Raw genomic sequence first — 50,591 nt, forward strand, 5'->3', positions numbered from 1 at the left:
TTGTTATCTTTCTATAGGATTTTAAGAGTTCCGAATTCATAACGAGATTGAACTCTTATCCTCTAGGCATATAAATTTTTCTAGAAACTTGAATTTCCTGTTGCATTTTCTTTCTCATAAATTTTTTCCTCTAGAATTTTCAGCTCACTCTCAACCTTAATAATAACAATTAAAACCAATGCTATCAATTCGTTTGACTAAAGAAAAAGTGATTGAAAAAACTGACTCCCAAAATTTCTCCCCAGAAAGACTCGTTATGGAGGCAATCAAGTCGGCACTTCAATTTTCTGCTCAGAATATTCCCTCCCACTTAAAGATACATGTCTCGATCAATTTCTTTGGTTTTATTCTGAAGGAACATTATATCGATCCTTTAAACTATTCCCAAAACTTTATTTCTGGAAACTGACTCGTTATGTGAGTACTACTCCACCATTTCCTTTTTTCCTCAACATCTAATCACTCGAAAAACACTCGTGAAAAAAACACTCATGTATTTTCCAAACAATTCCCAAAAATCACTTTGGAGCGGAAGACACAATTTTTCTCTTCTTGAATTCAAAAACGTTAAATATCATGGTTTAGCTAAATAATGAAGCGTGAAAAAAAATGTATGGAATTTTTTAAACGAAAAAAAAGAAATTGAGAGAATTTTCTTCCTAAAAACACAATTTATGAAGGCAATTTCACATGTAACAATAGGTGGGAAACTTCCTTGTTTGTCTTTTTACTAGCCTCCTACTGATTTTTCCCTTCCCTCAGTATCTAATCACGCAAAAAAAACGTCCCCTCAATTTTCTGTTCAAAATGTCCCTTCTCATCTTTTCTGTAGCATTTCCTTCTTTATGATTTTTCTTCTCGAGAATTTTGAGCTCACATTTCATGTGGAAACTTTTAATCATATCCATAGTGAAAAATAATCTATAGAGAGATGAAAATTAACCCGTAGGGAATTCCAATTTCTTTAACAATCCTTTTCTCGTGATCATGGTCCCTGGAAACTATTAACATTTTTCAGTAGTCCTTCTCACAACACTTATGATAATCCACATGTTCCTTTGGCGATTCAATCCAAGATGTGCAAAATCAGGATACAAAAACGATAAGTGATGGAAGCCTGCCACATTCAAGGTTCCTTTGTTTCCATCAGATAGAGGACTCCAAAAGGGACAATCTCAATAGTACTCGAGCACTCCTTGGTCGATAAATATCCAGTTTTAAGTCTCACAGTTGCCAGCCTTTGTCATTATAAAGGTATGATATATTCCCTGAACATATGCATTCACGCCTATTAAATTGTAACTGGAAAAAATAAGAGAATATTATTGGAGTATTCATCCATTGACAAATTTATATGAATCAATTCTTACCGACACGATTGTAAAATCGAACTTGCAGATTGAGAGAGGTCTCTCAGTGTACATGTTTTATGCATGCAATTAGTAGTGCATAGGAATTTGACATAAACATGGAGATTGTAAAGAAATTCCACAGTGCAAACCTCAGTGCATTTTTCATTTTTGCATTGGACGTTGTATAACATATCGTGAACGTCAAGAGCCTTTTGCAAATTTCTGAAACGTTGACGGATGAGTCTTTGACTATCAGGTTCTAGGAATATGGGTCTTGTGTACTTTCCACATTTGGGGCAGTTGTATGCCTCAACTCCACTAGGCTCATCGTTCAGATACTTCTCCCAAGTACACAACGTGGTTCCGCTCATCCTGATTGCCCTCTCCATTTTACCATACATGCGATCTGGATGAACATATAAGGGAAAATTCTCGACTAAACATCTTGCTCGTTGTTCCAAGAAATTTGGAGTGATTCCCTCTTCCATTAATAGTGAGATCAACTTCAACATTCGATTGTTAGAGTTCTTAATTTCATTTCTATATTGAATATTCAGATTAGCAGCTGAATACATTAATTGGACAAGTGAATCGAATGTTGAAGCATTAAGGATGCTGTAGTATTTGCCCTGGAGATATACGAGATTCATGGTGGGAGGAAGAATATCGTTCTGATCAATTTTTTCTGTGTTGATGTTAACATGAGTTTCAGTCTGCAGCCTGGATGTTACTGCTCCCAGCTCAGCAGATGCTGCAATGGCATCTAGGGACTCATTGCATGAAGGAGAATGGACGACTTCTTTATCCACAGGAACTGATGTTTTTGATATGACGAAATTGCTTGAAGATGAATCCTGCTCGATGAAAACTTCTTCAGCTCCTACAACGACAGATTCAATTGATTTATTGTTGCTGTCAACGTGAGTTTCAGTCTCCAACCTGGATGTTACTGCTCCCAGCTCAGCAGATGCTGCAGTGTCATCTAGAGACTCAATGCATACAGTAGAATAGATGACTTGTTTATCCACAGGAACTGATGTTTCTGATATGACGAAATGGCTTGAAGATGAATCCTGTTCGATGGGAACTTCTTCAGATTCTACAAGGACAGATTCAACGGGACTACTAGGGTATTCAATGATTGGGTCATTCATCGGCATTTGTAAGTCACAGGGTGGTGGTGGAGAGTAGTGTTTGAGATCTTTTCTCATGTATATTGCTAGATGTGGCTCGATAACCTTTGAAGGTCCACATGGATGACTTATAATCACAGTCGTTGTGAATTTCCCAACGAATGTCTGCCCTCCTACAATAGGCAATAAAATGATTTGGATTCCTTGTGAAGCCAATTACTCCGGTTAACCTGCAAAAATCAAGAAATGATCTTTCTGTAATAATATCACGGGATCTCGATATCAACAATCCCTTGATTTGTTCTTTATTGATACAAATGCTCACCTGTATATTGATCCAAGATTTATCGTTGATAGAATTTGTTCAAGTCGACACGTTTTCCCAATCTCTGCCTTAAGATCCTCCCGAATATCAAGCTCAATACATACATAATAATGTGGCAGTATAGTCAGTAAACACTCCTGTCTGCACCCCTTACACTGAATAGAGTAATCACCATGAGCAAAGAGCAAAGCACCTTCCAATGCGTTGAATCCTTCAGCTATAATCACACTGCTATCAACTTTAATACTGTTTTGTACCTCACGATAGACTCCACAGCCTACACACTCGTAAGTCAGTGTGCGACTTGCATCGAGTGGTAGACAGTACATCCAGGTTTCCATAGGAGGGTTCATTGTATCAATACTATAAACGAAGGTGTTTTTGATGAGTTGGACTTGAATTTCCTTTCTCTGATTGAACAGCTTGCCTAGGATCAGGNAAAGTGCATCACCGATTTGGTACGAGATGAGGTATGCCCGGATCACAGCCTCAATATTTCACGAAACTGCTCGTTGTCGAACAACAGAAGGGGCCCTCTTTAAAAAAATTATGGGAGGGAAAACGATGGACCATGATGCCATGGCAAGGGGNGTCCTCAGAATCAATAGCCATTCTTATTAGAATCTCCAGGATGGCATCGTGATGACATGTATTTTGGATAAAACAGGTAATCCCATCCAGAATAACAGGCATTGAGGGATTTACATTCTTCAGGATNGCCATGGCAAGGGGGAGAGTTGGAAGCTGATGTCATTAAGGTTGTTGAAGAGCTGATCGGAGAGAAAATATTGAAATCAGGCTTGTTGTTGTCACCTAAGTATCCTTGGTTTGGAGCATCGCCAGATGGCTTGACTAAAACTTCAGTCATTGAAGTAAAGTGTCCATCAAAAGACNCTCATATCGATCTCTCTTTCTTGTCTCTTCAATTTCTTTCCTCTTATCCTGCTTTGTGGCTTCAGCAAAGTCTACTCTCTTCTGTTTGCCTTCAATCCTCTTATTCTTCCAATTATCTAGAGAATCATCAGAATCAATTGAATGTTCNATTAAGAACGTCACAATCATCGAAGAACTATTCGATCCTCAACTAACCAAGACCTTACTTCAGCAGGCCTCAGCATTTTGGATATCAGCCGTCTTCCCAGCCCTTATGAACTCAGTCAAGTCCAAAAGAAACTGAATTTTTTTTATACGTGAAAAATATATACATGTTGGCATTTGAAAATATAATTTATTATATTAGTCNACTCATAGCAAAGGCTGATAAGTGATGCGATGAATCTTTGAGCTTCAAAGGCATTTATGTCATGATTGACTGCCTTTCTTTCAACGATTTTAGCCTTCTTAACGATCTCATCAATCCACTCTCTAAGATGACTGTGATATTGGTGAGATGAACCTTCTTTCTCTTCTTCTGGGCACTTATCTGGAGTAGAATAAGTTCCCGTGTCGCTCTCCATTGCAGCTTTGTCTATGAGAACAATTNCTCTAATGGCACTAATTGACTTCCTAAATAAAGTAGACACCTCCAGAACTCCACAAAAGTACCAAAAAAACTTCTTTCTTTCACGGAAAAAAATACTTGAATCAATCCCTCTAATCCATAAAAATAAAAAAAACTTTAGAAAATTTGAGAAGAGCTCCATGGAGTGTTCAAGACTTTTTGTGTCATTAAAAATTCACCCCAATAACTCTTATTCACTTCGTAGACGATTTTTTTCCCAACCAAGACTTCATTGAAGGCAGAAGAATCGAGNTTTGTCTATGAGAACAATTGAGGGGGGTCGTTTGGCAATTTTGTCCTGGAGAGCCTTCCTGGCATCCAGGACAGTACCACCGGGAATTGCCATGATACCTTCATTTTCACTGGAGTGAAGACTAACTGTACATGTTAAAAGGAATATCTCTTGGAATTCGTCGACAGTTTGCATGTCAATCATGAAGCCCACGCAGTACAAGTAGAACTGTCGCACANTAATAAGTTATGATCAACAGTGACATGTGGTTGCAACATTTTGAATTCTCTCAAGCGCCTGATTACTCTCTCTACGTGAATTCTAACGCTCCCCATTTGTTTCGTCTTCAAAACTTCTTCTTCTGTTGGCTGCACATCCGTTTGAACTGAAGGAGGTCGTAGAAGTTTACACTTTTTCTGCCATAACACTGATTCGACTTGTTTAAATCCTCTATCTGCGAGGACAGATGATCCAGGGGGGAGAGCAGACAAATAACCAGAATTTTTTACAATTTCTACATCACTCGCGCGACCGCCATATGCACATGAGATGAAATTAATCAAACCATCAGAAGTTATGGATATAAGATGTTTAGAAGTGTTGCACTTTTTATATTCTGACCAAGTAACTGCCTGGTGAACTGCATGACTCAAGTGTTCAATTCGAATTTCGAAGCAATCAATTATCGAATCGACTTCTCCATACTTCAACCGAAATTGAACTGGAAGATTCAGTAATATCTCTTCCCTCGAAGGCCAAACAATCCACTCCTCGAACATCTTTGCCATTTTCCCCACCGTATTTCTGAAAATTCTAGAAATCTGAGATTCAGATAATCCAAAATCGTATGCAAGAATTGCATGAGGAACGTTTTGGCGTATTGTTTTCATTGTAATGTATACATATTTCCGAGGAATGTTTGTCAAAGAGATGAATTCATCTATCACATACATGGAGCTTTCAGGTATATCAAGCATCAAAAGTGGATCATCTTCGATGATCAATTTCGTGAAATTTTCGTATATATTCATCTTCAAATGCTGGAGTTTCAGACTGCGATTACTAGTTGAAGGTGCACTACTGGTATCCAAAATATCACTGCCGATTGCATCGAGCGATGAGTTCACAGTACCATTGCTCCCTATTTTACTGTCTGAGGAACTTGAGTGAAATTGTAGGGGGATGGAATTCTTTTTACTGGAGCCAGGGGTTCCATCCATTAATGTTTTGGGCACACTTGGTAGACGGGGATTGATGTCTGGAGATGAAGAGGAACTTGGTGGAGGGTCTTCGACGATAGATCTTGAGGCACTTGGTAGAGGGTCTTCGATGATTGGAGTCGCCGAGACATTTGGTGGAGAATCTTTAGACTTCTCCACTTGATCGATGGAAAGCTCTGGAGCGTCTAGCAATCGACAAGTTATACCTTTATGGTTACGAGCTGGCTTTGCCTGAACGTATTTATTGTAAGTGATTATTGATGTTTGTGTGCCTCTATCTATCTTCAGGATACGACCACTTGAGCTTGGAACGCGAGTGTCTTCATGGGTGTTGCAAGCAGAGCTTTGTTGCATCTCTGGCAAATTTTCAAAATCATCAGAGTGGTTCATCTGCTCCGAATGTGAACACTCAAGCTCACTGGTCTCAGTACATCTTGATTGGGAGGACGTGGCAGTCTCCGATGATCGTTCTGTTAATTTAGATAGTTGCGATCGCGATGTCGATTGACAGTCAGGGATCAATTGGCATGCAAAGAATCGAGGATAGGCGCCTTCTTTCAATTTTTTCCGACAATTCGTCATTTTCCACTGCACATAGTTTTCCAAATCCTCTTCTAACTACATAAGAACAACAAAAAAAATGAAAAACCATCAATCAATCAATCAAAAAGAGAAGAATTGAAAAGAATTCAAGATTGTAAATGACAGATCAATTTTCAATTTCCATGAATCTCCACCATAAAAGCACACGTCTAATCAAAATTCTGCATTAATCGTTCAAAATGTCAATTGTGTAATTAGGCAGAAACCAGTAAAACATATAAAACAACTACTTACTTTGAAATGATCTTCACAAATATCACATCTGCCTCGTAATTGGCCAGAGTAACCTGCGGCTTCGCACCAGAGTTTTCGGACATCTTCACGCACCGGAACTGTTATAAAAATTTTATCTGGTGTTTTCACAGTTGTGTTTACACATATGGGTACAAAACAATATTTGTACGTCGCTTTGCCAACATTTTTACTTGCATTTGACATTTTGGAGTTCAGTCTTGGGCCAGTATTTTGGTTGGTTTTGGTTAGGATTCCATTTACCGACGGTGATGGTATCATGTTCCGGCGGATGGCGCCACATGAGAAAGTATAGAACCCGCCTAATGACGTCACGAGCGATTTCGGAGCATTTAAAAATTTGACTTTTTCAAAAATTAATAATTAATTATTGAACCATTTTTTAAATGTTTTTTTGTTAAAAATGGATTATAGGGACCACGTTTTCATGAAAAAATAAAATAAAAAAAAAACATGCAAGTTCCCTATTGACCAATGAAGAGATCTGAGGGACTTCCATCCTGCCACTTGATGTAAGATATGAGCAACGTCATTTCGTATATGTGTAGAAATAGCAGGACGATACCTATACTCATCAGCACCAATGGCGTACAAGAAACACGTATCAACATATACTATTATCAATTGATCGTTCAGAGCTAAGCAGCTTGCGTTCATCAATGCCCTCGAACCATCACAAACAAATTGACTAGGTTTTGGAAGTTTGGGCAATGGCCGCGGAGGGTTGATCCATACTCTCATCCATCTCTCGAGAGTGTTGGTGTGCTGGCTCTCAGTGAGCATTTGGTGGATTGGTAAAATAATACCATCGACGTGAATGACTAGAGAGTATATAAAAATGTGTCCAGTCTTAGTCTGATCGCCACGCGTGAACTTGGTCGATATGCTACCTGTGCCATCCCCTGATACTGATGAATTCCTCTTTAATTTTTCGTGATAACGTTTGTAAGCATATCTCTGGGCTGGAGAGTTGTAAGTCACGACAAATGGGTTGGAATTCGTGTCTAGGATTGAAGTATTGTACTTGGGATCATCTTGCATTTTTATCAGTGTCATTCTGACGTCTTTGCCGTCTCCAGGAGTGGAACCAAGCTTTTTGTCTAGATGTTCTTTCTTTACTTGATGGAGAATATGCATGGGTGGTATTGTAGGATTAATTCTCCTCCCCAGAGTTGAGCGCTTGCTGATCTGCTCCTTCCTATAATTATAGGCACCTTGATTCAGTAATTGCGCACCTGTTGCTTCTCGGATGATACCTCTGGTGGGACGATGTATAACCTCGTGATCTTTATTAGCTGTTGTATCTCTTGTGCGTAAGATAAGAATGAACTCCGAATCTTCTGGATCTGTATCGACATAGGCGAACATTGGGTTTTGGCAGGTTTTACGTATGCAAGTCCCTTTCACACGCAAGAAATAGGGACTTTCAGATGAATTACATTCATTAGCCTCTTTGAATGCATACACACAAGGGAGATCAGTCTGATGATGGATTAAGTCCGAGAGGATAAACTGATACACGTCTTTAACAAGATTAGCTCTATTCAGCATTTCAGACTTTCCGTCAGGTGGTTCACGCATCTTCTGCCAGTTAGATGGAGAAATAACAAGATGAAAGGTTGCCAATCCGGCAGCTTCTGGGTTTATTTCGTAATCATCGTCTGAGTGTTGTCCCGTAGTAGAAGTGTCCAATATACTGGAATCATTGAACGATTTCCTTGCTTTGTTTGGCTTGGGAGGAGGGGGGCTCCAGCTCAATTCCTTTATTTTTTCGTGCTTTTGACAATATTTTTCGTCGATTTTCTCCGACTGCCGTGTACACATCGTGAAAATTCGAAGTTCCACCTAAATCTTGTATTCTTTTACTCATTGATTTCCATAATGATGAAGAATAGTCTGGAAAAACGTTCGTTTTGAAGTCCTCGATAAATTCTTCTACCACCTGTATGGCTGTGTCTTCGGGTGTCCCAGCTACTCGACCCATTCTCCAATTTGGATTTAACTAGAAAGATGAGAAGAATTAATCTTTATCGGAAATTTCGTGGGAAAACCACGTCAATTCACAGGAAAATTCTGTTGGCTTTCCAGTAAACTTCCTATGATTTTTTGTTTGATCCTTTTAATGAAAAAAAAAGAAATGGAGTGATAACAAACCCAAAACATTGATATCGAGAAAATGCATGTGAAAAACGTCTTGATAGAAAAAGGTGTATAGAAAGATGGAACTCTACCATTTTTTCTTCTGCAAAATAGTTTCTGCTGAAATAACGTTCATTGAAAAGGCAAAATTCTATGCTAAAATTAGCCAATCACTGATAGAATATATTATTGAATTGGTTGGATTTTTCTATGCAATTTCCGTGTGCATGTGAGAATAATTCTGGTAATTTTTTTATATTTGAAATACCTGGACTAGGATGAAAAGAAAATCAAAGACCATTCATCTTTCTTGGGACTGTCTAATGCTCTCACATCTATTTGAGAATTTTCTTTCAGTACTTTTTCATTGATATTTATTAATTTGCTTCTTTTCCAATGTGTTTCGCCTACGTCATCAACGAATTTGAAATGCTATTCAAAAATAATATGAATGATGAAGAGTTATTTTTTCATTTAACTATTTTATGCTTCCCAAGTGTCGTGCATCAATATTCACGACATCATAATACGAACGTGAGGTCAAAATACAATTCTCGAATGAATTCGGGGCTCATTACAGGTTATTTGTTCCCAATTTTTTGAGATTATTTACTTGTTTTTGGTCAAATTGATCAGGTGCTTTTTATTCGATTCAACTTGTGATATTCATCAAAGATGAACTTAAGGGTGAGCAACAATACTTCGATGCTGATCTCGGGACAAAAATTTAGTAGAATAACAATATGTACCGGAAAAACCGTTACGTATTTAGAATTTTATGATAAAAGCAAAACAAAATATCGATATTCCTGGACAATGGATAAAAAGATGGCCTGTATTACCGACTGAGGAGAATTATTTTAACTGCAGTACAGAGTGTGGAGATGAATTCTTTGTTTTGAATGATGTAAAATGATTTTTGCTTGGGACTTTAATTAAAAAATTTTAACAAATGATGGATTTTGGTTCACTAATACGGCTGAGCATAGAAGGGATTACTACTTTTTATTTTTTTATAGGATTTCCATCGTTAGAACCTTACAAAATTTTTTCATCTTGCATATTCTCTGAAGAAAAATGTCTCTTAACGATCCAAACATCCTGTTATCTTCCTATTCATGACCTAAAACCATGAGAAAGAAGAAAACCCTTTAATTATATTGTAATTTTTTTAGATTTATTCTTGACATTAATTGTTTGCTACGTCAAAAACTCACCGTCGAAGGACATACTATCTGCGAATTCTCCCATTAGGATTAGTAGATTATTAGTTGTCAATCACTAACAGCTTTGGCAGAATGCTCCCCTTTCATCAAAAGAGTAACAGCCATGCTCATAAGATTTCGGGACTAGATCCAATCTCTTTAGCTTTCTTCTGAATTAACAGATGAACTGAAAAATTAAATAATTTTTTTCTATACACGAACTTTTAGGTGATTTATTCATAAATTGGAAAGTCCTCTACCGACAAATTCTAGGAATAACAATATGGATAGGAGGCAATATGAAAACACGTGACGAATCTGATCACCGAAGAAAAATTCTGGGTAGCCAAACAAATGATGGAAAATGGACGAAATGTTATCAATAATATTGGAATACTCATAACTCCATATCAACAAGATGGGCCCTTCTCATATGCCCTCCTCTATTCCTCTATTCTATTTCTTTTAATTGGATTGGTCGGTGAGAATTTCCATTAATAGAAAGAGAATAACTCTACAATTTTTTTCGTTCTGGATTTAAGAACTCAAATGTCCTCAAAATGATGAAAAAGTGAGTCAGGATTCAAGTGAAATAATATCAGGGGAAAATTAGTAATTCAAACTTCGTTTCCGACGAGATTTCTTAAAATTTCTCGAAATTCGTTTCATTTCCAAGTTTTTTGCTGACTAGATTTCAACACGACAGAGTTATAATATTGAGACATTATTACTGGTGACGAGAAAGGTCTTTTCCCTGTGCTGATTCAGTTGTCGATGGAAACGTACAAATTAATTAAAACACTGGAGAAAAATAGAATTGATATAATGTATTTTGATTTATTCTCGAACTTGAGAGTTTTGAAATTGCCATTGAAAAATACCAACAGAAATTTTTCATTTTGTATTCTTCCATTTACAAAAAAAAAGTTTCCATAGATTTCTTTATGGAGTACTGTATTCACCCTCGAGATGAATATGGCAAATTCAGAGGAAAGTTCAAGTTGTATCATTCAATTCTAAAATTGCATAGATTTGAAATTTTCTCTAAAACAATTGATTTCAAAAGAAAACTTGCAAAGGCTCTTCGTGAATAGATCATTCCCTTACAGCAAAGAAGATATATGGAAAATCAACTTGGTACCCTTTACCACTTTGGTACTGAATGAATGAGTGAATGAAGGATTGAAGGAATGAAAGAATTAATTAATGAAATGAATGAAATATATTGTAATCACCTGGTGCCATGACGTCTGCTGTTCTCTGGGTTCTGCCTGCTATTGTCCATTGTCCTGTCAGTACTGATGATCTCCTGGAAATGATCCAGTCCATATCTCAGGAACATGTCGAAAATAACAGCAAGACAGATCTGCCATAGGTCCTGGTTCTCCTGGTCTGAGGTCATCGCCACGAGGTACATCAACAGGTGCTTCTTGGCGAGCTCTCACATCGAGGAAGAGACAGACACCCACTGCCTTCAGAGCCTGGGCCTGGACCCCTGCATCGTCCTGGTCGATACTGGGGAGCGCCAGGTTGTTGAAGAGGCTTCTCAGGGTTGATGTCAGGGTCGTTACTGATGTTGCTTGGGCCATTGTGAAAATGATCGTCAGGCACTTTATCATCGTTTCAGGGTCGTTCTTGGCCTCTTTCTGGGTCTGGGGGACGATCAGTGTTCGGGATTTTGATAGCTCTTCTATTTCTCTTTTCCAGGTTTCCATTTCTTTCTCGACCTCTGCTGCTTCGGTGAATTTCTTCGCGCGGACCAACAGGTCTGGATCATTTTGTCTTTGGAGGAGAGTGTTTTTCAATTTTTGACACTGGAAAAATAGGATAAAAATTATTTGAATTTAATTGCAATGAATTTACACCAAAGAAGATTTTGACACTTCCCCCTAGAATCTGGCAATCCCGAATGAGTGGATAAATTGAGAATCAAATACGAATGGGTTTTACCTGCTCCTCCTTCGTAAATGTGCAGATTCGACTCCACTCCATGAGTGATTCGTTATCTTCAAGGGAATGTGACTTCATCTCTTTCAATCTTAGGCTTTCCTTTTAAAGCATCGTCTCTCGTTTCGTTCAGTTTTGAATTCCTTGAAGTGCGTTAAAGGCTTGATGGTGAATACAGTGTCTTTTTCAACAAATTCTCCGCGTTTTTCATTTTATCATTAATGAGCGGTCTCCCGGTCACTTCAATAGGTATAAAAAATCATGACACAGACAAGTGAAAGATATAAACCTAATTTCAATTTTCGGAGCACATGGACTCGCCCTGACGTTGATAGCAGAGTAATGAGGAATTGAAAAAACTGGCATTCAACGTTATTCGGTTTTCTAACCTTCTGTTACTGGAATTGCATACATTCACACCCTTTGCATAGGTTTTCATTCTCTAGAAAATACTTGTTAGAACGTTCATTACGACTATTCCCGTAAAAAAAAATTGCGCTCCCGAAGAGTGACTAATAAAATTATTATTATTACCTTTTTGAAATTACATTACTCCAAAATGACGATGGTTCCCCAAACAGTTAAATAAAACTGTAACATTGTAATGGCGGCCAAGGCCCACCTTATGTACTGCGAAGCAGTTAGAAATCTGGCAAGGCGCGGGGGGGAGGGGGGCGCAGCTAACGGGTACCTTGCAAAAGAAGTTATCATTTAATCAGCTGAATAAAAGAAATCAATCAATATGGAATTGGGCCACTTTTGATCCCCACAGGATTCAAGCGTGTATCACATATGTTCAGCACTTGATCAATTTATTCTGGAGCTGTCGTATGGGTTCATTGAACAGTTTGATTGTACTATCGCTGTAAAACCAAAAAAAAAAAGGAGCGTGGAAAATGATCATGCACTTCTTATGAGATTGTTGATGCTCGTCATTTATCATTGCATTTTTTTCGATCGTCATCTTCTCCGTGTCACTTCCAAACAATTGATTACGATTATACTCGAACGAATAATTCTCCGTTATAAGTTCAATTATGTTTTTTTTGTAGTATTCACTCCACGTTCATTAAAAAAACATAAATTGAATAACAAAAGAATTAAGTCTGAGATTCTTATTCGTTAAACCAATTTTCTACCCTCCAAACGTGCTCCGAAATGATTTAAAGGGCCCGGAGTGGGAAGTGGTGGGGGGATTACCTCTCAGTAAGACNTGGACTACTTTTGACCACCTTCGAACCACCAAGCGATTGCAATAATCCAAATTTGCATTCCCCCTAACCCTGCTAGTTGTAACTAGCTGTCAGCCGCAGATTCTTCACCGCTGACTTGGCGTTCAATGTAAATGCCCTGCTTCCTGGTATCTCGTGAATTTGTCTCCTTACTAGAAGCTTTAGACAGTTCCCAGTCTGATGACGTCAATTCCCTCTAACGAAACATCGCGATCTAATATTCCATTTAGAACGTGGCTATTATCGCACATGTTTCACGTATGAAAAAAATCTATAGAGATACTTTATAGAAAATCCATGTAGGGTGGTTCCTTAGAAATAATTCCTTAAAAAATTTATATCTACCGAGTTTTTAAAATTTCATAAGAATCAATTTTTCTCATTTATTATCATTGTTCTTAGAAAATTCATAAAATTTTCCAAGTCCCAATTTTCATAGGACTCGTTTCTCTGGACATATAGAAATTATCCCAGTATTATATACATCAAGCTATAATTGCGTCATAGAGAATAACGCCAAATAGAGTTTTTCATACACGTTGAATCGTCAAGTTCATCATTTTTCTATTTTACCACTTTTGTTTTCAAATGGAAGCTCTGTAATCGTGATTTTTTTCGTTTTTTCAATTTTTGGTGGAAATGCCTAGAAAAAGGAAGCAATCATATTTTTAAGCAATGTATGTATGTATGTATTGTAACGTAATAAAAATTATGTACTGTTCCTCGCCTAAACTGACCGCGACTTATTAGGAGAACAACTGAAATTTTAACCCCAGCGAGCAATCGGAACACCCAGGGCCACACCTTTTTTACTCATATTCTATTTACTTATCCTTATTTTTCTTGATTGTCCCGGTAATTCAAATATCGCTCGCTGCGTTGAGGCGCATGTGCTTCTTCGAGACGAGGCAAGTGGGGCAGAGTGACAAGAAAAGCACCAGGAAAGTCAGCGCTACGGAATGAGACCGAGATATTTCAAGTTTTACAATGGAATTATGAGTGTAGCCGCAGCGAAATTTGGGTGAAAGGGTGAACTACAGATCTTGTAGATGATCTTTGATGATTATGAAAGGTATTTGTGTCAATTGTTACGAATTGGTCCTCAATCATTCGAAGCTTTAGACGTTCTCTAGTATTGAGAGTTTACACATTTCTATCGATTCATCTGAGTTTTAAAGGTCGCGGGCTATTGGAATGCGATTTATACATTGAAGATCGATTATATGTCTAAAAATGAATAATTATTGCAAAAACATTAATTGGTTATTGTTCGCTTGCCCTACAGATGCTTAAAATCCTATCGTAAAAAGGAGAAAGGAAATCGATCTCGATATATCTCGAAAATCTCGAATCCCTGTTACCGGAAGGCTGAAATCGAAGTGCCAGAACGTGAGGAGATAAGAAGGCGCGTGCGTAGCACGTCGCTGGAAAAATACTATTCTGCTCGAAATTCTTTTGGTATCTCATAAAACTCGGTACTTCCCAAAACATATACCCATAATATTGATAGTGGTGCCCTTTTGGTTGCGCGCATGAAGTCTTTCTATGGAGATTTAGGGGTCTGATATAAGTAGAAGATAACTGAATGCGTTATCAATAAACTATATTTATTCAGTCAAATAATTATTAACTAATATTTGCGATTCAAAAGTTGGAACGTCAAAGCTGTGGTGGTACATTGAGATGCGAGGAAAAACTATGTATAATAGATTGAATAACTCTATGTATCTTCTTAGGGCTGTCTCGCGACTAGTATCTGTTTTCGTCGTTGGTGCTAGTGGCAGGCTCTGTCGGTAATGATGCGAATTGATGCAGGCCGAGCCGCGCCACACTTCATATTTATGGTGGGAGAATAGAGCAAAATTAAATAATCGAAAAGCGGCTGTTTGACGCAATTCAAGCAAAAAAATAGTATTTTTCCGGCCTGCTGCGATGGGGTTTTTTACTTATGTGGTTGGCCAGTCCTCGCCTACGGCTCGGAGGCCGTAGGCGAGAACTGGCCAACCACACGAGTAAAAAACCCCATCGGAACAGCCCAGGAACAATATTTTTCTGTAGTGATTTTCAAGTTTTCGAGTTTTGGAAGTATGTAATACCAATTCCCAGGCGAGAAATCGTAGAAGCAGTACAGAATAGTATATTTCGTAACGAGTGCAAAAAAGTGTTTTTTGGCGAGTGGGAGGTTTATAATATAATCCCATGAGCTAAAAAACATTTTTTCACGAGTTACGAACAATATTTTTCATCACAATGTGGCGGAAATTGGACTTTTAGGCACGCGGAGCGTGCCGAAAAGTTCACTTTTCGTCACAGCGTGATGAAAAACATTTTTTCCGAATAGAAGCATTGCAATCCTTCAATTTTCATATTCTCTAATTTTAATTGCAAGAATTGATGTAGAATAGACCTTTTCATCCTGAGAATCATTAGATTTTTGGACACTTTTTTCCAATATTAAATCCCCTAGGAGTTTCGGACACTTTGATCGAATTAATAAATAAATCATCATTTTTGAGGGCTCAAATGTATATCATCTTAAATGTCAACATTTACCAGAATTTGTTATTATTTTTTTAGAGATTTTTCGGTTCGATGAACGGAATAAATATTCCCCCTAGATTTCCAGAATGAAAAGGTTTGTGGTCTGGAACGTAAAAATACAAAGTTTAGCGACTATGTCTATATGTGAACACCTCCATCGGCGCCTTCCCGGTGGTCAATTTTAGAAAATAGAGTAATTAAGTAGCTAAAGTAATTCTAAAAAATCTTAAATTTTGTCACATTATAGGTTCTAATGAGGACTTGCTCTGTGCAAAATTTTAGCCTGATCGATCCAATAGTTTTTGAGAACAATCGTGCGTAAAGTTCATAAGCGTGTGAAAGATGTGAGCAGTGCTCCACCTTGCAGCTTGAAATTATGAATAATTGAATGTTTTTGATAGGTTTGATTGACAGTAAAGGTGTCAGGAATTAATGTTTAACTTGCAATGATATTTCGAAAAATATATTTAGTGATGTAAATATCATAGCATAAAACAAATTTGTTATTTACATCAAACAAAGAATATTGTATAAAGAAGGTTCACAAAGAAAATGTATAAACAACACCAATTCCAGCATTGTTGTTCACGAAAAAAATTCGTTAAAAAAGTCGCGTACTCTGCTTCGAATGTTTATAATTTATCGAACCAGTAATAAACAATTACTGAATTATGTTGCTAAAAAGGGATGCAAAAATCTCACCCTAATTCATCGTAGATACATTTTCTTGTAAATTCTCAAACTATTCTCTTATTAATACGATGTGGTCGCGATGTATTCGTTGCTCTTTTATTCCCTCAAAAAATTCATCAGACAGGATTTGCTTTTCTTGTGTTGACGTCTCAGACATTGCTTTCGTAAATCCTTACAATATTCTTCAAATGGATTGTTACATGTGCTCAATTCTGCTTTTGATATACTTTTTAATTGCTGTTTTACAATTATCTTGAGAGATCCCAACTTGATAACGTTGAAATTTCTCATTTTATAAAGCTTGCCAAGCTCCAGTCGGACCTAGAAGGACGATAAAGTGAGAAAAAAGTAGCATATGTGTGTCCAAAAAAGCTTCTTTCGCATTTGCACCATAAAATTTTGAATAAATTTTGAAACTAAATGTATGATGTAGATTTTTCTTCCAATTTCCGACGTGGATACGTCTATGGTTGCGTTTTGGAGGGTCATTCGTTAAAAAAATGCGTATGCAGCCGCGCCATCCGAAAATCGAAATCGAAAAAAACCGAAAAAAAAGAAAAAAAAGGGGGTTTCCTTCTGATCGTCAACTATTCAAAATAAAGACTTTTCAGGCATAATGCAAACACAATCAAAAGGGAAAACCGCTTTTCTCGGTTTTTTCTTTTTTTTTCGATCTTCTCATGATCTACATAATGGATCGTAAAACGGAAGCTTAACTTTGTTCTTTCGAGTCTCACGAACATTTTGAAAAAAAAATCAAATCGGATCAAAATTGGGGAACCAGGAACATTTTAAAGGTAGAAACGTGAAAAACGATGTTTTCCGTAGAAGTACGGGGCCAAAACCGATTGGGTCCGGGATTTTTCCCACTTTTTAACATATCCCATCATATAACTAAAGTCGCTTAATAAGTCCCTAGATCCACCGAAGACTTTCAAATTTCACCGGGGTCCCCCCTTAAGAGGATTCCTGTAAAAATTCAATCACACGAAACTATCGATCGCCTTTGATATACATCGTAATTGCTGAGATGACAGAGTTAGATTCCTCACATTATTGTTTACAACTGTCTACTACGGAAATAAAAACTATAGAACCGCGGGCTTGAGCTTCGTACCTAACGCCTGCTTCTGTACCTAACACACAATGACGCATTCAGTTTAGCCTTCCCACAATTATTTGCTGTCTAAAATATATTTCTGATGAAAATAAAAATAACACCGATGATCAAGAATGTGGTGAGAAGAAAATTCTCCAGTGTACAAAAAAATAGCCGATGGGCAATTTTGAGGGACCGACGATGAGCGGATGGGCTATTATATTACCCATAACACGCGTTGTGTGTGGTGGACGACAAAATGACCGGTCATTTTTGGTCACTTTTTCTGCCTCCCAAAACCCTCGCAGTAATAGGACTTTGCACTTTACAACGCATAAAGCATTTCCCCTAAAATATGCAATCGAACAAACACGCACGTGCTCTCAAATACTTACGCCATTCGCGATCGTAAAAGTGGTAGGATCAATGTGTTGTATCAACAATACTCCCATTCCTTCATCCCAAAATATTTTTGCATGTACTCCTTTGCTGAACTGCAAACAGAAAAATGATAATGCAACAATCTAGAGGCAAACTGACTACTGTCGGTGTCAAAAGTAGAGATCACTCGGAATAAACGTCTATAACTCGACGAAAAAAAATCGTAAAAATATGAGACCAATTGCACTGTGTAATATAAGTATTTCACTCGCCCAATACGAAGTTTCAAGTTTTTAATTTGATTAGTTTATTTACAATCACTGTGAAAAGCCGAAAAACCCCCCGATTTTCAGGGTCCGTAAAAGTCAGCAAACTTTGAACCGCTACCATACGTAAGAAATTTTTTTTTTTAAATCGTCAATTTATCCAGAGATTTATTGAGCCCTTGGGAAGCCAACGAGAGAAGAAAAAACTCAATATTGTAATAATCATTTATTTAATTAATAGAAATGTCGACTGCGGCTATCTCGTTGTAGAATTGCCGAATCGACCTGAAAAAAAAACGATGCATTCTGAAGTCAATGTAAAACACATTCGGTCAATATTTTTCTAATAAACAATCTCCGTTGATTTAAAAAAAAATCGAGAAAATTCGTCAAAAAACGTGCTGTTAAAACGATTATAACTCGTTATGGGGTTTATGGGCCCGCTCACCGTCGGTCCCTCAAAATTGAAAACACATGTGCGCCTGTCTACCTCTAGCAGGGACGTCGATACCAGTTACCGTCGTTTGGGCCCTCAGGGGACAAGCAATGTACAATGTATTTGCGCCCCAAAGGGCGCAAAAGACTGTAACTGGTATCGACGTCCCTGAAAGAGGTAGGCAGGCGCACATGTGTTTTCAATTTTGAGGGACCGACGATGAGCGGATCCATAAACCCCATAATGAGTAATGATCGTTTTAACAGCATTTTTTTTGACGAAATTTCTCGATTTTTTTTTAATCAACGGAGATTGTTTATTAGAAAAATATTGACCGAATGTGTTTTACATTGAATTCAGAATGCATCGTTTTTTTTTCAAGTCGATTCGGCAATTCTAGAATGAGATAGCCGCAGTCGACATTTCTATTAATTGAATAAATAATTATTACAATATTGAGTTTTTTCTTCTCTCCTTGGCTTTCCAAGGGTTCAACAAAGCTCTGGAAAAATTGACGATTTAAAGAAAAAAAATTCGTACGTGTGGTAGCGGTTCAAAGTTTGCCGACTTTTACGGACCCTGAAAATCGAGGGGTTTTTCGGCTTCTCACAGCGATTATAAATAAACTAATGAAATTAAAAACTTGAAACTTCGTATTGGGTGAGTGAAATACTTATATTACACAGTGCAATTGGTTCCATATTTTGACGATTTTTTTTCGTCGAGTTATAGAAGTTTATTTCGAGTGGTCTCTACTTTTGACACCGACAGTAGTCCATTCTCTCATTCTCATAGCATACCCTGACTTTACATAATCTCCAACCACATCCATATCCATTCATATTCAGAGTTGGGCATCTGCACGGAGAGAAATGTTCAGTAAAAATTACGGAACTCACAATTCGCTCACTGATTACGGAATCGACTCAGAAAATTTAAGTGACGGTATTGGAATTTTTCACAGGAGATTCAGGTAAAAATTACGCAACGCTCTGGAAAAATGCTGTGACAGTTCCGTAAAATTTCCTACAACCACATTTCGCTCCGGAATTACGGAAAAGATACGTCATTTTTATTGAATATTTCTCTCCATGTGTCGATAACCGCAGTTTTAACATGAAGTTGTACAAAACCCATAATTTACGTAATAAATGTAAAAAATGTAAAATACCAGCTGAAGTTCCCTTTCAAGGTAAACTATGAAGTTTTGCGAAGATTATCCCTCGCGAGGGTGATAAAAGTCATGAGGTTCATACTTCGCCAGGATCATACTTCTCGAGAGTCACACGTCGTAAGAGTCATACCGTGTAAGGAATGCATTTTTCTGTACTGCTTCTCACGATTTCTCGTCTGGGAATTGGTATTACATACTTCCCAAACTCAAAAACTTGAAAATTACTACAGAAAAATATTGTTCCTGGGCTGTTCCGATGGGGTTTTTTTACTCGTGTGGTTGGCCAGTCCTCGCCTACGGCTCGGAGACCAACGCCACACGAGTAAAAAACCCCATCGCAACAGGCCGAAAAAATACTATTACAAGGGTCAATCTTATTATTTATTGATCTTTATTGAATTCATCGCGTCATCATCTTTTGTCTTGACATTAACTTATTCCATTCAGCATTCTTAAATGATAAAACTAATTCAGTTGTCTTTGCACGTATAAAAAAATCGTATAGAAATTTTCTATACGGATTGCATATAGAAATTCTGTAGGATTTTCGTATATGATATTCGGATATTTCTATACGAATATTTCCTATACCAATTATTTCTATACGTAAATTTTTAGATAAATTTTTATTTTCATACGAAAGATGTCTAAACGCTCCAAAGGAAAACGTAGAGAAATGTCGCAACTCCATACGAAATGTCTCTATACATGTGGCAGTGGGCCGTATAGGATCAAACCTACACGGAGAAATTTCTTAGAAAAATTCTAGTACGAGTACTGGAAAAAATTACAATCCACCGACTGTGAAAAATTCTAGTGCTATTAAGATAAAAATTTCTTGGTTTTTTTTAGTAAAATTTCAGGGGATTTCCGTGAAATTTTCACAGAAATACCGGGAAAAATTCACGTTTTCCCCAATAAAATTTCTAGTGCCGGCACTGAAATTTTTTCCTGGCCGTCACGTATTTACGCCTCTTTTTCCGTGCTAGCATTAGAATGTTTCCACAAAATTTATCTCCGTGTATAGAAATCGTATATAAATAATTTGTATAAAAAATATCCGTATAGAAATATCCGAATATCATATACGAAAATTCTATTGGGATCTCTCGTAGGGGCGTGGCCTGATATTTGGCCGACTGGTGTCCAGCCGTGAAAGTAATGCAACCAGGGGAGCGATTTTGCGCGTTTTATGTCGACATAAAATCGTAAATTTCAACCAATGACAGTCCTGTATTCGGAATACTCAACTAGGATTGGTTGAAATTTATAACTTTATGTCGACACAAATCGAGCAAAATCGCTCCCTAGGATGCTGGTCAGCTGGCCCATTACGCGAAACGTAGATCCCAATAGAAATTCTATACGCAACCCGTATAGTAAATTTCTATAAGATTTTTTCATTCGTGTGATAGCTTTTTTGAACTCTTCAGAACAAAATAGATCTTTTCAGGTTCAACTGGGCTTTTCGGGGACTCCAAGTAATAACGTGGATAATCCAATAAAGCTCAATAAATAATGAACTTGACTTCCTCACAATGGAGATGACTTGTGGCGTTGGTCTTTTCCAACGTTTGATCCTCGTGAAATTTACTTTTTACGAGGTATGATGCTTATGTTTTTGAGTTTCTTAAAATGCCGTAAATCGTATCATGTGATGCAATTGTACATTACGTCACCAGGCGATGAGATAATATTTTATGCCCCAAGTACTGAGATTCGTGTTATAATCGAACAAAGTAAAATTAAAATTCGCGGTTTATCTGTCCTCGGGACGCAATAGGGGTGGGTGTGATAAAACGGACACTTTAGACTTTTTTAAAATTATTCATAACTCAGAAACAAATTGATCAATTGAGCTCAGTTTAGGCTCGTCCCAAAGGGAAAGAATTGTTCTTTGTATTGAAAAAAAATATGTTGAATTTTATCAACATTTCAACCCCTCATTAACATTTAAAAAAAAATCAAAAGTGTCCGTTTTACCCCAATCTCCCCTATACTAATTTTTATGATATTTATGTATCCAATACGGCGTCTTCGTCAGTCCGAATACAATAAAACATTCTAGTAATCGAGAATTGCAAGCTTTTCGAAGTAACGTAGAAAATGTAAAAAACCCGTTGAGATAATTTACGTAAATTACGTCGGTAAAAAACGATGTAATTTACCAATGTAATTGACACGCCCAAGCCTGCTCATATCTCTTTGAAAACCAAGGGAACGGACTGGTCAGTTGAACTTCAGTGCCTTCTCTACCAACGTCCATTGAATTCATATTGGAGCTCCATTCGAATTCTAGTGAAATTCTAGTTGTTTTCTGCATCGATTTTTAATGAAAATTATTCAGCTTTATTTTTTTAACAGTTATTCGTTCGAAAAAAGTTGATAGATGTTGATTTTTCTACACAACTTTTGACATTATTCCTATGACGATGCCTAAGTAATTATGAGTTATCCAAGTTGTTGCTCTTGGGTTTTGTAATGAAGAACAAAAAAAATACAACGGGAAGAATTTGAAAATTCATGCCTGACCATGTCTAGAGCAAAACAGATCAAGATAATGATTCGTATAGAAAAATTGTAATTTATTGACTTACTTCTATCAAATATCTCTTCAAAATCGCAGGGTAAAGTTCGTGATCCTATTTACTAAAGATGAAAGAAACGTGAAGTTGTTTTATATCGAAATATCTCGAAACTGCCTGGCCGCTAATATATCATCGGTGAAATTAATAAATTCTGTCCTTTTATGGAGACCGATTATTTTGAAAAATTGAAGATAATTAATTGAAAATGAAAAATTCTTTATAGATTCTGTTACTCTACTTCGCTATTCACTTTCAATCATTGTCGAATTCTCTTTGATTCATTATCAATATTTATCAGGTATTCATGAGCAAATGAAATTCAATGAATTCCATTTCTTTATTTCAAAAAATGAATAGATCAGCGCGCGCGAGAGCGCGCGCATAGATCTTGTTTTTAATAAAAAGAATGGTGCAGAAAGCAAATAGAATTATTACAGAGTTTCAATGAGAATTCAAAGAAAAGTCCTCGACAGCGATCGGTAAATTTTTCCATGCATGTTAGGAACAGATATAAGATGATACGTTATTTCGAACAATACCTTCTTCGAAGCACAGTGTATTTGCAAGGAGCAGCATGGGGATCCACCAATCGTTGTCGTGTTGTTAGGGTACAGCGGCACTTGTTTGTTCCGATAGATAATCACCGTTTCCTGCGACAAACCAAACAATCGCTGATATTGAAATCCTTCTCTCACTGATTGAAGGACCATCATCGTATCCAAAATAACCTGGCCCATTCTTTAGGATTCTTCAATCTGCCTCAAGATGCACTTATTTGTTATCATTGCCTTTTGTTCACCATTGGGTAGGTCCATCATCGGCCAGTTTCCCGTCCACCCGATTTTCGCAAGGAAGCGCGCATGCGCAGACGTCAGAGGCTAAATGTCATCATTTTTATTTCACAACACGAATGCCCCTGTCGCTCCCAACAATTAATACGAAATCAGCAGGAGAATTATTACTCCACTTGGATACACTGAACCCACACAATTACCATAAAATCTCCAAAGATATTCATGATCTGAGATTCGCACAAAAATCTAGAGGTAAGTCGACGAATTCAAATGACTGGTCGACGTGTGCAGGTTAGGTATTGTTATTTCCAGAAAGTCAACAATTAGAGGGAAACATTTTCAGATGGATATTAATGACATGAGTAATTCACTGCCTCCATCATCTCCAATCTTCATTCAAGATGAAGGGATTTCTCCAAAACGTCGAAAGTTCGACACATCCAATTTATCGAGTTTCAGCTCGTCTACCGGGACTGAGGAGGAATGTAGACAACTGAAAACTCTGCTCGAAACCTTTCGTGCCAGATTATCCCGGACTGAAGCCACTGCCACCCAACTCCACAGAATGCGAAGAGAAGTCGATCAAATTTTTCTGAGTGAGAAGGCCGAGCTGCAGAGCGAACTCCATTTAGCCGAAGAGAGGATCGAACAGTTGCAAAAGCATCTCGTGACAGTAACCAAGAGTAATCATGAATTGCGTGAAGCCCTGGTGGCTGCAGAAGCAAACACGCCCCAGATGAAGACCAAGATGGGGCGAAGAATTTCGGTATTATCGATAGAGAATAATCAACTGAAAGCCAGCACAATTCCCTCAAATTCCGATTTTGGAAAAGCTTCGGCATCACCAGAGCCCCAAGAGGACGAAAAAGAAGGCCTGAAGGAGAAACTCAAAGCTGCTGTGAAAAAGATATTCAAGTTGGAGCAGAAACTGAACACTATGATCTCTCGAAGTGAATTTAAACGTCAGAGTGTTGAGCTCAAAAGTGCCAAGATTAGAATACAGGAGCTGGAAGCTGCAGAGAAAGAGAAAATCAAGGTGAGGAGTCGGTCAACGCCTAAGAAGGAATCGAAACCTGAGGATATTGAACTCGAAGACAAGTTGAACTCAGAGGAGTCCAACTGTATTCACTCAGAGGGGGAAAAATCAGCGAAGCCTAAAGCGAAGAACTTTGTAGAAAAAATGCTATTGTGCCCGAAAATTCTTTCCATCTCTCTCGAGCCTGTGAAAACGAAAGCACTCATTAAGAAGGAAATGTCGAGGGAGGAACATTTGGACGATGCAGAGGAGGCTGAACAGGTGCTAGTGCTGGAGGACAAGAAAGAACAAGCCTCAAGGTATCATTCATCAGACAGTGACACTTCTTCAGAGGCTTCAGAGCAAAAGACTTCTGCTAAGGACACTGGAGTACTTTCGATGGAAGAAGACGAAACACTGAGGTTCCAAGTGGATGATTATGTCCCTGGAGAGTTCCAAGTCATGTCATTTGGGAATGAGGCCTCAAATTCACGTGCTTATAGAGATTTCCGATGGATTGAGTCGAATAGTGCCGAGGTCTTGGTGGATTTAGAACGGGAGACATCTGATGGTGATGTAGCAGAAGCTGTTTCTGAGGTAAAACCTAAAGGACTGAAGCCTCGAGCCGATGACCACGTTCTTAAAGAATGTCATGTTGTTCTCACTAAGGATGACTCTCTGAATCTGGGTTATAACAAGATTCTTCGGGAGCGTGAGTTGAATTTCGATGATTCCTCAACAGGGTCAGAGCAGGAGACATCTCTTGAAGGAACAGTTGCAGTTGGAAATAAAGAGGAAGAAAAACTGGGGGACCAGATGTTTGAGCCTCACGTGATGTTGATTCAGAATGAGTATTCCAATCAGCTCCCTTTAAATTCAATTGATCACAATGACTCGTGGATAATGTCTCACGGCAACGACTCCTGCTCAGATGTTCGACTGGCATCATTGCACCAGCTAACACTCAAAGTTGGAAAGAATTTCATGCTGGTTTCAAACTCGAAATTCTTCCAGATGGACTGGCGTAATGAGTACAGGCATATTGGGAAGAACAAGTGGAGCTGCGAGAAATGTGATTGGATTGAATTGCGCAGATTTCGTATTGAGGATCATGTATGGGTGGTGCATTATGAAGAATGTTTCAAGTGTCCTCATTGTCCATTCAATGATGAGGGGAATTATTTTCCGTCGCGGAGCAACATGAAGCAGCATCTCAAACGAACGCATCCAGATTTGTCAATACAATCGAAGGGAGGTTTCTGAAAAACCGTACGATTCAACAGTGAAGTGATTTACATAGATGACTGATTTGACTCCAAGACGAGTTCAGCTTGAATTCCTTTGGAGAGGAATAAGAGAATTTTCTTGTGAAGAGTTTTTCATAGCCTGGAAAATGTATTTCGAAGTTAAATACTTTTTTTGCGTTACTAATTCGTCACTGAGGTAGTTGCGTCGTGGATTGTTTCAATCGATATAATTGTGTTGGAGCTCTCGACTGTTTTGCACACTTACACCTTTTGGAGAAGTGCTCCCAGGAGATTTATACGCTTGAATTCCTTTGGAAAGGAATAAGAGAATTTTCATATGAAGAGTTTTTCATAGTCTGGAAAATGTATTTCGAAGTTAAATACTCTTTTTGCGTTACCAATTCGCCACACGCACGAAAAAATTTAATAGAAAAACCTATTGAATTCGTTGGAACATTCTATTGAATTTCTATTAAACTTTCTATTAGTTTTTGGCTGATTCTATTGACATATTCAATAGAAAAAATGCAATAGAAAAAGTTTACAGAATTCGATTTTTCTATATAATTTATTCTTTTCATATATTTTCTGTAGAATTTGCTCGACTCAAATTTTCATTCCAAGTTTTTTTCATTCTATTTTTCTTTCCTTCTCATCAAGAAAATCAAACGAAAAAATTCAGAAAATTTGAGCCGAGGAAATTCTATAGAAAATATCTCAATAGAATAAGTTACATAAAAAAATTGAATTCTATTGACTTTTTCCACTGAATATTCTCTATTGAACATTTCAATAGAATCGGCCAAAAACTAATAGAACAGTTCAATAGAAATTCAATAGAATTTTCTAACGAATTCGATAGGTTTTTCTATTAAATTTTTTCGTCCATGCACTGAGGTAGTTGAGCCATAGATTGTTTCAGTCGATGTAATTGTATTGGAGCTCTCGACTGTTTTGCACACCTACACCTTTAGGAGAAGTGCACACACGAGTTTTATACACTTGGACTACGATTTGTATTATACTAAACGATTTTCTGCATGGAGTTGCATTAACCACTTTAAAATTTTCCTATGTTCGCACTCGTTTACCAAGTGCATCACATCCTGTGGTAGAAAAATTTTGATGCTCTTGACGCAAATTAGAGAACGAGGAATAATGGATACTCTCGACTTGTTTTTCAATGTTTATAACTTGGGAATAAATTTATCTTTCGATCTCAGTCTACGCTGATTACAAAAGGGATGAAATTGAGTTTATATTGAAAAAAAACATCCCATTCCATCAATGATTGAATGAATTATGGGTTATATATATAAAGGAATCAAAAGTGTCCACTTTGCCTTACACTCTCCCATATTCTAAAATTCCAAATCTAAATTTGTGAATATTATTAATTATTTCATATTGTGATAAACAATAAATCAATCAAATACTAATATTGACCATTAGATGAGATATCTGTCTTATGTACTCTCTCATCATTTGTCTTCCATTGGGAAATTATTCATTCACGATCAAATAGGAAACCCAGCTTATTACAAAGTGATTCAGGAATTTCCCTCGTTTTCAAAGTGTTGGTCTGTTCTTGGAAAAATTTTCAGTATTATGTATCAGGTCGTTAGTTATTCATCTTCCCTGGGGAAATTATTAATCCTTGATGGAGTAAGAAACCACGTATGAAAAAATTCAATAGAAAACCTAACGAATTCGCTAGAAAATTCTATTGGAATTCTACAGGAATTCTATGGGGTTTCTATAGGATTTCTATTGTAATTCTATTGAAAAATTCGATTTGTTTTTTACGCTGATTCTATTAGATATTCGATAAGAAAAAGTAGATTTCAAATTTCTGTTCGAATTTTTCTCTGGAGATTTTTTCTATTAGAAATTATTGGACACAAATTTTCTAAGTTTTGTCCGCAGGATTTTGTTTTGTTTTGCATTACAGAATGCGAGTGGAAAAAATATGAAAATTGATACCCAAGCATTCTTATAGAAAAAGTCTCAAGAGAACATTTCAAAGAGAAATTCGAAATCTATTGACTTTTTCTTATCGAATATCCAACAGAATTAGTGCAAAAAACAAATAGGATTTTTCAATAAAATTCCAATAGAAATTCTGTAGAAATCCCATAGAATTCCTATAGAATTCCAATAGAATTTCCTGGCGAATGCGCTAGGTTTTCTATTCAATGTTTTCAAGCGTGACCTGGCCTGTCAGACTCTTCTAGCGATTTTCCTGGGACCTGAAGTGTTGATCTATTCCTGCAGACGTTGGAATGGTGACGTTGGTTACGTTAAAGATTACATTGGTTGAATATACGATTAGTTCTGAATAAGGATGTAATGGACAAAGCTGATCGGTTATTTTACCATTGAGATTTTTCGCATTTGAAAAAAAAGATTCAATTCCATTCATTCATTAGCGAACAATTGAAGAAAAACTTTACCACACACATACATCAATGCATACGGATACTGTCTCGTCTCACACTGAAATTTTAATACTAAAATATGGGAGAACTGAGACGACCAAGCTACGATATTTTCACTAGGTGCGTTATGCATTGATGAATAAACTAGATTCAGAACTAGACTATTTATACTAGATAGTAACAAAAATGGCAGATAGCATATAATTTTATAAAAATCGAGTGACTAGATGACCACGATAATGTATTATTTTATCTGGGTATATCCTGTGGGTGATTTATGCATATCTTGTTCTCTAACTCCTATCATATTCTCTTTCTCTATGGATTGTTGATCATGTAATTTACTTGGGTTGTCCTTAGGGGGTCCTCATTAAACCCCAGGACATGAATAAAAAGCTTTAATTATAATAATAATAATAATAATAAACAGTGAATGTTTTGAATGTTTATAAATGAACATGAATGCGGTGAGTCACTTGAAACCATCACTATAATTGCACAACAAATTGTCTTTTACACTTTAAATTACACTAGTCTTAAAAGTACTTAACATTATGAGTATTCTAATATTAACTTGAATTGAAACTCTCTTTAATGCAAGACTTGGCGAGGTCGATTTAAAGGTTTTGATTTGAAGCGCGAGATGAATCCGTGAACTGGTCGGAGTAGACTGAAGTTTAAAATTTTCATGAGAAGTTACATGGCCCTTGCAATCTAAGGTGAGAAGGAGTTTCTGAAATACGATTGGTTGGAAAAGCCGTTGAAATTTCCCCTGGATGCAATTGGTCAAGTAAAGGGATAAGCAAAGTACATGTAGAAAAAAAAGGGAAAGCGGACCGGGGAGCGACGCGGTCTCGGTACGCGTTGAGGGCGAGTGTTGCACACGTGGTGACCAGCGGGGCTGTCTGGAAATGCAGCAACCGGGTAAACGTGCAAAAAATGGGAAATTTTCCTCACGAAAACTTATATTAAAAAAAGGGACTATTGTCCAAATTTTCCGTTTCCTACGTGATTTTCTGGAGAATCCTGAGATTTTGAGTTTCTCTTAAGTATTTCGAATAATTTATGATTTTGTCTACGCCTGGCCAAAGTCTTTAGTTTTTTAAAAAGTTTGAAAGTGAAGATTTTCATAAGATTTTAGAAATTTACTGAAATCTATTTTTTGTTAAATAAAATTGAATATTAAAAAATGTTGGTACGCAACAGACACGGTCTAACAATTGCATTTTCGGGCTTTGTAGATCATAATGGGATGGATAATATAACACAAAAAATCCAAAACTTAAATTTGAACGATTATAATACTTCTACTCGGAAGCAAAAATGGCAAATTGAATATTACCAACGTAGAAATTGTTTAATTTGAACATGCCAAAGTTTTAAACATCCAATACAGGGCCGCGATTTTGCTCGTTTTATGTCGACATAAAATCAAATTTCAACCAAGTCTAGTTGAATATTCCGAATCCAGGACTATCATTGGTTGAAATTTCCGATTTTATGTCGACATAAAACGAGCAAAATCGCTCCCCTGGAAACCATATTTTGTTCTCCCAATTTCTTTCTAAAACTCTCCAAGCGCATGCGCACGGTATCAGAAAAAAGGCGGGATTGCATTGTCGTGTTGTTACCAACCGTCACAATCATTGTAAAGACTGCAGATATAAAAGACCACAGTCATTTCGAGCTTCTTCTCTGTAAAAAAAAACCTGTGTCTGACGTGAATCATCCCCATTGAACTGACCAATTTCAACGGAAATATCTATACGTGAGTCAGGCAATAATTCAGTGTTTCAAGGTTAGATACTGCTTCCCTCAAATCAATACCGTTAATAACCCCAATATTGACAACTTTCAGATGAGCGAACAACTCATTGACAGGTCCCAGTGTTCATCATCTGAAGACCATCAGATACCTCCGAAACGCCGACGACTCGACATGTCGAACAGCTCGACCCTGAGCCCTTTATCGAATGACTTAGTCCTTTCCCTTGAACAGGAGTTGAGAGTTTTGAAGAGAGAAATGACAAGCCTCCGTAGCAGATTATCTCAGACTGATATCAGTCTCAAGAGGAGCAGACAAATGAATGAATGGTCTGACAATCAGATGAATATTCTCAAGGATCAGCTGCAAATGGAGACTGCGACAACAGAACGACTTCGACAAGAATTGAAGAGAAAAATGGAGACTATCCATGCAGCTCATGCAGCTCAGATGGCTGTAGAGTCCGAGCTGTCTCAAGTGAAAACCTTAACAAATGGAAGGATCAGCGGATTGATAACTGAAAATGCCTTACTAACAGCTCAGGAAGTACAGTCCACAAATGGAAAAATTCCAACACCATCGCAGTTCCAGAAGAATGACAGAGAAACTCAGAGGAAGCTGGAAGCTGCAGAGCAGAGGGTAATCAAATTGGAGGAGCAGTTGAAGGAGAATTCGAAACTGCAGAAGGAATTCAACTGTCAAAAAATGGAGCTCGAACACGCCAAAGTCACCATTAAGGCGTTGAAAGCTGAAATTCTCACCTGTCAACATCCAAAAGAGTTTACCACAATGAAAAAACGTGTTGCGCAGTTGGAGGAGGAACTATTCAAAGCAAAAGAAATTATCTCATCCCAACTTGATGCTGAAGAGGAAAGACGTCTTCTGAGGGAGAAAATATGCTTTCTGCAGAAGAAATTGGATCAGCAAAGCGAAAGTTTTCCAGTACAGAAGATCGTTGAGGTGAGGCCTAAAGTCGATGCAGAACAAATTGGGCGTGATGAGGTGGGGAAGACATCCCAGGAGGCTGTACAAGTACCAGATACAACGACAACAACAATCAAGATTGAGCCTGATTTGTTGTTGAGTGAAGAGAATTCTTCAGACGGTTTTCGGGACAAGGAAAGGAATGATTGTAATTCAGCTTCAAAGGCTAATGATGAAATCATTGCACCATTGGAAACCCAAGATGAAGATGAAGCTCCTCTCCTGCAACCATCGAAGGACATGACAACAGTGAAATTAACGAGAGGTCAGGCACAGAAGGCTCGTCCTACAAATCCAAAATTCTTCGAACTTGATTGGAATAAAGAGTACAGACACGTAGAAGGACAGAAATGGAAGTGCAATAGATGCTCCAAGACTTCTACATGTCAACCATACCTCAAGGATCATGTATGGGTTGCACATTATGGAGAGAAGTTTCAATGCACTCATTGTACTCATCATCTCTTGCGGAGGACTTCCATTGGTTGGCATAATAAGAAAAAGCATCCAGAGTTGGTGGCCCCGAAAGACATTAAAGCGAAAAGTAATTAATTGAGAAAAGTGGTTTTTCTATTCGCTACAATCATTGACGATGTGACAGTTCGTGAATGTCATACTTATATTAATATCATATTTTTTAATTTTTTCTGTTGGGAGAAATCATGTAAATATACATGAACTCGTTTTTAACATTGCAGAGTAGCAAATGACTTTTTCATAATTTCGGCATTAAAATTGTAATATTTATTAATTTCGTACCCTGGTGGATCGATCGATGGCTACTCGATGGGGACTCGATAGGAGATCGACTAGTGCACTCGGTCGATGGTCGGTCGATCATTCGTTGATCACTGGATAGATGGTTAGTCGATTGATGGTCGATCATTGGTTGATTGGTGGTCGATTGTTAGTCGATGATTAGTCGATTAACGGTCGATGGTCAATTGTTGGTCGATTGCTAGTCGATCATTGGTCGATCGTTATTTGATCGATAATCAACCAATCGAACAGCCATCGACTAGCACTTGACTGAGTGCTCAGCTCGACCCTCATATCGAGTGATCCATTAGGGTAAACAAGTTATGAAATAAGAAATACTTAGGACAAAACAATTCAACTCTAAATGGAACAAATATAACTGAAGGGAATAGAGGAATGTTTCCGAGGGCCTCCGGGTAAAGACAATTGAAAGTTATAAAGGAAGTGTGCCCTATAGTTTTAACGGCTCTGTTGAGCTCCGATTTTTAATGCAATTAATTCGAAGACGAATCAACTAGTACTTGGACTCAATTCACCATTGTTCAAAATTGATGGCCAAAATAAATAGAGGACATTGACTATATTGACTATATTCTAGGTTTTTGTTTTATTTTTTGGGGCTAACGAACAAGTGCGTGATTTAAGTAACACCGAGTACACCGCATGAGATTTATCATCTTATTATTGCACGGAGAGAAATGTTCAGTAAAAATTACGGAACTCACAATTCGCTTACCGATTACGGAGTCGACTCAGAAAATTTAAGTGACGTTATCGTAAATTTTCACAGTAGACTCAGGTAAAAATTAGGGACCGGTCTGGAAAAATTCCGTGATTTTAGGTAAAAATTACGTGATGTTCCATAAAATTCCCTGCAACCACATTTCGCTCCGGAATTACGGCAAAGATACGTCATTTTTATTGAATATTTCTCTCCGTGTGGACATTCTACAAAAGTGTCGAAGAATTTTTCTCTAAACTTAATATTCTGAAGATGAAATCGAAATATAATCGTCTCTTCCACACCGTATAACAGACATTTAAAGGAGCTTCAAGTTTGTGTCGTTGTTTACGCCGGGCATGATCTCAATGCCCATTAAAGATGTTATCTTAAACTCGCTAACAGGTTTAGGGAATTCAAATTCCGTAATTCTACACTAGTCAGCAAAATTAATTAGCTATTTTACGAAGATACTATGTTGTTCTACAATTCTATTGAAAATATTCAAGAGAACTTAAAGTTCTTCTAATCATAACACACCACTTTTGAATTGAGTACACAAGTGTTTCTGGATTCTCCTGCAACTACCATGTCGATAAAGAAGAGTTCCCCCCACGCGCATGCGTACGCCATGTCACACACGAAAATAGTGGGATATTATTGTTTGGAAGTGCAACAATCATCGTCATAAAAAAATCGAGGCACAACTCTCGTGAAGACCTTAAAGATCTACAATGTCAGTGAACAATCTCAATTAACGAGAAAGAGAATTCTCATAATTTGATCATCTCAAATGACATTTAAACGTAAGTACAAGAACCATCAACGCAAAAGTTTCGAGGTTAAGGGGTAATAGAAGGCCAACATTTCCTCGAAATTTTCAAACAAATTTCCTGCTCAAAGTTATTCGTATTTTTTTAACCCAAAGCACATTGACCTTCATCATCGCTTCCTGACGATTAATGTGCTTTGATTTGTAAAAATATCGATTGGCCGCATTCTGTTACCCCTTAAAGATTGTTGTTTTCAAATCAGTTACACCTAATAATAACACCTTTCAGATGAATGAGAGCTCCGTCGACTATTCACAATGTTCATCCCCTGGAGATCTGGAAATATCTCAAAAACGTCAAAAACTCGACGTATCAAACTCATCAAGTCTCAACACTTCAGACAATTACTCCGCACTACACCCTGAGTGGGAAACAACGTATATGAAGCAAGAAATCGCGCGCCTTCGTAAAAAATTATTGCAGACTGAAGCCCTCCTGAAGTTGCGTGAGGAGAAGAGAGAATTGTTTCAGAAAGAAATGGACATGCTGGAGATGCAGTTGCCGGTGGAGGCTGAAACGACTGAACGTCTGAATTGCGATCTGGAAACTGCAATAAGAAACATTCATGCATCTCGTGAAGCCCAGGCGACTGCAGAAGAAGAACTTGCTGAAACGAAGATCTGAATGGAGGAGAAAATCAGAGAATTGATGAATGAAAAGGCCTCACTAGCAGCCAAGACCATCCGTTACACATTTATAAAGACTCCAGCAGCATCACAGTCCCAGGAGGATGCGACAGAGACTCAAAGGAAGCTGAAAACTGCAGAACAAAGAATAATCAGGTTGGAAGAACAGTTGGAGGGACATTCAACGCTGCAGACACAATTCAATCGCCAGAAAAGGGAGCTTGAAGAGGCAGAAGTCACAATTCAGAAGTTGAAGGCAGAGTTATTCACTCGGGAATATCCAAAAGAACTTTCGGTAGTGACGAGACGTCTTGAGCAGTTGCAGCAGGAGTCGCCAGTTGCGAACAAAGTCATCTCATCCCTTCGTGCAGTTGAAGAAAAGAGGCATCTTCTTGAAGAGCAAAGGCTTCGTCTGCAGAAACGATTGGAGGAAAAGGGAGACAGTCCATTAGTGCAGGAGGATGTTGAGATACTGTTTGAAGGTAACAATTTACCGATGATCAGTACTGAGATGCAGACCAAAGCTCAGGACGTTCATCAATTACCAGATGTTCCACAAATAACGATTAAAATCGATTCTGATCTGCCGTTGAGTGAGGACGATTCGTCCAATGCAATCGATCATGAGAATGAGGATGACTGTGATTCTACAGATGCATTTGACCATCAGAGTTCGTCATCAAAAGCTCCAGACAAAGATGCATCTCCTTCCCTCCGAGCATCGAAGAACATTAACTCGTCTTCACTGAAATCGAAGAAAACAGAGCCACGAAGAGTCCCTGCAAGCACGACAGGAAAGGATTCCTTCGTTCGTCCCACGAATCCAAAGTTCTTCGAGATTAATTGGGATAGAGAGTACAGTTATCCGTCGAAGGGGCAATGGGCGTGCAAAAAATGTCCCCAAATGTTCACACGTAGTGTACGAATGCAGGATCATGTATGGGTAACACATTATGGCGAGAAATTCGAGTGTGTTCATTGCAGTTATCGTCTCTCGTGGAGGGGACACATTAGTGCGCACAATAAAAAAGAACATCCTCATTTAGTTTGTGAGAGGAAAAGTAAGAAAGGAATTTGTTAACTGAGAGATCTCGGGTAACAGTTTTCACTTGAGTTGAGCAAAACAACAAAATTTCATTGCATTATTATGTTTTTTCATTTGTCCTGGGAAAGATTGGTGTGAATATTCAGTAGATTCTGAGTATTAAATTGAAAGTGGCAGGATCTTTCGAATAAGGGCATTCAAATATTATCCTACATGAGTAGGAGGAAGGGGGGCTGTAGTTTTTGACACTTTGGGGTCCAAAAACTCCAAAAATCGTGTGATGTAATATTTGGCTGGCCTTCCTTATGAGCGTTGAATAAACCCGATGATATTTATGTGCTCAGTAGTGAAATGGTGAAGCTAGAAGCAACATTTTGTTTATTTTTATTTAATCAATGAGGATTTCCATGAAAAATGAAGACCACAAGAAGGTTTCTGTTTAATTCAAGACATCAGGTGATAATAAAACTCTAATCAAGTCTATCTTTCATTTCAACTCTTTTACTATACGAAATTAATGAATATACATGAAATTGAATTTGTCATAGATATTAGTTATATTTGCCAGTACTCACAAAGGAGTGGCTGCTCAAAATGACTTCGATTGACTGGCAGAACATTGATTGCTTCATGATTAAACACTTGTACTCATAGCTTTATCTGATTCAACGTACATACGATATAAATAGAATTCTATCCTCTCACATAAAGATGATACAACGGTCTGATATGAGATTTAAAAAAAAAATTTAAAGTAGGTACAATGTTTAGGTGAAACATTTTTCCAGGACATCATTCCTAAGTGAAAAAATGCGGGTGACAAGGCCCATTGAAATGGGCGAAAAAATTCCTGATAATTTTCAACATTCTGCTAGCATTCCTCATTAATTTTTCTATCAACTGATCAGGCATGCAATTTTTCAGATATTGGTGCAACCAGGACTGATGTTAATGCCATCATGAAATCTTTTATATATACAGGGAACAAAGCACGAGGACGGAGAATTCATCGTATAAAAGCAATAATAATTTTGAAAAAGATAGTGTAAAGGCTGTGGTCTTCATGACTATTCCATTTTTTATATATAAATGGGTTCAATTCGTTTAGTACACGGAGAGAAATGTTCAGTAAAAATTATGGAACTCACAATTCGCTCACCGATTACGGACTCGACTCAGGAAATTTAAGTGACGGTATCGTAATTTTTCACAGGAGATTCAGATAAAAATTACGGAACGCCCTGGAAAAATTCCGTGACAGTTCCGTAAAATTTCTTACAACTCCATTCCGCTCTGGAATTATGGAAAAGATACGTAATTTTTATTGAATATTTCTCTCCGTGTAGGTTTTACATAAACCCAATACAATTCTAATCGTACGTTTTCGCACAAAACTTCTCAACACTTTGGGCAATAACTTTGTACTTAGGACTGTACGAAACACAGACATCTGAAGATTAATCCCAGCAGATACATTAGGAATTGATAGGAGTCCTATTGAATGATGGATTTCCAACTGAAGCCCTGGACGTGTTTTCCTCCGAGTTGTGCATCTCTTGTCCTAGGGTGAACAGGCCAATTGCTGGACGGTGAAGTGAAATTCTAGTTTTGTGGTAGGATCTAAAATAAAAAAATCATCTAAATGGGAATATCATGGCTTTCATACTTTCAAGAATGTTTTAATTAGCAGAACAAAATTATTTGAAGGCAAAATAACGAAACAAAGAATAATTAAATTAATAAATAGTTGAATGCAGCCGAAACCCCTAATTTTCTCAATGATTGGGATATTTATTTATTAAATGTTGATTAATAGAAAAAATAATTCATCACATGATTATATACGAGTGATATTCTTGAAAAGTGAAATAATCAGTACAATTTTATTTTATTATTCATGGAATATTCAATATAAATAGAAATAAAATGAAACTTTGAATTATTCATTCTTTTCGCTCTTCGTTTAGATTATTCTCTTAAAGACACACAATTCCGGACGAAACATCTACTGAGAATCACAAAACTCAAAATTTAAAAAAAAACCTATTTCCCTCCTAACCCTCTCCGTGCGCATGCGCCCGTCATCAGATGAAAAGAGCGGGATTGCATTATGTCTATTGTTTGCTGTTGTCACAATAGCTGTAAAAGAGGGCAGGCTCAAATACCACAAGCATTGTTCGGAGCTTCTTCCTTACAAAAAAACTTACGATTGACGTGAATCATCTACATTGAATTGCTCGTTTTTCCTTCAAGGCTCTTAATGTAAGTCACAGGCCAGCATTGAATTCTTCAAGGTTAGACATTGTTTCCTCTCATCAATATCATTAATAACATCAATAATGACAACTTTCAGATGAGCGAGCACCTGATTGATAGGTTCCAGTGTTCATCATCTGGAGACCATCAGATACCTCTGATACGCCAACGACTCGACATGTCGAAGACCTCGACCCTGAGCACTTCATCGAATGACTCTGTCCTTCCCCTTGAACAGGAGTTGAGACTTTTGAAGAGAGAAATGACAAGCCTCCGTAGCAGATTATCTCAGACTGAAGTCAGCCTCAAGAGAAGCAGACAAATGAGTGAATGGTCTGACAATAAGATGAATATTCTCAAGGACCAGCTGCAGATGGAGACTGGAACAACAGAGCGACTACGACAAGAGCTGAAGAGAAAAATGGAGACTATCCATGCAGCTCATGCAGCTCAGATGGTTGTAGAGTTCGAGCTGTCTCAAGTGAAGACCTCAACAAAGGAAAGGGTCAGCGAATTGACAGCTGAAAATGCCTTACTAACAGCTCAGGCAGAACATTCCACAAGTGGAAAAATTCCAACACCATCACAGTCCCAGAAGAATGACAGAGAGACTCAGAGGAAGCTGGAAGCTGCAGAGCAGAGAGTGATTAGATTGGAGAAGCAGTTGGAGGAGAATTCGACACTGCAGAAGGAACTCAATATGCAAAAAATCAAGCACGAGCAAGCCAAAATCAACATTAAGGAGTTGAAAGCTAAAATACTCACCTGTGAATATCCAAAAGAGTTTGCAACAATGAAAACACGTGTTGCACACTTGGAGAGGGAATTACTTAAAACAAAAGAGATTGCCTCATCCCAATTTGGTGCTGAAGAGGAAAGACGTCTTCTGGGGGAGGAAATATGCTGTCTGCCGAAGAAATTGGACCAGCAAAGCGAAAGTTTTCCAGTGCAGAAGATCGTTGAGATGAGGCCTAATGTCAATGCAGTACAGATTCAGCGTGATGGGATGGGGAAGACATCCCAGGAGGCTGGAACAATACCAGAAACAACGACAACAACTATCAACATTGAGCCTGATTTGCTGTTGATTTACGAGAATTCGTCGGAGGCAGGTTGTGACGAGAAAACAAATCGTTTTAATTCAGCTTCAAATACAAATCATGAAGTTATCGCTAGATCAGGACCTCGAGATGCAGATGAAGCTCTTCTCCTGCAAGCAGCGAAGAACATGGCAGTAGGGAAATTGACGAAGGCAGAGCCCCAAAAGGCTCGTGAGAAGATCTCAAGGATGGTCCCCGCTGCTCGTCCCGCGAATCCCAAATTCTTCAAGCTTGATTGGACTACAGAATATCATAGCATAGGAGAACGCAAATGGAAGTGCAGTAAATGTTCCAAGATTTCTGGATCTCAACGATGCATGCAGGATCATGTATGGGTTGAACATTATGGAGAAAAATTCCAGTGCACTCATTGTTCTCATCTCCTGTCGGAGAGGTACTCCATCGGTTTGCATAATAGGGGAGAGCATCCAGAGTTGGTGATGATCAGACCTATTAAAAAGGAAATTGATTGAGTGAGAGACGTGGTTCCTTCATTCGCTGCAGTCATTGCACAATCCTAAAAGACCTCTGAGTTGGATTGATATTTCATTTTACAATTTGTTCTCGTGAATTCATGTAAATATGCAGCTGAATGATCGCAATTTAATATCAACCCTTATTATATTTTACTGGATTTCAACTTTGGAGAGGAGCAGGCGAGTATTTGATGATTGTTGAGAAAGAACTATAATGTTCACGAATTCAGTAACTAAGTTGCCAAGCATTCGGAGTTAATCAGCTAAATTTTAGGGGAGCTTCTCGATGAATGTCTCAATTCTACGGAACAAAGAAAAATTTTCCTGGAAGTCTTCGTGCTGAAGAGTCATAAGGATTGCATACAAGAAAGGCACCCACCAGCATTTTTCTAGTTCTGTTAAGTTTTCAAGTATTCGGAAAAAAAACACGTTCTGAATAAATAAACATGTTTTTCATTCTGATACTCCACTATACGTAATTAATAATTTTAATAAATAAAGAAAAGGGAGAACCATGTTGGTGTTAGTTTTATTTCTGAGCAATCGTCAAGAAGATCGTAATCAAAATAAGCTGGACTATAAAATGACTGACATGAATTGTTTGATTATTGAATGGTGCATGATGTCTAGGTGTCCACTGATGCGAAGACTCCATCTCATCTGCTCGAAAGATCTAATAGAATTTTCGAAGAATTTAAACGATCATTCGGCTGACATTCTTTTCATTTAGTGTGAGTGTATGGGGGGAAGGATGTTTCAGTTATTGTTGAACACGTGCCAAAAAATTGCGCAAGTTCTCTATAAGTTTTTAGCCGATTGTGTTAAGAAATTTCACAGCTTAAATAGAACTGTTGCATAGAGAATATGGAATAGAAAAAATGAATACATCGTGATCTTGCGATAAAACTTATTCTGTTGGCACTGTTCTAGAATTTCCTTAGTTGGGAGTTTCTAAGTTTTTTTCAATTAAGTCCAAATCAAATACTTGTACACCAGTCAGCACACTTAGGGGAGGGTGGGGTAAAATGGACATTTTAAACTTTTTTAAAATTATTCATAACTCAGAAACAAATTTATCAATTGAGCTCAGTTTAGGCTCGCCACAAAGGGAAAGAATAGTTCTTTCTATTGAAATAAATTTTATAAACATTTCAACAATATTGATTAAATTTTATTAACATTTCAACCGCTCATTAACATTAAAAAAAAGTCAAAAGTGTCGGTTTTACCCCAACCTCCCCTACTTCGTAATTCTATGAATATGTAGTATTTTTATATAATTCTATCCCAGAAATTCAAGAGAAGCAACAATCTTCCTGATCATAAAACACGGGAATTTCCAATTGGACTTAAAAATCTCTCTTGAGTCCCGCAATTGCCATGTCGATAAAGAAGACTTCTCTCCACGCGCGTGCGTAGGCCAGTTCACCTACACAAAAATGGCGGGATATCGTCATTCGGAAGTACAACAATAAGCGTCATAAAAAAATCTAAGCACACCTCTAGTAAAGATCCTGAAGGTCCATAATTACAATGAACAATATCCATTAACAGCAATTAAGATTCACATATAATTTGATACATTTCAACTTGACATCTAAACGTAAGTACCAGAACCTTCAACAGAAAAAGTTTTGAGGTTAAAAATTTGTAGCGAAGTGGTAAACTAGGATAAGCGCAAAAATGGAACTTTTTCAGGAGAGTTAAAAAATTTGACCACATTTGAGAGAACATTCGATTCCAGCAATAGAAAATTTAAAAAAAAACACTTATTCTAGTTTACCACTTCACTACAGAAATTATTGTTTCCAAATCAGTCACGCCTAACAATAAGAACTTTCAGATGAGTGAAAACTTCATCGACAGTTCACGATGTTTATCCCCTGGAGATCAGAAAATACCTCTAAAACGTCAAAAACTTGACACATCGAACAACTCCTCAAGTCTCAACACGTCAGGCAATTACCCCGTGCGGAACACCGAGTGGGAAACAACGTGCATGAAGGAAGAAATCGCGCGCCTTCGTAAAAAGTTATTGCAGACTGAAGCCCTCCTGAAGTTGCGTGAACAAAAAAGAGAATTGTTTCAGAAAGAGATGGACATGCTGGAGATGCAGTTGCAGGTGGAGGCTGAAACAACCGAGCGGCTGCATTGTGATCTAGAGACAGCAATAAGGAACATTCATGCAGCTCATGAAGCCCAGATGACTGCGGAAGACGCACTTTCTGAAGCAAAGACCTCAATGGAGAAGGAAATCAGAGAATTGATGAATGAAAACGCCTGTTTAGCAGCCAAGACCATCCGTTCCAGCTGTATGAAAACTCCAGCACCGTCACAGTTCCAGGAGGATGCTACAGAGACTCAGAGGAAGTTGAAAACTACAGAGCAGAGAATAATCAAGTTGGAAGAACAGTTGGAGGGGCATTTAACGCTGCAGGCACAATTCGATCGTCAGAAAAGGAAGCTTGAAGAGGCGGAAGTCACAATTCAGAAGTTGAAGGCAGAGTTATTCGCTCGGGAACATCCAAAAGAACTTTCGGTAGTGACGAGACGTCTTGAGCACTTGGAGCAGGGGTCTCTAGATGCGAACAAGTTCATCTCACCCCTTCGTGCAGTTGAAGAGAAGAGGCATCTTCTTGAAAAGCAAAGGCTTCGTTTGCAGAAACGATTGGAGGAAAAGGGAGACAGTCCATTAGTGCAGGAGGATGTTGAGATACTGTTTGAAGGTAACAATTTACCAATGATCAGTACTGAGATGCAGACCAAAGCTCAGGACGCTTATCAATTACCAGATGTTCCACAAATAACGATTAAAATCGATCCTGATCTGCCGTTGAGTGAGGACGATTTGTCCAACGCAATCGATCATGAGAATGAGGATGATTGTGATTCTACAGATGCATTTGATCATCAGAGTTCGTCATCAACAGCTCCAGACAAAGATGTATCTCCTTCCCTCCGAGCATCGAAGAACATCAACTCGTCTTCATTGAAATCGAAGAAAGCAGAGCCAAGAAGAGTCCCTGCGTGCACGGCAAGAAAGGATTCCTTCGTTCGTCCCACGAATCCAAAGTTCTTCGAGATTAATTGGGACAGAGAGTACAGTTGCCCGGAGAAGGGGACATGGGCGTGCAAGAAGTGCCCCGAAATTTTCACACGTAGCGAACGAATGCAGGATCATGTGTGGGTAACACATTATGGAGAGAAATTTGAGTGTGTCCATTGCTGTCATCGTCTCTCGTGGAGGGGATCCATTGGTGTGCATAATAAAAAAGAACATCCTCAATTAATTAATCAGAGGAAGAGTAAGAAAGAAATTCGTTAATTAATTGAGAGATACCAGAGGGAATAATTTTCGATTGAGCTTAACAACAGTAGATGTTGTGTTCGTTTCTTTCCTTTCAATTATTCTATAAGCCGCGAAAATTTCATCGCATTAGTATTTTTTTTTTTCATTTGTTCCGTTGGACGATTGACATGAACATTCAGTAGATTCTCAGTATTTAATTAAAAGTGATAAGATTCTTCTTATGAGTGTTAAATAAATACGAAAATATTTATATACAAAGACGGTTAACTCTCTTGAATTCCAGACATTACGTGGAAATAGCACTCTCAGCTAAATACATTCACTCTCATATCAACCTCTTACACGGAACTGAATTTCTTATGGATTTCAATTTCATTCGTCGGTACTTACAAATGAGGTGTGATTGTTTGTATTTATTGTCTTATCATTGAATATTTTTACTTATAGTTTTGTTTGATTCAACTCAAATAATATATTAATAAGATTCTCTCCTCTGAGATGAGATAAAAATGAACAAAAATTGAGTGAATAAAAATCCTTGTTGATGTTATTCATTTTTGCAAGACCTCATCCCTTAGTGAAAAATTTTACGTGATAAGGCTCGTTGAAATGGATTGAATTGCGTGTATCACTCCAATTCTGTTTTTTCCGCAGGTAAAACCTAGGTTTACAACCTTGGTGTAAAATGGTACTATTTAAATTGATTGTCAGGCATCCAATCGTATAATGTTTTGTTTAATACACAGAACTTGAGAAATCGCGTGCTAAATGGAAAAAAGCCGTATTGACCATTTTGAGATTTTTCGATCCAAGAAGTGGCAAAAGGTCGTTCAAACCTAGTCTAGAAAACATGAAATCTGGACGATTTGGGCCCTCTAGAATCATTTGCATCCAACTTCTGAGGACAATTTTTTTTTGGCGCATACGCCTTTTTTCCACAAATTTTTTCCCAATAGCAATTTTTCTGGAATGATGTTTATTTCCTTAAAAGTGCGACCGAATCCTATTCTAAAAAGAACATACGCTGTAAGCTGTAGCGTAACGCTCATTCCTCGAATTTCATTGGTCGAACATTCGGATCCGCCCGCACGTGTTCGACTTCGGTCGGCTTTCGGTTTTCGTGTCACAATTTGTCTTTAACACGCGCGCTCAAGCGCGCGATCGTTCTCGTATCAGAAAAACGAAGAGAAAACTTTTTTTTTTCATTTTTCCACTATTGGAGAAATATTTGTTGAAAAAGATCGGATGTACCGAAAAAATTGTCCTCAAAAGTTGGGTCAAAACGATTCTGCAGAGCGCAAATCGTCCAGATTTTGTGTTCCTTACATTACGTTCATATGCATACCTTTTATTATATTATTTGTCATGATAGAGAAGTATAATGAAGTTACACAAGTAGAACCAAGGCTAAAAAGGACACTAGATTGTTTTTTAAGGTTCATGAGTCAGGGATGATGATACCTTAAAGTCAATCAATTGAATCATTGCATGGAATGGCTCGTTGAATGGAGTCAATCGTTCTAATCAATGATGACTTTTTAAATTGTGCATGTAATGAATTTTTTTTCTGTGGAAAGTACAATTCTTGCTCTTTGTGATGAGCCTAGGCTGCACTCAATTGATTAATTTGTTTCAAAGTTATGGAGATTGATAGAAAATTTCAAAATGTCTATTTTGCCCCACCCTTTTGCATTGAGAAACTAATTTTGCGAGTTCGAAATGGTTCGAAGATGAGGTGTTGGGTGTCTGCATATGTTGAATTTGTGTATTGGAATGTGTCCAAGAAAACTTGGAGATAGCAATGAGGATATATCCTATCGTTTGAAAATCATAGAGTCACACACATCAGCATGAAACCCACGAATGCTAATATTGGAAGGACGACCTGTTGGATGAGAAACAAAATCAACTAGGAAAAGAGTTGAAAATAGCTGATGACTGACCTCATGATTAAATTATTTCACAACTCTACGTGTATTCTGAATTTTTTTTACAATTTGGCGAGGAACATTTTTTGAAGAAAGAAAGCATTTCTTCTCATCACAAAACCCAGAACACTTTCAAATGTAACTCCAAAGGCTCCCGCGATCGCGATTCCTCGTCGATAAAGAAGATTCTGCACATCCGCATCGAATCAGACAAAAAAAACAAGAGTTCATCCCGCTTTGGAGGAACAATAATAATACTCATTGAATTATATCTGCCCAGGTGTCATAACGATTCTAGAGCCCCATCTGAGTTCAGTCAATAATCTCAATTGATGTAGAAAATTATACCATAAATTGATTTCTCAGGTCTTGAGAATCTAGACGTAAGTACTAGGCTATCAACCACGATTTAGAGGTTAGAAATTGCTCTGTATATACGAATCAGTAAAACTTTAATAATGGGAATATTTACGCCGGAACCTTTGGGCTATTTAGATTAAACTGCCCAGTTTAGCCAGTAGAGGGAGGTTTTTTCTTAAAAATTGAAAAAAATTGCAGACGGCTGTATCTTCCATACAGCTGTAATTGTACGTGGATACGTCCATGGTCTTTCCTTCTTTCTGGAATTTCCTAGAAACTCCGGGCATTCCCTCGAACTTTCTGGAAACCCCTTGAATTCTCTCGAATTTTCTAGAAATTCCTTGAATTTTTTCGAAATTTCAAGAAACTTCTCGAATTCCCTCGAAATGTCTAGAATGCTCTAGACTTCCGATAGATAGCGTTGTACATAAGGACCGTTTCCCATAATGACCCCCCACATTGAAACCATAGACGTATCTACGTAAAATATTCGTGACCGTCATTGACCGGCTTCATGACGCCTTCGCATCTCTAGGTGTAAGTAGCTACAATAACAACTCAGTAACAAAACGCTAAAACGATTTATTAAGTCGTCTGAGCTTTTAGCAGAGTTGTCGAGGAGGCAGTATCTATTCACACGCTCCACGGTAACTTTGACCGTGGATATCTGGGAGATCGTGGACCCTCAACTTTTACTTCTCAAATTAAATCTAGACAATGAACTAGATACATCGAATCAATTGATAAGTGATATGCAGATAGTAGACTAGTAAATAATTTTCTCAAAATATTAATTCGTTGAATACGAATATCAGTCTAGATTAACGGAAATAAAAAATGAAATAAATAGTTGACAAGTAGTTGACTAAACGCAACTAAATGATGAAATAAATAGTTTTTTACACTTTATGTGAACGTTTTCTCAACAATATTCATATTTGTGTAATGGGGTCCGAGTGCAAGAGTGGGTGTCCAAATATAGTGTAAATGATTTTAAGGGTGATTTCCCAACCGGGGAAGAGTTGGGAAGAGAACTCTGCATTTCAATTCTGACTCAATTGTCAGAGTTGAAAACCAGAGTTCATAACAGAGATGTCTCATAAGATGTGAATGTTTTTTTGGGCCCGAATGAAAGGGCGAGGCTCGAAATGGCGTGCAAATGATTCTAAGGATGATTTTCTAACCAGGGGAGACTCCTAGACCCCATTAGACAATATTGTCACAACTCTGGTTTTCAACCCTGAAACCCGAGTTCAAAACCAAAGTTCGTAACAGAGACGTCAGACAAGATGTGAATGTTTTTTGAGGCCTGAGTGCAAGAGCGGGTCGCGAAATGCAGATGATTCTAAGGACCATTTTCCAACCAGGGGAGACTCCTAGACCCCACTGGACAATGTTGTCACAATTCTGATTTTCAACTCTGGATCCAGAGTCCAAAAACAGAGTTCATAGCGGAGATGTCAGACAAGATGTGAGTGAGAATCTACCGTGGATCCACGGTAAAATTTACCGTAGAGCGTGCGAATAGACACTGCCAAAATTTCGGCCTCCGGGGAGTTGACGTCACCGACCTTTTTAGATCACTAAACTATTTTCCGTGTGTTTCCTTATCAAATATGAGTTCTTGGGGACTTTTTACTTTTTTTCAAATGCTAATGACTTACTGAATTGTTGATGAAATTGGATCATTTTTTTTTTCATTCTTCCCCCTTGTGATAACCCTAGACTGAGCTCAATTGATAAATATGTGTATGAGTTATGAATATTTTTTAAAAAGACAAAAGTGTCCATTTTATCCCACCTTCCCCTATATTTGAGGAAAAAAAATATTTAAACAACAGGCAAGTTCCCTATTGAGGAAGGCGTCCATTTTAGCTTCTCGTTTTTGCCTTGCCTTACAACTCCTACGACCCAGTTTTATAACAATGTGTTCACTTTTATAAACTTGGAATGAAATCGGAACAGTAGATTTGATCCAATTCAACGCATTATTCAAATCTAGTGTCCATATTGCCCCACCCTCCCCTAGTTCCCGATTTGCTCTACAAAAAAGGTCATAACAAAAATTTTGCTATCTGCCATAGATTCCGACATATTCATTGAAACCTCACCAATAGTCAGAATCGACTTGAACTGTTTTACCGCTCGGTATTGAACTTTCAGATGAATCAGAGCCCCATCAACAGTATGCGATGTTCATCACCTGAAGCCCAAGGAGTACCTCCAAAGCATCGAGAACTCAATACATCGAACTTTTTGAGTCTCAATACGTCAGGCAACGATTCCGTACTCGATACTGAATTAGAAACAGCATGTATGAACGAAACAATTGCCTGGTTTAAAAGAACATCATCTCGGACTGAAGCTCTCCTCAAGATACGCAAACAAATTCAAGAATTGTCTATGAGAGAGCGGGATATCTTGGAAAGGAAGGTGAAGACCGAGACTGAGACGATAAAACAGCTGCAAGATGATCTGGAAATAGCAAGAAGCATTATTCATGCAGCTCTCAAAGCCCAGGCGACTGCTGAATCCGAACTATCTCAAGTGAAGACCTCAATGGAGGCGAAAATCCGTGAACTGACGAATGCAAACACATCACAGCCTCAGATGGACGACACAGAAATGAAAAACAAGCTGAATACTGCAGAACAAAGAATAATGACATTGGAAAAGCAGTTGGAGGAACGTTCAGCACTGCAGGGGCAATTCGATCATCAAAAAGAGGAGCTTGAAGAGGCAAAAAGCACCATTCTGACGTTGAAGGCGGAGTTACTCTCCTGTCGGACATCAAAAGCATGTTCGTTGATGACACGATGCGTTAAGCACTCGGAGGAGTCGCGCAAAGTGAACAAGGCCATTTCAACTCTTTGTGAAGTTGAAGAGGAGAGTCATTCTCTGGAAGAGCAATGGCAGGGAGAGAATCCACCAGTGCAGAAAAATGCTAAGATAACGTCTGGAGGCTGTAATCTAGTTAAGAACAGTGAAGAGATGCAGACAAAAGCCCAGGACACTGAGCAATTGCCGAATGTCACACAAATAATGATGCAGTCGTGGAATGGAGCCGATCATGGGGATGGGAACAATTGTTACTCATTCGAAGATAAAAATAATGAAACATTGAAGAACAGGAACTTGTCGGTAAGGGAATTGAGTAAAGGTAAACCACAGGGAGACCTCTGGCGCAGCTTGGGCACGGGTTCCATCGTTCGTCCTACGAATCCGAAGTTTTATGAGCTTGATTGGAATAAGGAGATTCGTTACCTGCAGAAGGGGAGATGGGCATGCAAGAAATGTCCAGAGATGCCCAAAGTTAAATATCGCATGCAGGATCATGTGTGGGTTGAACATTATGGAGGGAAATTTCAGTGTACTTATTGTTCTTGGCGTGCTTCATTCAGGACCTCTTTCAGCAAGCATAAGGAAAAAAAGCATCCACTATTATTGAGAAGAACGGCGAAAAAGTTGAGTTTGATTGATTGAGTGATTGGTCGATTGAGCGATTGTTATTTTTTGACGTGGATACGTCGATGGTTTCAGTAGGGCGGTCTTTTTGGGAAACGGTCCTTATGTGCAGCGCCATCTATTGGGATTCTAAAAAATTCGAGACATTTCAAAGTAATTCGAGAAGTTTCTTGAAATTTCGAAAAAAAAATCAAGGAGTTTCTAGAACATTTGAGGGAATGCAAGGAGTTTCTAGGAAATTCGAGACAGAAGGAAAGACCATGGACGGTATCCACGTACAATTACAGTTGTATCGAAGATACAGCCACCTGCAATTTTTGTTTCTCTCACATTAATCATTTGGGAAATCGGCAAATTTTATTATGTTGTTTCAATTTTACTCAATAATTTTTATCGCTCAACCTTGAGGTAACACTATATCTGATTAATGATGGTGTTATTAGTTGTCGACGATTCTATTCACTTTCGTCACGCAAAATGACGTTATTTATTATCAGTGAGGGATAGAGCAATTAGTGAAAAATAACTGTTTCGACATGTAATTTTTTATTTCTGGGCCGAATGACTGTTATTAAGTGATAGGGTATCCAATGCTGTCAATTTTATCTACATAAATTTTCTCTGTGAACTGGCCTCTATGTTCATCCCCCAGCTCATTAAATTTCTGCTCTTGACTCATGCTGCTTAACGCAGTCAACTTGATGCTCAAAATTCCCTCTATAAGATGGAGAGTATTTTCTGTTCTAATTACAAATTTATTTATGTTGTTTTTCCATTTTTCTTGTTTTATTTTTAATTTTATTTGCTTTTTGCATAAAGATGACTCAAAAATTTATTTATGTTGTTTTTCCTTTTTTCTTGTTTTATTTTTAATTTTATTTGCTTTTTCCATAAAGATGACTCATATCCATTGGGATTTTATGCCTACTTTCAAGAATTGGTCCATCCTTATCGGTTCACTTGTTTCATCGGAAGCCTTCATGACAACAAAGCACATTTTCTATTGATCAGTATTCCTTTTAAAAATTATGTAATAGTGGGTGGGATCCTGACGAGGGCAGAAATCAAGCGGAGGAACCAAGCCGAAACGTCGGCCACTGTTCATGTATAATTAAATTCATATAGTTCATTGATGATGGCTAGGCCAGATAATCTATTTTTCTTTATATTTATATTTTGCATTTGTTTTGGCAAAAAGTTCATATGCACATTCACTAGAATGGGTTTTACTTAATACATTATTTCAATGTTGAATAGTAACAGTAATGTTTACAAATATTAAATTGTAATTTTAATAGATTTAGTAGCTAATTCATGAAATGAGATAGACAACTGAACTCCAGGGTACCTATGGTTTCCATGAATATCTTTAGGTTGAACGGCGATAAGTACTTCTTCCTGAGGACATTTCGTTGAGTGACGTGAAAGCTTCGAAAAAGTTATGTATTGAAATTCCACTTACTCCTCTAGCTTCCAGATATTCGGCGAAAACTGAACTCTGAGCAGTCTCGTTTTATCTGTCAATTTACAATAAACGAAATTCACTAGTGATTTGACTATTCTTATTTATTGAATGTTAATTATTTTATGTTGTGTAAGCGTAACGCATTGTTGAATATTTTATTAACTTTTTAAGGTTCATTTCACTTGATGGTGGTTGCAAGACCTCCCCCCCCCGCAAAACTAATATAATTTTAATTACTTTAGCATTCCCAGTAGAATTCAAAATATTCATTCGAAAACTAGGGGGCTACGCCCCCTACTCGCTCCACTTGCCCACCCGAAAAAGACTTCCATATGGCCCCCATATAACCGCGACGTGACCCCCATATAGTCTCATATGACCTGTAATTTGACCCTCGTAACCCTTAATCGAACCTTTGTGACCCGAGATCTGACCCTCATTATAACTCTCGTGACCTTTATTTTGACCTTTGCGACCCTTAATTTGTAATGTTGAAGTATTAATTTCGAGTACCAAATTTTCATCACCGGAAGTCGATTTGGATTTTCATAACATAGAGAGATAAAGACCCTTATTTTGACTCGCGTGAGCCTTAGTTTCTGACCCCCATGATCCTTATTTGGACCCTTAATCTATGGTCATCAACTCTGGTTTTCAGTTGAAATTGGAATCGTTAATTTACACAATAATAGGAGTGCATTGACGATTTTTTCTTAACTCGCGAAAATCTTCAAACAATTTTCTATCGATTGGTGATAAAATTTTTTGGAAATAATGAAATAGGGGGGATAACGCCTTTTTTTTCAGGGGTGATTTTTCAAAAATTTATTTTAAAAAAAGTACTAACTAGCAAATGTTTTTTATTAGCTCGCAATTTTCTTCAAAATTACTTCAATGAGGAAAAAAATAAAAATTTGGAATATCTGTACATGAGGGGCTAATTGATCGGATCTAATATAACCAAGGAACAAGTGTTGGAATATAGATATAAAATATTGTTTACCTGCCTCTTCCTCATGGCATTGGATCATACATACCCGAAAAAATTTAGTGAAGTACAAAATAAAATGCAGGCAGATGAGGATAAAAAGCAAGATGTTGATGTCAATCAATAGTGTAAAGAGGGGGATGAGTTATTGATTGAATTGATCCTATCCGCATATATGGGATAAAAAAAATCCCAGATCTCCATTTATGATTTGATTTGTTGCTCCACATTCATGAACAGAATTCACAATTTGATTGTTTATTTGGCAGTGATGCAATATTTGAATGTTTATTTGTGAGTGGCGAACAGAATGAATTTTATTGCGCATGTCATCTGTGTTTATATTTTTTGATTGTGCGCCGGCCCTTATTAAAGTGTCTCTATCAATCAAAGAGGATTGACTAAAGTAGAGGCTCAGATCTCGGGGTTGAAGTGACCCGAAGCCAAAAATAGTTCGAACCCAATGGAGGGATGGCGCCACGGTCGAATCTGACGGCTGGGGGCGAACTGCCTGTGAGGGTAACTCGGCAAGTCGGCAGTAGCAGTCCCGCTGTCACACTGGAATTTATGCTTTCCTCGTCCTCAACATGTTCTTAATGTTTTTCAGGTGATTCATTTGCTGGCTAATTAATATTAAGGAATAAAACCCAGACGGTGTGGGGAGAATTTAATTCCCCATCAATCGATCCCCGTTGCA

The 50,591-nt window shown here is 37.8% G+C and overlaps 7 protein-coding genes across 10 annotated transcripts; 4 read left to right on the plus strand and 3 right to left on the minus strand.

The window, feature by feature from the left end:
* Positions 1-719: 719 nt before the first annotated feature.
* LOC107047733 lies at positions 720-3,242 on the minus strand. Of its 4 annotated transcripts, none has more exons than XR_001461649.1 (4): positions 2,811-3,242; positions 2,292-2,715; positions 1,371-2,232; positions 720-1,302 (listed from the first exon to the last, which is right to left on the minus strand). XR_001461649.1 is itself a non-coding variant. In XM_015270547.1 (4 exons), the coding sequence occupies exons 3-4, from the start codon at positions 2,561-2,563 to the stop codon at positions 1,218-1,220; spliced, it is 1,278 nt and encodes a 425-aa protein (XP_015126033.1). In that variant the 5' UTR covers positions 2,564-2,715; positions 2,811-2,965; positions 3,068-3,242; the 3' UTR covers positions 720-1,217. The 4 variants fall into 4 exon arrangements, 3 of the variants coding, with proteins under 3 accessions (XP_015126033.1, XP_015126034.1, XP_015126032.1); XM_015270547.1 differs by having other exon boundaries at positions 1,371-2,715; positions 2,811-2,965; positions 3,068-3,242; XM_015270548.1 differs by having other exon boundaries at positions 1,502-2,715.
* Positions 3,243-3,674: 432 nt separating this feature from the next.
* On the minus strand, positions 3,675-6,952 carry LOC107047707. The gene is made up of 3 exons (XM_029126731.1): positions 6,601-6,952; positions 4,764-6,381; positions 3,675-3,820 (listed from the first exon to the last, which is right to left on the minus strand). Exons 1-3 carry the CDS (start codon positions 6,877-6,879, stop codon positions 3,675-3,677), a joined length of 2,043 nt encoding a protein of 680 aa, XP_028982564.1. The 5' UTR covers positions 6,880-6,952.
* A 2,791-nt stretch (positions 6,953-9,743) lies between these two features.
* On the minus strand, positions 9,744-12,414 carry LOC107047732. The gene is made up of 4 exons (XM_015270545.1): positions 11,913-12,414; positions 11,198-11,776; positions 9,975-10,149; positions 9,744-9,880 (listed from the first exon to the last, which is right to left on the minus strand). Exons 1-2 carry the CDS (start codon positions 11,988-11,990, stop codon positions 11,255-11,257), a joined length of 600 nt encoding a protein of 199 aa, XP_015126031.1. The 5' UTR covers positions 11,991-12,414; the 3' UTR covers positions 9,744-9,880; positions 9,975-10,149; positions 11,198-11,254.
* Positions 12,415-23,471: 11,057 nt separating this feature from the next.
* LOC107047708 lies at positions 23,472-25,474 on the plus strand. Its single transcript, XM_015270509.1, has one exon. It carries the CDS (start codon positions 23,472-23,474, stop codon positions 25,389-25,391), a length of 1,920 nt encoding a protein of 639 aa, XP_015125995.1. The 3' UTR covers positions 25,392-25,474.
* An 8,025-nt stretch (positions 25,475-33,499) lies between these two features.
* Positions 33,500-38,375, plus strand: LOC114841670 (filamin A-interacting protein 1-like). The gene is made up of 2 exons (XM_029126732.1): positions 33,500-34,444; positions 36,900-38,375. Exons 1-2 carry the CDS (start codon positions 33,500-33,502, stop codon positions 38,373-38,375), a joined length of 2,421 nt encoding a protein of 806 aa, XP_028982565.1.
* Positions 38,376-39,838: 1,463 nt separating this feature from the next.
* Positions 39,839-42,119, plus strand: LOC107047803 (myosin-7). Its single transcript, XM_015270642.1, has 2 exons — positions 39,839-39,981; positions 40,222-42,119. Exon 2 carries the CDS (start codon positions 40,222-40,224, stop codon positions 41,701-41,703), a length of 1,482 nt encoding a protein of 493 aa, XP_015126128.1. The 5' UTR covers positions 39,839-39,981; the 3' UTR covers positions 41,704-42,119.
* A 1,735-nt stretch (positions 42,120-43,854) lies between these two features.
* Positions 43,855-47,528, plus strand: LOC107047804. Its single transcript, XM_015270643.1, has 2 exons — positions 43,855-43,999; positions 46,140-47,528. The coding sequence occupies exon 2, from the start codon at positions 46,140-46,142 to the stop codon at positions 47,457-47,459; it is 1,320 nt and encodes a 439-aa protein (XP_015126129.1). The 5' UTR covers positions 43,855-43,999; the 3' UTR covers positions 47,460-47,528.
* Positions 47,529-50,591: the final 3,063 nt, after the last annotated feature.

Source organism: Diachasma alloeum, unplaced genomic scaffold, assembly GCF_001412515.2.
Source record: "Diachasma alloeum isolate Michigan unplaced genomic scaffold, Dall2.0 Dall_scaffold_78908, whole genome shotgun sequence".
Classification (NCBI taxonomy): Eukaryota; Metazoa; Arthropoda; class Insecta; order Hymenoptera; family Braconidae; genus Diachasma; species Diachasma alloeum.

Coding starts and splice junctions, on each gene's coding strand:
- LOC107047733 (XM_015270547.1), bottom strand. CDS start 2,563: ATGAGAAAAGATCTCAAACACTACTCTCCACCACCACCCTGTGACTTA. Junction 1,303..1,370: donor TCGATTTTACAATCGTGTCG/GTAAGAATTGAT, acceptor TATTTTTTCCAG/TTACAATTTAATAGGCGTGA.
- LOC107047732 (XM_015270545.1), bottom strand. CDS start 11,990: ATGAAGTCACATTCCCTTGAAGATAACGAATCACTCATGGAGTGGAGT. Junction 11,777..11,912: donor CATTTACGAAGGAGGAGCAG/GTAAAACCCATT, acceptor CTATTTTTCCAG/TGTCAAAAATTGAAAAACAC.
- LOC107047708 (XM_015270509.1), top strand. CDS start 23,472: ATGAGTAATTCACTGCCTCCATCATCTCCAATCTTCATTCAAGATGAA.
- LOC114841670 (XM_029126732.1), top strand. CDS start 33,500: ATGGAGGAGAAAATCAGAGAATTGATGAATGAAAAGGCCTCACTAGCA. Junction 34,445..36,899: donor GAATGCAGGATCATGTATGG/GTAACACATTAT, acceptor GACAACTTTCAG/ATGAGCGAGCACCTGATTGA.
- LOC107047803 (XM_015270642.1), top strand. CDS start 40,222: ATGAGTGAAAACTTCATCGACAGTTCACGATGTTTATCCCCTGGAGAT.
- LOC107047804 (XM_015270643.1), top strand. CDS start 46,140: ATGAATCAGAGCCCCATCAACAGTATGCGATGTTCATCACCTGAAGCC.